The 72,089-nt window shown below is 35.2% G+C and overlaps 2 protein-coding genes and 2 long non-coding RNA genes across 6 annotated transcripts; 3 read left to right on the top strand and 1 right to left on the bottom strand.

The window, feature by feature from the left end:
- On the top strand, positions 32,746 to 44,289 carry LOC105155754 (kinesin-like protein KIN-UB). 2 transcript variants are annotated; one of them, XM_011071695.2, is made up of 19 exons: positions 32,746 to 33,064; positions 33,773 to 33,873; positions 34,011 to 34,133; positions 34,927 to 35,112; positions 35,254 to 35,475; positions 35,590 to 35,746; positions 36,517 to 36,666; positions 37,603 to 37,691; positions 37,975 to 38,178; positions 39,284 to 39,430; positions 40,826 to 40,960; positions 41,059 to 41,190; positions 41,393 to 41,531; positions 41,630 to 41,722; positions 42,318 to 42,443; positions 42,545 to 42,670; positions 42,844 to 42,987; positions 43,601 to 43,732; positions 43,821 to 44,289. In XM_011071695.2, exons 1-19 carry the CDS (start codon positions 32,875 to 32,877, stop codon positions 43,982 to 43,984), a joined length of 2,760 nt encoding a protein of 919 aa, XP_011069997.1. In that variant the 5' UTR covers positions 32,746 to 32,874; the 3' UTR covers positions 43,985 to 44,289. The 2 variants fall into 2 exon arrangements, with proteins under 2 accessions (XP_011069997.1, XP_011070006.1); XM_011071704.2 differs by having other exon boundaries at positions 32,747 to 33,064; positions 43,604 to 43,732.
- Positions 58,464 to 61,311, top strand: LOC110012621. Its single transcript, XR_002287846.1, has 2 exons — positions 58,464 to 58,819; positions 60,432 to 61,311. It is a non-coding gene; the product is annotated as an uncharacterized LOC110012621 (long non-coding RNA).
- On the bottom strand, positions 60,189 to 64,153 carry LOC105155745. 2 transcript variants are annotated; one of them, XM_020696997.1, is made up of 4 exons: positions 63,979 to 64,153; positions 62,324 to 62,893; positions 62,015 to 62,245; positions 60,189 to 61,934 (listed from the first exon to the last, which is right to left on the bottom strand). In XM_020696997.1, the coding sequence occupies exon 4, from the start codon at positions 61,930 to 61,932 to the stop codon at positions 61,012 to 61,014; it is 921 nt and encodes a 306-aa protein (XP_020552656.1). In that variant the 5' UTR covers positions 61,933 to 61,934; positions 62,015 to 62,245; positions 62,324 to 62,893; positions 63,979 to 64,153; the 3' UTR covers positions 60,189 to 61,011. The 2 variants fall into 2 exon arrangements, with proteins under 2 accessions (XP_020552656.1, XP_020552657.1); XM_020696998.1 differs by having other exon boundaries at positions 62,015 to 62,194.
- Positions 66,707 to 68,033, top strand: LOC110012678. Its single transcript, XR_002287872.1, has 2 exons — positions 66,707 to 67,562; positions 67,642 to 68,033. It is a non-coding gene; the product is annotated as an uncharacterized LOC110012678 (long non-coding RNA).

The raw sequence follows: 72,089 nt of genomic DNA, 5'->3' as shown, positions 1-72,089 counted from the left end.
ATTGGAAATACCAATGATTTGGTAACTCTAGATTACATCTTATTATCAAGGAAATAAATACCAAACAAATCATGAAAGACCAATTAAATCATATAACATCATCAAGTAAATATAGCAAAGTTTTCCACGCTATAATTATAAATAAGGGTGTATCTTCAACAATTGAATACACAACTCAAGGTGCAAATAAAACACAAGTGAAAACAAGTCAAAAGACCACTCAATGTTACACAACTCAGAACAAGACACAAGTGAAGATAAATCAAGAACCCACTCAAGACACAACTCAACACAGGAGTGATGACACAAACAAGGAGCATTTAAAAGGTCTCAAAATATTCTCAAGCACAAATCAAGGAAGATCCATGGTGAAAGCAAGGCGTTCGTTGCGACGATCAAGAAATTTCAACATTTGATTCAAGAACAACAGAAAGACCCGCAAATTAGCATACTCAATGCATAAATCTGCCTTAATGGGAAGATCAAAGCATCAATCCATCAAGACATATACAAAGTTCAAGTCAAACATTCCAAGTTTTGGTGTCTAATTGGCAATAAGTCAAAAAACTCTCTATAAACAAGTAAATTTCATGTCAATTGAGTGATGACAAGTGTAAAATCATATATTAATTAGTAATTATATTTTTATTTCTATTTTAGAATTTACTAAATTAAATCCAACGATAAATAGTTAATTTAATTGATATGTTAATATATGTTTGGTCGTCAAATCAATGGCTTATAATTGTAAAATTTAAAGTGTTTTAACTAATCAAATCATATTTCATAGTCAAAGAACAAGCCAATCAGACGGCGCCATATGGAGCAATTGCATTTGATATTCATCTCTTGAAAAAATATAAATATTAAAGAGATAATGTTAAATTAATCAATCATGTTTTGCCAAATATTTGATGAATTATCTCTTTAAATTAAATTATAAAGAGATAATACAAAATGTGTTCAATTATATCTCATTTCTACCTCTTTGACACCTATAGAAATGGGTCATTGTAATTCATTCAAAAAATATAGAGATAGAGAACGAAGACCCAAGCAAAAGAAGGAGGCTAAACAATTCTCTCTATGCAGTTTTTTGAGTTCAAGAATATTTAAAGGCGTTCAAACGGAGATCAACTCTTTCGTCAAAGGTGTGCCACAAATCATAACATTTAATTTGGGATTAATGGCATGCATTCTCGAATTAACATTATAGAAATTCAATTCCAAGTCATGGGAGATTGACAAGAAGATTTTACTTTTGAATTTGTCGTTGCAAGATATATTTTTAAAGAGACGAATGAGGGGATAGAATAGAGATTGTACTCATTTTGATATTTTAATCTCAATATTTTATTTGTGATAATTTATTTGTATTTTGATTTTTCAGACACGATAAAATTAGCGCCCACACCCTCGAATTAACGTTATTGAAGATCCAAGTCAACATCGAAGGTGATTAAAATATTAAGTTCACCTCCAAGGTTGTCAAATTGAAGACCATGTTCTTGGAGTGAAAATCAAAGGTTTTAAATAAAGATTTTGCACCCATAAAATATTCAATCAAATTAAAAAAATCATTTGCGATATTTTCTTGTTCCAATAAATTTGAAACACGAAATATGCTTTACACTGGGTCAATTGGGCCACCGAGTCAATCGATGGTTCGAGCAATTTTTAAAAAATAGAACGATTTTGAAACTAGTCTAGTTTTATGGATGGACTAGCTAGACCATTTTATAGATTAAGTAAAGGTTCAATCGGTTCAATGAATCAATCAGTATGCACGTGTTGGTCATCCTTTTAATTGCAATTTTAAACTTGTGTTTTCTACATATAATTATTTTGATATTGGATATCATGTCTTCTTATTATGCATGGGATGTATGATATATGTCTAACATGTTTACTTTGTATTAATATGCTAGTTGAATGATTACAAATGATCGCGAAGCCCTTCACAGTTTGTATATATTTTAATTTGTGTTGGGTGGACCCATGTGTCCTTTCGTTTTATATCTCTCCTTCTCTCATTTTAAGTTTTGAAATAATAAGGCTTGCTTTTCTCTCTAATTATGTACTCCCCCGACTTTTGATTAGGGTTTCTTTCCATTGTAATGACGATAGAATAGGATTTTTGGTGAGGTTTTATATTTTGTAATAAAGCAAGCCGATGGAGACGCAAGCCCATGAAGAAGGAGGCCTTCAGTGAAAGAAGGAATTACAAGGCATATTCGTGTGTTAATGGGTAATTTTCACTTGTAATGGCATAGGGTCACCTTAGACAGACCTCAGACTCACTGCGGCTCAGTAGGTCGCATAGGTTGGGCTCGTGTTAGGTTACATTACATGCGATACGTTTATTTAAATGCTTTAAATATTTGATATTTATGCATGCAAAATACTAATGTGATGAGGTCTCTATCAATGCTTAAATTTAACTCTCATTTGGTTGGACCAAGTTATAGCGTTAGGGCTCACAATAGACTTGGATCAAAATGGTCTTTAATAGTCCAAACTTTCCATCCACAATAATATGGTGAGGAAGTTGTTGCTACCCAAATATGGTCTCACGAGTATTGGCACATTTGGAATAGAAGCAAGCTGCATCATTATTGTGATCAAAGGAACATGCTCACTGGTTCCCTGTCTCACAAGTTGTGGGGCAAGTCGAGGTGTGATTTGGTTAATGGGCTGAGCCTAACACTAAATAAATATTAGGCCTGTGATGGAGTTGCATCTAAATGGTTTTTCGATCTGTCCAGGCCTTCCATCCATAACAATTTGATGAGGAAGCTACCAAATGTGGTCTCACGAGTCGTGGAACATTTAGAATAGAGGCAAGCTACACTATTGTTATGAACAAAGAAACATACTCATTGTTTTCCTATCTAACGAATCATGGGGGGGCGACAATTGAGGTGTGATTTGGTTAATAGATCGGGCTTAACACCGAGTAGCACGATTCGTTTGGAGTCATCGAGATCATGTGACGAGGTGAGGCAAAATATCTTGAGAATCTCATGTAATGATAATGGTATTGGATACCTCCCATGAGTCTTTTGCGATGTGAATCGTAAAAGCGTGGCATGGTAGATTGTGCTTATGGATCCCAAGCCTAATAGAAAATGGTTTCCTGAAATTCTACTTGAGAATGGTGGGCTTCTCTAGAAATAGTGGGAGCGGTTAATGACTAAAAGACCAAGTTTTAACTTGAACAATATTATTATATTCTGCCTTTTCTTTTCTCTTTACATTTTGAATGTATGTTTAAGATCCACTTACCATTATATTTTTTTTTAAACTTATTTTATGGAACACATCAATAATTTAGATTTTAAGTCTAAGGATTGTCCTCGATTTTCGAGACCTAACTCGTGTCATAGATAAGCTACTTCTGTCATACTTACAAAAGGGATCCTCGCCTAAAGAACGTTTGATGTTCGGAAAAAGGCATGAGGACAATCGCAAGGTCCACAGCATCATACTTGCTTCCATGACCAATTAGCAGTATAACAGGCTGGACGTTGTTGGCTTGATAATGCTCCACATAAAACAATTTTATGCGGCACTGAACTGGCATATTAGATATACCTTGATGGAAGCATTTTTTGGAGCCAAGCTGATTGAGGTTAGTTTATACATAAACATGGGGTTAAGATGTTATCCTTGTGGAGAAGCTCAAGGACCTATGTGTTGATGTTGAAAAGAAGATGTACATTGATGTGATCATCCAGTCCCTTCATCTCTCCTTCGAATTGTTTATCGTGAACTCTAAAAGGATTTGAGAAGACCATTAATGAGTTAATGAACATGTGGGACCAATACGAGGCAATGATTGAAGAATCTGCACCGTCAGTATGGGACTAGGAAGCTTCAACTTCAAGAACGAAAGGCAAGGGTGCTGGACGCTGGAATAGAAAGAATGATGGAACAGAGTCAGCCACTACGAGCGTTTTGAGTGCTCTTGTTGTCCCGAGGCGAGGATAAAGAAAGTAGGAGAATGGTTTGGCAGTCAAGAATTGCGAAGAATATTTGCATTAACTGCCAAAGAAAAGGGGCAGCGGAAGAAGGAGTGTTGTGTACTCCTCTTCACCGAATCTGTTGGATTTGTTGTTAAGCAACATGATTGCTAATTCTACTCCCTAAGTATTGGATACTTGCTTTAGAAGTTCATTTATGCAAATGGTTTGCAAAAACGAAAAGAAGTAGAAGGCTAAGACATATAGTCTTAAAGCTAGGCGATGGCTAGGTTATTGCTGCAAAAACTATAATGCTAAGTGGACTTAGCCCATTAGTATTCATTTTAGGGTAGTATACAATTACGTAATGCAACATGATCAAGTTTTTTGTTAATCAACTGTTGGACAAGTTGGACAACAAACTTGATCAATAAAAGATTCTTTTATTTGAAGATGAGTCTGCTGAGTTATAAATTGTCATACTCCATGTCGTAATTGAATTATGTACGCTCAAAATAAATGGCTTAATGGATAGTCAAAAACAAAACTTACAGAAAATGGCAAATATAAGCTAAGCCATATTCCTCTAATAAGGGTAAGTAAGTTTGTAGATTCAAAGAGTTTAGCAATAGACAATTTGAGTTTACGAACTTATAGGCAAATTTATTTAAATAATGCAGAAAAAAAAATTAAAGATTTGGTGTGGTTCTGAAATTCTTAAAAAATTGAGCGGCACCGCGGTGAAACACCACGGTGCCAACATTTGCCATTAAAAAAAAAAATTTTCAAGTGTCACCGCGGTCGTTTACCGCGGTGACACAGAAATTTTTAAAAAATATATATATAATATGCCACCGCGGTCGCTGACCGTGGTGGCATGAATAAAATATATAAAAAAAAACAAACAGGTGAAGAACCACTATCTGCAGCCTGCAAAATTGCAGGCTGTAGCAACCAGGTGCTGAGCCACCGCACTCACGCAGTGCGGTGGCTCAGCAATAATGCATCCCTCGCATGTCCTCAGATTGCAGCTCACACTATTTTAAGTGTGAGCTGCAATGTAAAATTTCACTCCACAAAGCCAAAGTAGCTGCCATTGTTCTTCATCTTCCTCCTCCTCTCGGCAAATACTTCCTTCTTCATCTTCCTCTTCTCAGCAAGTTTTTTTGTTATTCCTCTTGGGCAGTTTTTTCTTGTTCTTTCTCTCAGTTAATTTTGAAAAATATTTGAAATCAGTATGTCTAATTTTGGCCCTATCGATACCAGTGTTCTGTACGGGCAATTAAATCATCGGTCTGAGGATGTATCCGAAAATCCAGATACAACATTATCCGTACGACGTGGTGATATAGCCTTTTTTCGTGTCCTCCAACTAGCACCACGTCATATTCGTGTTTTGCAAGTACTCCAAAATATGGGGTTTCTTGGTGTTTTGCAGTGTGGGCATGTTGAAATTAACACCCACTTAATTACTGCATTAATAGAGAGATGGCGCCCCGAGACACACATTTCATTTTTTGGTGGGCGAAGCAACCGTGACACTGCAGGATATCGCCGTCATTTGGGCACTCCCGGTGGAAGGTAATCTTATTACCGGGGTAGATAGAAGGTATAATACCCAACAGTGGCAAAATTATTGTCATCAACAGTTGGGTTTTATTCCGAATGAAGATGCTTTCAGATGGTCGAGAATAAAACTGACAGTGTTATATGAGTATTTATTAGAAAATACATGTGATGATGATAGCCCGTTTGGTGATATAGCATTCGGAGGAACCAACGCCATGACTCAAGTGATTCTTCGTCTACGAGTGCAAATGCTAACGGCAGCACCTGCTGATTTGCATCTAAAGTTACTGCTACCAGCATTTTATGTTTGTACTTCGTGTACAAATGTGTTCCATCCACGCTTATAACGTCACGACAATAACGATATCCCTCAATACATGGTCTGAAAGCCCAGAAAACATAATTCAACATGTATCTGCCCGGGATGTCTGTTTCCAAATGCAACCACTCCACAACTGCCCCAGGATTCCATTTTTTCAATGCCGCCATATATTTGGGAAACTTCTGAACAGAACTCTCCCACGTGCCGTACACCTGTTCTCTAGCGGCTTTCAAAGCATGCCAGGCCTTAGGATATGGGACTTCAAAACCAAATTTATCTTTCACAAGCTGCTGGACATGTTTTATATCACAAGATGGGTCTTGGTGAACCATACCCAGCAGATGTGTTGCGATCATACCCTTTCCTAAGTTACGATGGTCAATAGAAATTTCATTCATCAGACATGTATGTGGTCCGACATACCTGGTAACTTTAAATAATCCCATATTTGATTTGAAAATGGCCCTTAGCATCCAATAGCACCCAGTCTGTGCATCATATTTGCAAGCGACTTTCCATAAGTTTTTCTTGCTCTCCACCACTCAGTATTCTCGTCTTGCATATCGGACCGAAAAATCTTGCACACTTCCTTTTAAATGGTCCTTACTTTTAAACAGCATTCCGTTGGCGAGCTCTCCAGTGTTAGAGTCATAAAAATTACCCCACCTACCAGTAGGGATATCAATCGAGTCAGTAGGGACTTCTGGATGTGTTGTGCTAAAAAATGGAATGACCGGATATAGGGCATTCTGTCAGGCACGGCAGGCATGTTCAAATCAAATTGCTCTTGTGCATTCTCACCAAGAACATCCATCATAACAGGTATACTTATGTCACCATCATCGTCATTATTCTGGTCAATCTGGTCTTCTACTTCGACCTCATCTGATTCTGAGTCAGCTTGCTTAATGTTCAACAAACTATCAGCTTCAAAGTCGGCATCTTCATCATTGCATTCAGATGAATCCACATAATTCGATGGACATGCATAATTCGATGAACCTGAATATGCAGCCGGACCTGAATATGATGATGGGCCTGCATACGACGATGGACTTGCATAATCTTCATTAATACCAAACCGCCCCATTTCTTGAGTTACTATTGGTAAGCTCAGCAAATCTTGGGTTACCATAGACATATATGTTCCCCAATCACCAACAACTGAGTCATCTGGTACAGCATCCCGCAGAACTTTCTCCACTTTGACAAAAATATCAATCGACACATATCCATTCACTAGATTTAAAAAAAAAATTCATATCATGATCCTTTTTAATTGCCAACAACATCTCATTCCTTTGGCCAAAATTAAATATTATGTATTTAAAGAATATATTCAATTTAACATTATTCCTATCCATACCAATTTCTTCATACAAAATTAACTCTAACTCAGCAAATGCAGTATTACGAGAAATCTACATGAATCCGAGTGGAGGACGATCATAACTTACAGAACCATTCGAATTAATTTGTTAACCTCCAAAATATATAACAATATCAACGGTATTTTGCTCCGTCATATCTTCAAAACAAAATAAAATACACATTAATAAATTTTTTTTCTAATATAACAAGATATTTAAAAGGAACAAATAACACAAAAATTTAATAAATAACTTACTAGACGCCTTTTCAATTGTAAATCTTTAAATAAAAAGTGAACAAATTTGAGAAGAATTGTGCGGTATGGTGGAGTATGAAATTTTCGATGACTGCTTTTTAGAGTGTAAGGGATAAGATAAGAAATGAATGTTGAATTTTTTGAAGCTGGCGTTCGATTTTTCAATGTGAATGACTGAGGGAATGGAGTGTGATATATATATAGCTGACAAAATCGCGATAAACAACTGCTGTGTCACAGACAATAACGCAAAAAAATTATTTATCACCGCGCTATCTTAACGCGGTGTCAGAGACTGGAAAAGCATAGCAGAAAAGTTGATAGTCACCGCGCTATCTTAGCGCGGTGTCAAGTACCGGAAGGACAATGTGAAGAATGAGCCACCGCGGTACCTTACCGCGGTGGCTCATTCTTTATTTTTTTTTTTAAATATTATATGCCACCGCGGTTCATTACCGCGGTGGCATATTAAAAAATAATTTTTTTTAATAATTCTGTGTCATCGCGGTGAGCCACCGCTGTGACACAGAAAATATATTTTTTTTTATTGCCACCGTGATTCATCACCGCGGTGGCATATTAAAATATATATATATTTTTTAAATCTTTGTCATCGCGGTAAGTTACCGCAGTGACAAAGGCAAAACCTTTTTTTTTTAAATTTTAATGTGCCACTCACTTTTTTAAAAATTTCAGAATCACACCAAATCTCTAATTTTTTTTTCTGCATTATTTAAATAAATTTTCCGAACTTATAAATCCTTTTTAAGAAGGAAAAAAGCCGTGAAAGCACTTTGTCAGAAAAAGTATGCTTGTCAAGCAATCTGTTGAATTGGATCCAAATAGACATCTATAGGTCACTAAATACTCTAAAGACCGGTGGAGGAATTACAAGTCTAAAGATTTGAAAAGTTCGGGAAATTAGACTTGAGGTGGAGAACCAAACTGGTTAAAGGAGTCACATCCTTTGATTGGATCAAGGTGGTGTATATTTAGTGGAAGTTCTTGAAATATTTTAATGAGAATAGAATTTTCATTCAATGAAATTCTTCATGAAAGAGACGATGTTGACCTATGATTGGACATGGTTCAGTGGATGTTTCACTAAATTACCTGACCCATTTGGAAATGGACTTTCGAGAATTGAAAAGTTGAAAATCATGGCATTTTCTTAAATTCGTGATCCAAACACCATATCTGATATGGATTGGCAAGCTTGTATCCTACAAAAATTCTTGAGTTATGAGGAATATTCCTACATACGTCAAGGTATTATGGGAGGCAAATTAGACTCGGAGTTCGATTTGTACAGGTGTATTACGGAATAATGCAAACATCATTTTTAATCAAATCTTCACTGATTATATTCCAATTCTCTAAAGGGGACGATCAAAAAGCTCCAGTTACCTGAAAGGTATGAGTTTTTGAATCTAACCAAATAAAGAGAAGCGAAGTAAGACATCGATCCGGATAAATGGCTTGGAGCCAAAATATCCGCTATGGAGTTCAAACTAGGTTTGAACAGTCTGTATCTGGAATACTTGTTTTGATAAGTTCATGAGATACATGACTTGGTCAAGAATAAGGTGGAAGGTCAGTGAGAGCTTATTTGTGTTCCTAGTGTTCTAGGTATGTTTATCATTTGGAATGATAGAAAGATGTTGTAGAACTCTAAAACACGAATTGTTCATATAATACTCCATATAGGAATTGCCTTCCTGTCTAGGAATAAGTTGTCCAAGATTTAGTCATGGTAGACTAATGAGGAGCTTGGATGTTTGACATCCCCTACATCTCTGTTGTAGGTAGCATAGGAATGTTTTTCAGTGCACTAAACCCAATGTTGTTTATGCTTTAAGCATAACAACGGATATGGGGTATGCACCCATAAGGCAGTAACAGCTGTTAAACTATCTTTAATATCTGAATAAGGATGAAAGAAGAGTTCTTGACGCACATTAATAGAAAGTTGATTCTGGAAGGCTGTAGCGATAATATCTTCCAGCATCATATGAATAATGTTTAGTCTCAAAACGAGTGTGCATTCAAGCTTTATAATGATGTGGTGATTTGGAAAGGTTCCAAGTGGAAAGTGGATAGGATTGAAAAAAACAATTACACCCAATTATCGGGTGTGCTACCTAGCATGGCAGCAACAATGGTCACTTTGGAGGATGATGACTAGGCTATAGCACAAGCTAAAAGGCCCTAAATCTCATCACAAATCCAAGCAAAATTCTTAGACACCACCATCTACTTAAAGCGATTGTAGGAAGATGTGACGTGTAGTTGGACCACAGAACATCGACAGAAATTATGGTAGACCCACAAGACCTAGTCAGTATGGAAGATTGCCCATGATCAGGTTAGCCTGAAAATATTGGTAATTGGCTTTAAGGTCAAGTAAGAAAATTTTGAAAAGGTGACCAGAAAGCCAATTGGATTGCCAGTTTTGGTAACTATTCAAGCAATTTTTATTTAAGTAATATTGTCTCGGTGAATATGGTAAGTATTCGTCTTTGATACATATGTCTGTTATGCTTACCAATTATGTTAAGCGTTGCTTTGACGTCACAATAGATGCCCATAGACCATTTAAATAACCCATGTACTTCGGCTGCGCATTGGAGGCGCCTATGAACCAACTTTTGAGGGTTGGTCTTAAATGTTCCAAGTTGAGAACCTCGAGGTTGGGCATAGAGGGTCCTATTGAGATTTGCACTGAGTATTGTATTCATTAGACGAGTCTCGTGTTTCATCGGGACAAACGTTGGACGTCTATGCAATTTCAGTGGGTTAGTTTACAAAGTGGTCAACTAACTAAACTGACTTGCGGGGATCGTATATGGAAGCCTTGGAGGCTTGGACGATATAGTTTGAGTCCCCGGCTCCAATAGTACAGGTTTAGTCCTCAAACTTGAGGAATCACGGCAGTCACGTGCATAAGATGATTGTATCTTGAATTTATGCAAGAGGTGATTGTGTCACAAACACGACCATCATAAGTCTTGTCTAATGCAATCGGAGTATGTAGCAAGGACAGTGAGTTTCAAGAAGAGGATTCATCCCCTGTCAATATGTGACAGAGGTATCTCCTATGCACTTAGAGATGCGTTCATGCCTTATGAACTTGTAGCCATAGTGGTTGATTGAATAGGAAAAAGTGGTTCCTATGTCAAGCAACTTACTATAACATGGTCTCTAGTATTAAGCATAGACGCCTAATCTAAGATGAGAATCGACACCAAATTTCATGCCTAGACTAAAGCCTGGAGACGGTAAATGGAAGGACCATACCTTTATGGACTCGGGAGTCTAACATAATGTTTGGTTTTGTGTTTAACTTATTTTTGAATATTTTGTAGAGATAGAGAGAGAAAAATAAAGATAAATAAAAATAAGTTAGAGATAGTGTGTATGTTTGGATTTATTTTTGGAGATAATATAAAATACGTATGGTATGTTTGATGTTGGGTAGTGGGGAGACAAAAAGTATTGTTCATTGTCAAATCATGTCTCTTTTATATATATTTATATATATGTATAAAAATATATATATAATTTATTTAGTTGTGAATGGATTAAAATAAATATTATTTTCTAATTATATATGTATGGAAATGTAAAAAAAAATAATTTATGTAGATACACTTTTATAAATAATTAAATGCACTCTAGTAATGAATTAACGGTATTTTTTGTTAGACGTTCTGTTCGAGGTGATAAATTTAAATATATTATTCAAATAATGTAATATATGAATTAACCGCATAGAATTTTTATATTATTTTGTATTTTTAAAATTCCAATGATGTAGAAAATATTACGTACAAAATATTAAGTGGTTAAAATAAAATGTATTTGTATTTAAAAATCAAATACAAACCTCACCAAAGAAAATATTATACATCTAACATGTATATCAACCCTCTAATGCATCCTTCATTTTTTTATAATTTGAAGATCCACATTATCCAGAATTAACTAAATATAATTTATAACTACGGATTGCAATGGTTTGAAAAATATATTTTGGATTAGTACGGCGTATTGTCCAATTAAACTATGACAATGAAACCCTTAAGTCATTGAATGATAAATGACGCACACAATCATGTTCCCGTTAACTTTATAATTAACATATGACAACAACTGACTGACTCACATATTACTTCTCGAAACCTTCCTCATCCTCGTTCCAATGTTTCTTAATATATTGCTTCAGCAAAACTGCTGCTAAGTTAATGCATGTTAATCTCACAAGCGAATCACTAAAAGGAATTGGACCAAAATCAAACACATAAAGTCCAATGAATGCAAAAAAAATAAATAAAATTTTGCTAAATACAGCATGAAGGATATCTGCCGTAATCCAAATGGAAGTTCACGGTTTGCAACAACTCCAGCTAGAGCAACACCATAACCTTTCATGAATTAAGAAGAAAAAGACAAAATCAATTCCATAGCTAAGGTGTAATTTAGGAGGAAAAAGAAAACAAAAACAAGAATCGGCTAGTCGGTTTCAATATAAGTAGTATAACTCAAGTCAGTTCTGAATGATAATGCAATCACATAGCTAAACACAATACTAAAAGATCAAAGCTGTACTTATCAAAAATTATGCAGATATCAATGAATCAACAATTGCATCGTAACATAGGTTGATCAGTAAGAAAAGTTTTCATCTTTATATTTTTTTTTTTTTGAAACCACCCAGAGGGCGGGAGCTTTTCGGAAGTCCCCGGTCCTTCTTTATTAAAAAAATGAGCAAATTTACAGCGGGGAGTGCTGACTCCCTATCATTTCTAACACAGCTGTAAAATCAGGAGTACTACTCCCTTACAAATATTCACCCAAAGAATAAACGAGGAGTACTACTCCCTTACATTAAATCGCAAAAGCATAAATAACGAGTACTACTCCCTTACAAAAGTAATACTAGCTAAGGTGATATACAGAGTTGGAGGCGATAATCCAGTGTGTCAAAAAGTTTCTGCCACTACACTCGAATCATCGATTCCAACTAGCATTTATAGATCAGGCTATACAAGAAATTCAAAGATTGTCGCCAAAAGTGATACATCATCAATAGTTGTAATAGATAAATAGGGGAGAAGCTGACTGAATATTAGTCACATGAATCCTCAGCTTTCAAGTCAAAATGATGGAGCAAAACAAGTCAAAGTATGAGCAACAACGCAATATCAACGTGTGTACCAAATTATGGCACAATCTAAGCATGCTCACAAGACAAAAAGGAATGAGATTGCACAGAACAACCACAAAATAGAAGTACGCAATTAAGCTATAGAGTAGGCAAACAATAATGCAATAACGAACACATAAAGCAGCTTACCTAGCATTCACGCGAAGCTAAGGCAAGGTAACAAGTAACCTACTCAAGGGGGGTCAACAACAATTTTGAGTCGAACGTGTGGGAGGCCACATGAGTCAAGGTTAATAATACCTTTCACTGTACCTGGGAGGTGTTCCTTGGTAAGGATGCTAAGTTGTTGAGATGTACATGCTTGATTGGCTAGAAAGTCCGCCGCTTGGTTTCCTTCTCTAAAGATGTGAGAGATTTTATATTTGATTTGCCTCAACAGTTTTCGAATGCTTTGAAGGGTGATCTGATGGTCCCATGCCCCTTGTCGTGGTGAGGAGATGAGCTTGATAATAACCATTGCATCCGTTTCAATCCAAATATTGTGAAATCCCTTTTCGATGCATATTTTCAGTCCTGTGTGTATAGCTCGAAGTTCAGCCTGGGTGTTAGAAGTAATGCCAAGAGGTTCTTGAAAGGCAAAGATCACTTGACCGAGATGATCTCTGAGGATTCCGCCCGCGCCGGACATACCTGGGTTACCTTTAGACGCTCCATCTGTATTCAGTTTGTACCACCCTTCTTGAGGCTTTCTCCAATGGACAATAAAAGCTTTTTGCCGCTTAGTCTTCGGCTGAAGAGGGATATTGATAGTGTGTACAGCGAAAAAATCTCCTTGCACGTGCTCCGATTTAAGCAACTCACTTTTATAGAGGTTGTGGAGGTACGCCAGTGTTTTGTGAATAATGGTGTTGGCCTTGAATTCGACTCCCCTGTGCTTAGCATCATTCCGAAGCTTCCATATGTTCCAAAGAATCAAGATTGGAATAATATCTCTGATGTGTGGTTTAGCGTCGATTCTATTTTTCTAGGATTGGATGAGAATAGTGATGTCATTTGTTTGGGGAATATTAATTTGGAATTTAGCTGCGAAATAACCCCAAGCTTCCAAAGACTTATTGTTATGTAGAAAGAGATGCGGTATGGTTTCTTCTGCTTCACAACAATAGCATTTGGAGGCCATTGTAATCCCCTTCTGCTTAAGCCTCTCATCGACAGGTACCCAATTATGAATCAATCTCCAAATAAATACTGAGATGTTAGGGATAATCAATTTGGACCAGAGAGTACGATAGAAGGGCTGAGGAGATTGGTGGCTTCTAATTTCATTCCAAGCTGATTTAGTGGTAAACATACCATTCTTGGACAGTTTCCAATGGAGAAAGTCAGTTTGGTTGTCAGCAATGGGGACATTCATGATCAAATCGATTATGTGCTGTGGAATAGCTTGTTGGAGTTTGTTAACGTCCCATGCAGAGTTGTTCCAGAACCAGTTAACAGGGACATGAAGATTGCAGTGAGTGCCCAAGATATTTGCTATAGTGCCTTCCGGTAGCCACCAGTCATGCCAAAAAGAGATAGTACCAGCCCCTAGGCTCCAGAAGATGTTTGTTTGTGCTTCTGTTCGAATTTTTCCGAGTCTTTTCCAGGTACTTGAATCAGTCGTGAAGATTTTGGAGAGCGTTGAAAAGTATCCTCCACAGTATTTACTTATGGAGAATTTAGACCATAGAGAATTGTTGAGTCTCAATCTCCACCACAGTTTGTAAGAGAATGCTGTGGTCATCTCCCGAAGGTTCCTAATTCCAAGTCCGCCTTCTTCGATAGGATAACAAATATTTGCCACTTTGTCCAGTGGATTTTCCTTTGTTCAGATGTGCTACCCCAGAAATATTTAGCGAAAAGTTGTTCAAGTTTCTGAATGGTTCCCACCGGAGGGTTTAGAACTTGGAGGAGGTAGATCGGCATAGAAGAAAGCACGGTCTTGATGAGTTAAAGTCTACCCCCATAGGAGAGGTGGCAGTGTTCCCATCCCGCAATTTTGTTTCTGACTTTATCGATCAGATTTTCATAAAGAATTTTCTTCTTGTTTCCTTTGTATAGAGGGGCACCTAGGTATGTAATGGGAAGTGCCTTCCTAGAGAATCCAGTGATATGTTTAATTCGATGTGCCATGAGGTTAGCTTTTTTTTCAGGAATGAAGGCACTCTTAGCATGATTGATTTTTTGCCCGGAGGATTCCTCGAAGTTACGCAAGAATTGCATAAGCTTGGTCAAACTTTCTTCCTCACAATTCGTGAATAGAATGACATCATCTGCATATGAAAGATGGGATATCTTAACCTCACAATTAGTGCGATAGAACATACCTAGGTTCTCATTAAAGAGAAGATCGAGGCCTCTTGAGAGAGCTTCTGCTGCTAGAATAAAGAGAGCTGGGGAGAGAGGGTCTCCTTGTCTTAAACCTTGGAATGATTTGAAGAATCCTGTCGTTTCTCCATTGACAAGCACAGTAAACCAACAGTTTTGGATGGCATGCTTGATAAGAGTGAGGAATCTATGAGGGAATCCCATCTTCTGCAGGACTGTGAGGAGAAAATTCCAGTTAACTCTGTCATACGCTTTAGACATGTCCAGTTTGATGACCAGGTTGCCTTTGTTATATCTAAGATCAAGCTGGTGAATCATCTCTTGAGCCATAAGAATGTTGTCTCCAATGAGTCTTCCTGGAACGAAGCCACTTTGAGAAGGGAAAATAAGATCCGGAAGAGTGTTGTGAAGCTTGTTGTAAATCAGCTTGGATAGAATTTTATTGGTGACATTGCACAAGGAGATGGGTCTAAAATCATTCCAGGTCTGAGGGGACTCGACTTTAGGGACAAGCACGATTGTTGTGGCTGTGAAGCTCCTGGGCATTTGGGTGCGATGAAAGAAGTCCTTGACTGCCTCAAAGATATCTATAGCAATGAAATCCCAGCAGGCTTGATAGAAAGCTGATGAAAAGCCGTCCAGGCCTGCTACGCTGTCCTTATCTATGCTGAATACAGTATCTCTAATCTCTTCGTCTGTTGGTAGGCTACCGATAATGCGAGTGCATTCTTCTGATACTTGGGGAAATTGAAATGAGAATTCTGGGGCATTGTTTCTGACCGGATTATAAGAGAGTAGGTTTTTGAAATATGTAGTGGCAGATTCTATGATTTGGTCCGGAATAGTGACTTCTTGGTTCTCTTCCATGATTCTGTGGATTTTAGACTTTAGCCTTTTTTTCTTCACTAATGAATGGAAGTATTTTGTGTTCCTTTCCCCTGCCTCGAGCCACTTGCAGTTACTCTTTTGCTTCCAATATTCAGATTCTAATGTGAGTGCATGAACAAGAGCAACATTACTTCTCTTGAGGTCAATGAGGTTGGCCTCGGAGGGATCCATATCGAATCTTTTTTCTACTTCAGTGGCATTTTGTTTTGCCTGTTCGACTGTTGTGAAGACGTTTCCAAAAGTATCCTTGTTCCATAGTTTGAGTAGCACCTTAATTCTGTAGATTTTCTGTTGTAGCTTGTACATCCCTTATCCTTCTGTTGGTAGGCACCATGATTGCTTGACTGTGTCTAAGAAGGTATGGTGTTTCAACCACATATTTTGAAATCTGAATGAAGAAGGCTTTTTGTCCTCTACGTTAGCAGCATTGATGAGGAGTGGGTGATGATCTGATAGCCTTCTAGGAAGATGTAAAACTCTAGTGGTATTGAAACTTTCAGTCCACTCCTTGGAATAGAGAACCCTATCCAGTCGCCTCCAAACTCTATTGTTTGTCCAGGTAAATGGTTCCCCTTCAAAGCCAGCGTCAATTAAGCCGGTGTCGGACATCATATCGTTAAAGTCGTCCATGGAACCAATTCTTCTCATATCTCCGCCTTGGTTTTCATTCGGATGTAAGATAGCATTAAAATCTCCTCCTACGAGCCATGGTACGTTCTGATGAGAAATTCGTGTCAATTCATCCCATAGAATTCTCCTCGGGGCTCTGTAACACTTGGCATAGATGAAAGTACAAAAGATGTCCTCTGGAAGAGCTCTTGAATTGACCTTAACATGCAAAAATTGTGTGTGATCCTGAATAATCTGGATGTCAACACCAAACTTAGCAAAACACCAGATCTTATTGTTAGAGTTAGAAAACACAGAATGGAAGGCAAATTTGCGAGTAAAGTAAACGTCATCTAACTGTACAAAGGGTTCAAGTAGAATTAACATATCAGGTTTGTTTTCAAGAAGAAAGTCTGAGAGAATTTTTTGTTTTTCCAGTTTACCTATACCTCTGACATTCCAAATGATGAGTTTAATCATTAAAATTGTACAGAGGAGGAAGAGGCGGACCTTGTTTTGCGTTTTGTGAGTGGCTTAGGAGAGATGTTACCTTTGATTTTTTTACCTTTACCTCCAGTTTTTGGTGATTTTGCTAATATGGTGTTGTCTTCTACGGACTTGTTCCTTTTGTGCTTGTTCAAAGCTTTGGAGTCTGTAAAGATGACTTTTTGTTGTACTTCTTGCCCTTCTTGATTGTGGCCATCCATATCACTCCTGATCTCGAAGGTGTGGGTGATATTGATTGTTTCATTACCTCGTTCCGACATATTAGCGTTAGCAGGAAGTGTGACGTTCTGCATGCTTTCAAGTTTCTGCAAAGTGTCCTCCGTTTCCAGGTCTTCCAAGCTTTGGAATCGATTAAATATGGGCGTGTGCTCATCTTCTCCTTCACTATCTAAGGGAGCTGTCTGTACCTCGTAGAATGGCTGTTTTTGAGAATGCTCCATCCTATTCCTTTGTCTGCTAGTTTCTCCATGAAGAATCTTTTTGGTAGATTCGGACGCCTGTGGTGATAATTCCTTGGATTGGGGTTTTGGGACCTCAGTAATGTGATCGTGTTGAGGTTGTCTACTGATTTCTTGCTGTTCACTTGAATTGTTGATAGCTTCCACATCATCAATGTTTATGGGAAGCCTTTTGTTTTGGCTTGTTTTGTCAGCATCCCAATCTTTATCAAGTAGTTCAGCAATCAGAGGATCTTCATAAGTGAGGTCATTGGGGCTGGCCACCACAGTCTTACCCTCTGGGTTGTTCTCAGATGTGATAAGTGATTCAGGTACATGTACATGCGAAGTAGGAAATTCAACAGCATTAGCATTAATAGCTATATCATCAGAAGATAATTTCCTAGTTTTTTCGGTGTGTAGCTGATCACTATTTTGATTAATGTTCAAAGCTGCAGCAGAGTCATTAGCAATTAACACATTCTTTCCCTTTCTTTTGTTATTAATAATTTCTCTAAGATCCCTAATCTCCTCCATTTGATTCGATAATTTATCCGGGAGCATTGGTTCCAAATTAGCTTGACTTTTCTCATTATTGAGTTTAACGATGCAAGTAGCAATGTCATGTCCAAGATGATTACATGAGGAGCAATAAGGTGGGCAGTTTTCATAGAGGATTTGTTGTCTATAGGTTTTACCCTCAATATTCAGATAAACGACATGCACTTTAGGAGCTGTAAGATCTAGTTCGACACAAACACAAGCTAAGTCTGGCCTAGAGAGGTCCGCAGTTGGTTCATCCATTCTTAAAGGTTTACCAATTTTAGACGCAAGGGTGAACAAAGCATTTTTTTCAAACAGATGGACAGGAAGTTCCGGTAATCTAATCCAAACCGGTGCAATAGCTGATTCAATTTTGGGATCAAAGTTAGGAGTCCATTTAAACACTCTCATATGAAAGCTATCAAATGTCCATTCACCTCTAAGCCAAATTCTAGCAAAGTCTTCTTCATTAGCAAGTCGAATCAAGACATGCTTAAGGTTAAGTCTACCCACACTCACATTACCTTTCAATCCAAGTCTAATAATTCTATTACGCAAAAAATTAAGATTTGGGAGGCCGTGGGAAAACTTACCGACCAACGTGAATTTCAACCTGGAAGCTAGTTGAGCCGTTTCCATAGAAGAATAGATAATACCTGGTTCGCCCTTGTAGTTAGAGTCGGATCCAATTGTGTGGATTTCATCATCTTGGAACATTTTCTTTGCAGCTCGCGCTGGGTCGTGCTGAAAATGCGACGCCGAAGGATTTTGTACAATCTTGGCGTAGGTGATCCTAGGGGGTTGCTCTTGGACAGCAATTTGAGAAGAACTGGGGATGGAGAGTGTTGGAGGAGCAGTTTGGGATTCTATCATTTTCAGCAATGAGCAACCAAGCTTCCAACAAGAGAGAGTTTCTGCCGAGATAGTTCAAAGCGGATTCATTTGGTGTGGATAGTGATGGGTATGAAACTGAAGGTAGGGAGAAGAGGTGGTGTCGGTTCAGAAAGTAGCAGAAAAGGTTGGAGACGAGGAATGGCTGTGCGGAGGTCTAATCGCCGGCGAAAGGAGGGTGGTAATGAGCGCAAGAGTGAGGAGATTCGAATGCTGGCAAAAACAGTCGTCACCGGTGCCGGCCGGCGGAGATCGGAGGTTGTGGGTAGAGCTAAGAGGGAAGGGAGGTGCTGGTGTCCATGGCGCGTGCGAGCGCGTGGACTGCCGGCAAGGAACGCTGGTGGAGGAGGGGAGGTTGCCGGCCGTTAAGGAGCTGCCGCCGGCAAGGATTGCCGGCGACAATGGCTGAGAACGACGATGGTGAAGAGTGTGTGAAGACGCACACAGTGGAGGTGAAGCCTGCTGTCTCTGTTGTTCGCTTAACCCGTGACTTGGTTTCACAAATTAAAACTAAAATCTTGTTTGTGAGATGGGGGAGGAGTGGATGCAGATGCAGATGGCGGTGCTCGTGGGTGGGGGGCAGACGGCAGTGGGTCGGGGTTTGTTTTAGAGAGAGAGAACTCTGTTTACTGCCTAACTTCCAATGTTTTTTCTAGTTTTCATCTTTATTTTAAAATGGCAATGTGGCACAAAATCGAAAAAATAAAATTAATTAATACAACCAACATCATAACCAAAAGAAAATCTTCAACCACATCACAAAAAAAATTCAGTACGAAATACATACTTTACCTATCAGACTTTAAATGTCCTACAAATTGCCCTACACGCATAAACTCAAGTTCAATTCCTCAAATTAAAGAGAAGAAACATTCAATCAATCAAGTGACAAAATTCCATCCAAAAAAAAATCACTTCTTAAAACAATTGCCTCAGTCACCTGGTTGAAGAGATGCTTGCTGGAGGGAAGTCTCCGCAAAGGTTCGAACTTGATGGTTGGGATCGAGTGAGGCGTTCAAGCAATTGACCAGCCATTGTTGATCTTGATCCATTTCCAGTATAATCATCCAGATAATACACCAAATTGTGTGTGTCCGTGTGCGGGAGGTGGGAGGAAAATGCGGGAGTTGATAAAAACTGAAATCCAATCGGATCAAAATACTCGCCATGTTGAGAGGAGTCGAACAGTATAGAATTAAACCCTTGGGTCATGGAATTATTTTAGATCTGAAGAAGAATTTGGGAAGAAGATGAACAGAGGTGAAGGCAGTAGGCGATTTCTGCGAGATGAGGAACGAGAAAATCTACAGTTGTAAATGAAGACAGTCAGTTTTGTCCCCCACTACTATTACAAAAATACCTAAAAATAAGATAAAAAAAGGTAAAACACTCAAGGCCAAACATTACATTGATTTTGGGCCATCTCTGAGATGGCCCAAAAATGAAGCCAAACATGGTGTAAATGTTCACATGGACATTACCTAGTTTCTAGTGACATGGCAACAGTCACCCATGGTAGTGGGTTTTACTTGATCAAGGGTTGATAAAAAACAACTAATTAAATTAAATTTCATTAACCGGTAGTGTTGGACACTAATTCAAGTCTAACTGAAAGGTGAACCTAAAGAGTCACACACAAATCACCAAGTAAGAACAAGGAATTAATTTGTAATTAATTTCATAAGGTGTAAGTAATTGAATTACTCACATGATGGGGTCCATTGGATGGATAGCCCAAGACAAAATTAATTAGATTAATTTAATGAAGCTTATTTTTATTAATTAATGAAACGAATATTTTAATTAATAAGAGACGTTTTGGGCTTGTCTATTTAATTGGATTAAATGCATATTGGGCTTAATTAGTTGGATTTTATTAAATTGGATTTAATTAAAATTCATTGGACCTTGAATTTATTTTATATAAATTCGGCCCACTAGCAAATTGATGGAAGGAGAGTTGACCAAGAAATTCTATTTTTGGAAAGTGCAATTTTGACCATAATTAGAACCCTCTTATATGGCATGATTGGATCATACCATATAGATGGAAGGTTACCTTATAGATGAGTAAAATGTATCTAAACAAATTCCTACTTATCTATACAAGGTATATATATATTTTGTGTATAATTATTTAGAAAATAATTTACACAATACACAACAACACATAGTGAGTGGTGCAGAGAACATATACTCCTCTCCTCTCCTTCTCTCTTTCGGCCGCCCCCTTTCTCTCTCACTTGATGAGAGTTTGACCTTAATCTCTTCTAGCAAAGGGATCAAGGTTTTCTTTGTTCTGATGTGGTATGGATCAGTTTTGAAGGATTCCTACTTTGGGATCTCACGTGAACAAGTGGCCGGTTGAAAATCAAATGAAAGAGGTAACCTCGTTTTAAAATTATGTATCACTTTCATATGAATATTTCTATTCTCGTTTTTCATACTACACCGAACACTCGTGAACACTAAGGGTACACCCTTTGGTTCCTACGACTGTGTGAATTTTTATGTTGTTATTTCTTGTCTCTCACTTTCACTAGCGAGTTCCCAAGTCGATCTGCTTGTTCTTTCAGGTGGCACTCTTGGTCCAAGGGCTTTTCAAAATAGCACCTAAGGAATTTAATTATCAAAAAGTGGCAATTTTAGCCCAAGTTGCCCTAATTTTGCAGGATTTCATCATGTTGGTCGCACGTCACCTGTTAAATTTTGGGATTTCACACCTGTCCGACCATAATTTATTGCATCGATTTTTTAAAATACAAATATTATGTGGCAAGACTAACGTGGTTGAAAAAACCACGTCAGCCTTGCCACCTCAGCAAAATAGTTCCACCTAACTTTGACGTGCAAAGTTATGCTGACCAAGATACACTCGTCCCAAATTTTTGTTTTCCCCCAAATTCTTTTATCGAAGAACCCTAATTAACCCTTCAAATCTTAACAAAAATTCTTACTTTTCACCTTCATTATGTGCATTTTTCACACACATCCCGTCGGTTGCCGTCGTCAGCCACTATTGCCGGCAAGTAGTCCCCCCTCCGGCCGGCGACTGCCTTTTTCCCTTTTCTTTCTGCCTTCGGTCACTCACACGCTCCAATGCACAATTGACCATTAGCTCTTTCTCTCTCTTAAACTCACCATCACCTTTGGCTCTCATCGGTTGGCCACCGTTAACCCCACCATTGTCTCCAGCTCCTCATTGCACATCTCCCCTTCCCTTCGCCACAGATGATCTCCCCTCTGGAAACCTGCTATAGCCCACCCGTTTCTTTTTTGCCTTTTTCGCCTATATTTCACATTGTTTCTTTCCCACCGACGGTGAACGCCATTCGTAGTCAAAATCTTCCCCCACACTCGCCCCACCTCCAGCCTCATTTCCCCCCACCCAATTCCCATTTCCAACATCTCCTCTCCAAATGGGCTCAATGTTTGATTTCAACACCTCCGCCAAACCCTAACTTCGATTCTTCTTCAATTTCTCTCTTCGGCGACCTTCTCCAGTAAAGGATTAATTAGGGTTCTTCAGCAAAAGAATTTGGAAAACATAAAAATAAGAGAGGAGTGTATCTTTGTCAACATATTTTTGCACGTCAAAGTTAGGTGGAGCTATTTTGCTGAGGTGGCAGGACTGATATAGTTTCTTTTAACCACGTCAGCCTTACCACATAATATTTCTATTTAAAAAAAAAATCCACACAACAAATTATGGCTGGACAGGTGTGAAATCCCCAAATTTAGCAAGTCACTTGAGGCCAACGTAATGAAATCTAACAAAATTAGGGCAAATTAGGCTAAAATTGTCATTTTTCTGTAATTACATTCCTGATATGCTATTTTAAAAATCTCCTAAACCAAAAGTGCCACGACCCTTCAAATATTGAACCAAAATTACATTATTTTTTTCTATATATGGAACATCCTTGCAATCACATTGAAATTTTGCCATTGTTCTTATATCTAAGGGGACGAGGTGAATCCATTCGGCTCGTGAGTTTGGTGAGCGGATTTGACTGACAGGACCTCTATGAAAAAAGTTTGAGCTCTCGCTCGTGTATATTCAAAAGCTCACGAGCTATTTCAAGACTCTTTTTCTTCTTTTTTCTTTGTTTATAATTTTATAATCATAATGATAATGATAATAAATAGTTATATAATTAACATAGTAAGTATGAGTTTAATTTTTTTTATTTAATATCTTTGGATACTTGAGTTTTAGTTGGAATTTGAATAGTCTCGGCCTGTAAATTAGTTTAACTTGAGTCCGATTTTAAATGAATTTGTGATCGAATCCAATTTTTTTGGGATAATTATTTTTATACTTCTTAAAATATGGTTAATTTATATAAATTATTATTATCTTTTAAAAAATTATATATTTTCATAAAAAATATTCATATTATTTACACAAATTATTTATATATTTTAAAAAATTACACATACACTCCAAAAAAGTCAACATGATTACAGAAATTACTTTCACTATATTTGGTTTTATTGTTAACTTGTTTTGATGTATTCTGTGAAGATAGAAGGAGAAAAACAAATATAAATAAGTATGTGTTAGAAATAACGTGTATGTTTGGATTTGTATTTGGAGATAATATAAAATAAGTATGATATGTTTGATGTTGTTTAGGGAGAGACAAAAACTATTGTTCATTGTCAAATCATGTCTCTTTTATATATTTATATATATATATATGAATATGTATATAGTTTTTTTAGTTGTAGGGCCTATAATTAGTGTAGACTTATTTTGATAAAAAACGAATGAGGCACTGTTTCAAAACATTTGAAAACATCATCAAAACTTTCAAAACAAATCAAGGCAAATATTTACCATATCGGAGATGGGCCAAAAATAAAACCAAATACTATGTTTGTTTTTTGGTTGGCAGGAACGGTTTCTGTAACTACATAAAATATAAAACAGATTTATGTAAATAAATTATAAATCAGAAGATGTAAATATTATTTTTTTTATCTTTTAAGTTTGAAGAGTTCAAAATTCGAGCTCGAGCTCGAACTTGAGTTTTGTACTGAGACTTAATATTTTTATAAATTCAACTTGATATGCCCAACAACAAAAATTAAAGTAACTTTGGTCATTGAGCATTTTATGATTAATAAGAGGTAACAATTAACAAAAATGACGCTCACTTGAAAAACAATATTTCAATATTAATAGTTATGATTAAAAATCGTGGTAAATAACTATTTTTAATAATGGCTAAATAAAATCGATACAAAAAATTAATTATTTCACCATAAAAAAATTATTTATCACAGGTAAAAGCCATGATAAAAATATTTAACCCATGGCAAATGTTTCGACCACCCTTAAAAAAAACCATAGCCAGCAACCATTGCGTGACCTAGTCAATGACTATTTGCTACGACTATTTATTATTAAGGTATAATTACACTCCTCTCTCCTGAAATTTGGTGTATTAAACATAGATCCCTATGATTTTAAAAATTACATCTAACACCCTTAAAATTTATTTTCATCTAACAAATAAGTCTCTTCGTTCGTCAAAATCCACTTAATTTGTTGACATTAACAACAAACTAAATAAAAATTGATATTTACCCTCGATTGATTTATTTCTGACTTATTGCAGGTCAAATATTTTTTTTCCAGCTAAATTAGCCTTATAACTGTTAAAATATACCTCCTCACGCAATATCCCGTGAAGACATATGAGGATAATTTGGTCATAAAAAGATTTATTTAACCTGCAATAAATCAATAATAAGTCAATCGGGGGTAAGTATAGATTTCATTTTGATTTTTTATTAATATCAACAAATTCGATAAATTTTGATTAGCACAGAAACTTATTTGTTTTATGAAAGCAAACATCAAGGGTGCTAAATATAATTTTTCAAATTAAATAAAATTTACATGTAACTACACTAAATTTTAGAAGAAAAAAGTATGATTATCTCTATTATTAATTATAAAAATTAATCATAATTAAGGATTACGATCATTATGATGACTTAACATGACATAATCTACCATAAATATTGTGTGATTTGACTCTAAAATTATCTCAAAATATAAAAGGATCCATCAAACAAATTATTGTAATATATAAAGTAACGTGATAACATTAAATACAGCTCAAAGAAACTAAAAAATTATATTAATGGAAAGTCACAATACTTGTCGTAGTTCTTAAATTATTTGAATTAGCCCCTTGGACGGACATAGATGAATTTGGGCTGTTACAATTTAAATTTCAAGCTCGACGAGCCCGAAGCAAAGGAGCCCAAGCTATTAAATAGGAGCCCATGAGTAGGCCCGGCCCGTACCAACTCTTTTAAGTTCTAATCTATTCATCATTCATCAAACCTCTTTTTTTTTTGGTTTTTTAAGGGATAAATATATTGAAATTTCTAACATTAGATTTAATTACACAAATGATAAAATTTTTACATAAACATCCTTTGGGTACATTGCATTAATAACACCCTCTCAAGGGATTAGATTATCAATTGTTGACGTTAAAAAAGACATCAATTGCCTTATAATTGACAGACGAAGAGTGGATTTGATGAATCCAAAAGGTGGTTAGAACGTTCATGATTTGAGTCGTATTGAACTAGATTCATTCGTGGCACAAAATATATCAAGTGAAGTCCATTCGTAACTCAAGCAATACAAAAATAATCCACAAGGTTGACATTTCGACGCCGACATCAATTTTTTTATGTATACACGTTACAACACTAACATCCTATGAACTCGACAATCATCTTTTGTCCAACTCTGCATCTTATAATATCCATAAACATCTTATAAGTATCTAAAATTACAATGTTCATCAAATAAATTTAGCACCCGATTGCCAAAAAATAGCGAGGAGGGAAAAACAAAAAAGAAAGAAAGAGAAAGACTTTCCTCGTACTTGTTCTCAAGTTGTTGTTAAAGTAAGTGTGATGGAAGCACTAAAGTGTGAGAAATTGCTTACAAATCCCATCAAAAGGACCACATTCTAGTTGAAACTTGAGGTAATGAAATGAAGTGTCTCATTCAATACAAACTCATGAAAGAAACAAAGGCCCCCCCCCCCCCCCCCCCCCCCCCCCCCCTCCCCCACACCCCTTCACTTCTTGACCAAATTATGTAGGAGAAGTGCAGCTATATGTGCCTGAAATGGATGTGAAATCTCTATCAATCAGCACCCATAACTTCTCTTTCATGCAGGCAGGCAGGCTTTCCTTCCTTTAAGGCTTTCTACTCAAATAAAGAGAAAAGGTGGAGAAATTATTCACTTTATGAAAATGTAGTTGGGGATATTGATTATAGTGAAGCACCAACGCCCACAGCCCCCACCATCTCTTATATATCATAGGAGGAGATGGGAAAAGAATAATCACATGAAAATTTGAAATTATTTGGTGGTTGATTTTTAAGTTATGTTACATTAAAAATCATTAGTTGATTATAATGATTTTACGATGGAGCGGAAGCAATAGAATTTGTGAGAGAATATTGAAGCGACTTGCCTGATTTTGAAAAAAAAAAAAAGAACAGTTTATTGTTTAATAAATTCTCTCGATAGAACTTAAAGGTATTTGGAAGAAATAGTTCTCATTTAGCAGAACATGTTAAATTTTAGACTATCTCGAAAAGCTATAAAATTCGATCCGAAAACACCTTAAAATCATAACAATAATTTGGTAAGATATGAGACCCAAACGACAACTAACAAAAAAGTATAAAGAAATTGACTGAAGTCTGCTGAAAAATAAAACAAATGAATAAATAGACATTCAGACAGTGGTCGAAAAGATTACTTTGACCTCTCACCACGATAGTCTTAAGGGATTAGATTATCCTAGAAAACACAGTCCCTGCACAGGGAAATCGCTTTATGACTCATCTCTAATCAAAAGTTATGACTTTTTGAAACTCCAGCCCCAGACCACTCGAAACACTACCCTTTCGACTTTTGTACATCAACCTCTCCAGAAATGCATTCGCCTACTGTACTCTGCATCATTTCCTTAAAAATGCTTGACATGCTGCAGTTTTAAAATATTTTTAAAAATATTTGATATAGCTTATAAAGTACCATAGAATATTCGATAAAAATATTATTTTTTATAATTTCCCAACAAAGTGCTTGATCCCATATATCTTTATATTATTTAATCATGTCAATTAAAAATCAACATATATAAATTTTTAATGGTAGACAAACCTTTTGTAGCTGGATTATTTTTCAAGAACTGAAGTGATGGTTGCTTGCATGTTCATCATGTATTTTAGGTGCAACGCAAATATTGGTGTGTTCATTTATGAAGTTAGGTAATATTTCGTTTCTTTGCTAGTACATTTTTGCACTAGGTAGACACTTGAGTTTGCAAACAGAAGCAAGAGGGATGCAGAAAATACACCATCTACCCCTACGATTTCGAGGGGCCATATATACCAAATTTTTTTTGAATGAAATCATAAATAGTGAAGAAAATATTAGGGTGCATTTATGATTTATGACTCGACCGTTGTACACTTCGTTAATTAAATATTCAACCTTCTTTACTATAATATACTAATCGTTGTGGCATGACATAAACGTGGATATATTAATTAAGTAACCTTTTACGCTTTAAAATATGTTATAAATATAAATAAAAATATAGGGTAAATTATATTGGCAATCCCTGATGTTAGGTCAAAATACACAAGCACACCTTACTTTTTGTAAAAATTACAGCTACACTCTCTAAGGTTATAGTTGTAATCACAACTACACCCCCTATTCAAATGCAAAACTTATACAAACACCTCATGAAAAATATTACACTAAAACCCCTCAAGAAGAGTAGCTGTATTTTTGGAAAATATATGGGGTTTGTGTAATTTGGCATAACCTCAGGGGTGTTAATATAATTTGTCCTAAAATATATTAATAGTAGTTAAGTTTATATAAATTTTGGCTGTTGAATAAGTTAATAATGTTATCAGTTAAACGGCATTTTAAATTACAAAAAGTTGGTGGAGCCATATTAAAATCACCACTTTATAGCTATAGCACCTCGTTTCGTTATAATAATATAGATAGATCGATCAGTTTAAAAAATAAACAATTCAATTAAAATGGGATTACAATTGAAATTAGTGAAAATAATGCAAACATTTTCACATTAGATTTGCAAAAAGTAAGTATACACATACCAAATCATTTTCATTGCCTCCAATCCGAATCCAAATTCAATGTATGGGAATGGGAACAATTTGAGTACAATGAAATCCATCACCTCTCTCTCTCTATATATGGAAGGCATGAAAACAACTGATGCACAAAGTGGACCTTCAATTAGATTGCACCTTACCTTTGGTGCCCCCCCCCCCACCCCCCCTCGTTTTCATGATTGAGCTTCATAATTACATTTGTGCCCATTCAAAATAATATATATAAATTTTGAGTTAAATGTAATTTATTGCCTGTGTTATGAAAAATGAACAAAATATTCCTATAAAAATAATAGCAAAATACTCTCTGTGTGATTGGAAATGAAGCAAAAAGAAATCCTTATTTGAACTGTTGATAAGGGATAGTTTACTCATTGTTTTTACATAGAATTTTTTGCTGATTTCCCAGCCGTATGACGGGGAGGTAAATTACATTTGGCCCTTCCTCATGCCCGTTTCCTCTTTTATATATAATCATAAAGAAACAAAAATTAAGAGTGATCAGAATCAACTTAACTCTATGTAAAATTTAATATAGTTTTAAAAAAATGTGGACGATCGTCGAATAAATAATGATCACCAAAAATACTAGCAGTTATCATATCCGTACTCTCTTTTTTTAATGCAATAACTTTTTGCTAAATGTTGGACGCAAGTTGCCTTGGAGAAAGAAAGAGAAAATAATTATGTTTCTCGATTGCAGAAAAAAATATTAACTATCACTAAATGTTTGTTTCGTTGAAACATAGCGCAATTTGATTATTGCGGCCTCGCTGGCTGATCTACTAAACATATTATGCTCATATTCCACCAAATCAGTTAGTATTATGGACGGGCCACATTCAATTCTTAATACGTTCACATAAAGTAACAAACTCTACATTTTCAATAAGGTTCAAAACCCCATAAGATTTAAACGAAGAATTAGAAATTTAATCGTTGAATCACCGTACAGGTAGTATTATACTTTACATTTAAATTTATAATTAAAAAAATATAATGAATAACAAAAGGGGAAGAAATGAGAAGCAATTATTAGTATGAGCAATTAATAAAATATGCATGATGGGAATATAGTTTCATTCTTGAAAAAAAAGGAAGTAGTGGCCCTCAAGTTTGCTTTTGATTTAGAGGGTCCCTTTCTCCAATTTCAATCTCTACAACTCAAATCAAATGGTTTTAAGAAAAAGTAAACACCGCCTTTGGCGCGTTTCAAGTTTTAATACTACTCCTATTTCCACTTTAGTCTCTTTCTCCCCACCTTATGTTATATATATTTTACTATAGAGTAAATTATATTTTATTATTGAATCACGTCTGATTTTGCATTTTATTATGTAATTTTTTTTATATCAATTTATCATCGCAACTTTACAAAATTTGTAAGTTACCATATATAAGCATTTTTCGGTCGATTTTTTTGTTAGAAAAACATCACATGCAGTGGAGATTACAGTCTACATGATTTATCTTTCCATCTAAGTACACTTGTACACTGCATGTGATGTTTTTTTCTAACAAAACAATCAATTGAAATGCTTTCACATATAATAACTTGCAAATTTCACAAAGTAAAAATGTAAAAATGAATATAATTCGAATGGCACAATGTAATTTACCCTTTATTATATTGGTATCCACTTAATATTTCCAATTCATTTTACTTATATGCACCAAACTTTGAAAATAAACCTTCAAAACTTGGTTTAAGTTCTTCTAATCGAATTTAAAAATTGTGCGGTGCTTAATTTTTATATTTTAATTGAATCGAACGTTACTGAATTTATTGTTCAAGGTATTTTAGAGTTAATATAGGGGATTATTATTCACAATGAGCAAGGTACATTTTGAATGTTTAAGTCAGAAAGATCGTAAAAGTAAGTGTATAAATGTCGTAGAATGTTACGGTAGCAAAAATTATGCCCGAAGCATAAGAGGGGGTATTACAATTCCGCATAAATGATCGAATAGTCACGATGGGTCTACATATCTTGGGATCTCGGATGCTCCGAGGCCTGGCCGTAAAAACACTACTTAATGAATAAAATGAATCCAGAGTTTGTTTGAAAATTGTAAATATGCTAGAGGCAAGTCTGGATATATACGACCTTCACAAATTAATTACCTCAACATCAAATATTTTTTTTATTATTTAGTAAAGCTTGAGCTCGACTTTTATTTATTATTAATCGGATAAATACTCAAATTATTATACTTAATGAATCGACTATTAATTGAGTAAATCGTACTAATGTATTTTAAGATAAGTAACATTAACACCTTTCAAATTAAAGTCAAATACACAAACATCCCATGAATTTCGCAAAACTTACGTGCAAACTTTTGCCATTGAATACGGGATGTACTTGTAATTAAAACTACAACATCAAGAGGCGTGATTATAATTTACAAAAAGCACGGAAAATTTGTGTATTCAAACCTAATCTCAAAGAATGTAAATATAATTACAACTTGTCTTGCTTTAATTTTTATTTTTAGAAAATTCAAGATTTTGGTAAATGAGGTTCACAAGAAGAAGGCTACTGTAATATTACTTTGAAATTACATGTGAGTTTCAATTACTAGCTTGTAACATATCATGTGCTTAGAAAAGGACATGCACCCATCAATTTGGTACAATCCAACTGTAAATTTCAAACACATGATAGAAATTATGGAATATTTTCTAAACATTATGGAGAACAACTTAAATAAGCCAGTTAAACTTAATTATTCCATAGGAGTATAATATATATATATATATATATATACACGCCACAACATTAATAAAATTGCAAAATATTTATGATATGCCATCGTTTATGATATTTATTGATAATAATATAAATAAAAAAATCGCAGTTTTAGTCTCATTCGATACGGTGTGTTGCACGTTTGGTCCCACACTTTATGGACTTAATTTATTCAGTCCTATAGGATAAATATTGTAGTACTTTTGGCCCTATAGGATGAAAATTATGGCATATTTGGTCTCATATGATATAAAGTTTTTTATGTCCTGTGGGACCAAATGTGCCATAATTTTTATCTTATGGGACCAAATGTGCTACGATTTTCATCTTATAAGACAAAAAATACTACAATATTTATCCTATGCGACTAAATGTGCTAAATCCGTAAACTATGAAACTAAAAGTACAATACAACATATCATATGGGACTAAAAATACAATTTTTTCTAATATATACGTTATATTGTTCCAACTTGATGCAAATCTATTTACTATGTTTAAAAAAAGACACGTTATTGAAAATTTGATGACTATAATTATTCCGAGAAAATCAATTTTTGTATGTTAATGCGAAGTTACATAAGGAAATTAATAAGTGAAGCGACACATAATAATAATAAATACTGTATTTTTTTTTAGTATAATATGAAGTTAAGAACAATTCATAAATATTTACTTTTAGTATATTATTACAGAGCCGTTGAAAATCTTGCAACGATGTTAATGAGTAATTTTTGTATTTGTAGTTGTTGATACGTTATAAATATTTGATATTGATAATTGATATATTAATTGTTGATAATTTAAATTTATTATAAATATTTGATATCAGTAATTCGTATATTAATTATTAATAATTAAAATGTATAATATGATTATAATTGATTTATTTAGAAAAAAAATATTTACATAATTATCACTCAATCTTTTTTCTCTCTCTATATAATTTCATTCTCATAATTATATTTTATGCACATGTTGCACATTAATTAATATAATAAAAGATATCAAATAATTATATGACAAAATAGCATTATTATTTCCCATTCCCAAAGAGTCATGGAGGACAATAATGTCAGCCCATTTATCCAATCACTACCAAAGGTATAAATTTAATTTTATATACAAAAGGGAAGAAAAGAAAAGTTGATGATCCATCATCTTTTTAAATAATTACTTCTACATCCATACATTCACAAATTATCAATGCTAAATATAATTACATAATTAATTATAAAAAAAATTAAATAATTAATTTATTACAAAAAGTGATTGTACTCTTAGAGGTCATGATTTTATAATTAATTATGTAAATACAAATTATTGCTAAGTTTCAAAACTAAATTTATTTCGAAAACCGGATTAAAAATAATTAATGAACTAAAAAGTATTGATTATAATCTTTATTGTGATTTTGGCGCGATTTAATCTAAAAAAAATTATTAAAGAATGGTCAAATGAGATAAGAAGGGGATAATTATATGTATATTTTTCGTTTTATGATTTATTTGTACAAATCAGCTCTATTATTTGAAAAATTATACATATAACCATAAATCAAAATTATTTACTCTAAACACCCCTTCTTTTTAAAAATTTACACTTACACCATCCAAAAACGTCTGTATCACTATACAAGCTATACAACAATTATTGGTGATTTTTATAATTATATAAAAACTAGGGGTAATTTATATAAATAAAATATAAATCAATAAATATAAATATAATTAACCTAATAAAAAAATTATATTTACATTCAAAATTTTCCATAATTACTATTCAAAATTTTTGCATGTTCTAATATTATAATTAAGTCCAAATTTAATTAAATATAATTACGGAAGCGACCTTTGGTGGATAATAGTTTGAGTCCCACTCTCTCTCTTCCCTTTTACAGTGCTTAGTTTCAGTTTTTCTTTTTTTTCAACTGTCAAGAAACTCCAAAAGCCATTTCGAATTTCTCTGATCGCTTTTCTTCAGGTAAAGATAAACAATGTGAAGAGAGAAGAAAGAAAATGTCGAGCAACAGCTACAGAAATGGCAGCAGTATAGGCAGAGGAGGTGGAGGAGGAGCTATGAAGTTGGAGAATCACAGTTCTAAGTATTCTCCGTCTTCTTCTTCTAAGTCAAAGGTGCAGCCGACGGCGTCTTCTTCTACTAGTCTAAGGCGCAGCAGCACCGGTTCGAGCCGTGATGATTCTACAGGTAGTGTTTAGCGTAATTCAGATGGAGGGGTTTTGGGTTAGAAATGTGGTAGGTTTTGGATGTTTCCTGTTGAATACGGAGATTTTCAGTTTATTTTGGGCTCATTGTCGTTTTGAACGTTGTTCGCGTTTTCCGGGTCTGCTTCTCTTTGTTGCGTAGAATATGAAGAGTTGATCTTGACTTTCTTATGTAGTGAAAATTTTGCTTTTCTGTTATCATCTATCATGTGTTTTTGCTGTAGTTCGTATTAAGTTTTTTCCTTTTTTCTCTTTGTTGAAATGGAACTCAATTGTCTAAACTTTATGTTTTTGGTGGCGTATCACGGTTCAATTACTTGTTTATTTACGTTGCTCTCTCACCCTTGGTGATTATTTTCTGTGAGGGTTCGGCTAGAAGTTCTTTGATGGGAGATTTATCCTCTTGGAAATTGTAGGCTTTGCAGCAAGGAGAGGACATAATTTTTGTTATTTATGCATGAGCGAATGTGATTTATGCAGTTATGATATTTTCTTTTCTTTTGGGTTCTTTTCCTCTTATTTTTCTTGTGCGGCTTTATGTACTGACCCTATGGTGGTTCTGCCTGAGAAAAAATGTGAAGATTTTCTTTTGTTGAATAATATACCTACAATTGCCCCACACATTCCTCTCCCTGCTGCATTATGTAGTCTTTTCACTATAGTGATGATCACTTGTGAATATGTGATGTAGTTTCCAGGAGAGTGCGAGTTGCTGTCCGATTGCGACCTCGAAATGCAGAAGAGATGGTGGCGGATGCTGATTTTGCTGATTGCGTGGAATCGCAACCAGAGGTAGAACCATACAACACTATCACTGTATTACGATGCTTCATCTCACTATCAGAAACCCATCTTTCAGATTTTTGTATAATTCAAATTAGAACCTTTTGCTTGCATCTGACACTGTAATTTTCTTGGCTTTATTTTAGCTCAAACGGTTGAAACTTCGGAAAAACAATTGGGATTCTGATACTTATGAGTTTGATGAAGTTCTAACAGAGTTTGCATCTCAGAAGCGTGTGTATGAAGTTGTAGCAAAGCCCGTAGTTGAGGTAAATACAAACTTGAGTTATATACTGATTCTCATTACTGAGGTAAATACAAACTTGAGTTATATACTGATTCTCATTACTTTCCTGATTATTCCAAAATTACAGGTCATATTCCGTCGTATGTGAAAATATTCTGTTGCTATATATTTTTTTCTTCATAACAACATGATTTGAGTTTGCAACATTTACTATAATTGACTTCTATATAAGCTTCTGATGGTATCTCGGACGTTATTCCTGGAGGCTCTGGTGCCAAAGGCTCCCAATAAGTTGATTCTTACTTGAAAATTTGTGGATGATTGGCTTCCTAATAAAACTTAAAAGCAATGTTATTAATTTACAAGTATGCTTCTCCTGACTTGGGAACTGATATTTTGTGCTGATGTTATATTTTTATTGTATGCTTAGCTGATCTTCTTGGATACTATTAGTGTCAAATGCTCTGAGTGTCTGATTTAACATATAGGTCCAAGTTGTTATGTTATGCTCTACTCATGTTTTGATTTGTTTCTACCTCTGCATTTTCTGCAAAGAATGTCATCAGACTCCTGTGTAAGATATCTTCAACATATAGTTATATATACCAAAAATCTTTCTCTACTGAGTTCTGGTGCTGCACGATATTTTGCAATTTGATTTTTTCGATGAACGCTTCATATATTATAGACTTCTGGATTTTCTATAGGTTGATGTAAAGTGGTGCTGTGTGGTCTTCACCCTGGTTGGACCTAAAAATTTGCTAAATCCTTTCCTGATTTTAACGTAGAAGGTGCATTCATGTTATTTTCTGCAGAGTGTTCTGGAGGGTTACAATGGAACGGTGATGGCATATGGGCAGACTGGTACAGGGAAAACCTATACCCTGGGACGATTAGGAGAAGAAGATGCTGCTGATCGTGGAATAATGTTGCGTGCAATGGAGGATATACTAGCAGAAGTATCACCTGAGAATGATTTAGTCTCTGTTTCATATTTGCAGGTTCTATTAACCATGAGTACTCGCCACCTTTAAAATTTCAATAATTGCTTTCTGAAAAGATGTTTGTTGATTCAGTCAATAAGTTTTATGGTTATACGTCAGGAGTTGCTTAACTTTTATTTTGTTTATATATTCATCCAGCTTTATATGGAGACGGTACAGGACCTCCTTAATCCAACTAATGACAGTATATCTATTGTGGAAGATCCAAAAAGTGGAGATGTTTCTCTACCGGGGGCGACTCTGGTTGAAATTAGGGATCATAAAAGTTTTAAGGAATTACTACAATTAGGAGAAGCTCATCGATTTGCTGCAAACACAAAATTGAATACAGAATCCTCTCGTAGTCATGCCATTTTAATGGTGAATAAAATGCAGTTCTATTATTTTGATATTGTTTTGCATTAGATGTAGGTAGCTCATGCTATTGATTGCTCATCTTATGGCTATTGTGTGTTGGGATCTGTCTCTTTGCAGGTACACATAAAGAGGTCCGTCAAAGGAAGAAATTCTTCGCTTTCAAGTGAAAATGGTAGCATGGCTCTAATGGGTAAAACATTGAAGCCTCCGGTTGTACGAAAAAGCAAGCTAGTGATTGTGGACCTTGCTGGTTCTGAACGAATTGACAAGTCAGGTATTGCTTTGATACTATAGGAGAATATGTGTTCTATTGCACAATCTTGGTACTTGTTGAAGTAGTCTTGCTGGTTCTCAATCATCTGCTGCATATCTCTCTCATTGCTTAATGGATGTAGACATGTTATCTAGCAAATGGCCGTTTCCCTCTCTGCTTCCTGCATTCCTTTATGTCTTGCTCTTTCTTGTATTTGGCTCCCATCAAGTGTATGTTTAATTTTTTGGGCTAGATATTTATATCTTACAAATTACTAATACTGTTATTATAATAATTAAAATCATATAATTTAGTTAATCATAGAATGTACCATGATAAACAAATGAATACTATCCACATGGAAAAAATGACTAAAACTATTTTTGGATTAAATGATATATTTGTCTTTATAAAATATTTAAAATAGACATAGATATCTATTTGACATTTATGGAAAAACTCAAGTGTCAATTTGAGCAGTTGTGAAAACTCATGTATCTATTTGATAATTATGAAGAAACTTCGGTATCAATTAGATCTTTTTGCAAAAGTTCATGTATCAATGTGATAATAATGGTAAAAGTCAAGGACCAAAATAATCTTTACTCTTATAAATACTTGGGGAGATTATGGCAAATTTATCTGTTGTCTGCTTGTCTCTAAGGACCACCACAATGTGCATTCATTTATTATAGTTTCTTCCTCCCAGCAGCATCCTAAGTCTTAAAGAAAATTGCAATGGTACCTTTCTTTGTTCCTACTTTTGACAATCAATTGTTTCCATCTGGCAGGGAGTGAGGGTCATACGTTGGAGGAAGCAAAATCTATCAATCTCTCTTTAAGTGCATTAGGAAAGTGTATTAATGCATTGGCAGAGAACAGTGCCCATGTTCCTGTCCGTGATTCAAAGCTCACAAGATTGCTTCGGGATTCTTTTGGAGGTCATAATTTGCATAAATAAGGCTGATATCATGGAATCATATTGCAAAGCAAAAGTGTGTAAAATTAACATTTTGTGATGTCTTGGAAAACCTGGGTAGTCAGCAGAAAGTATAGATAAATTTCTTGAGAGTCTTGAGACGAATATATTCAAGTCTTAAGGGTCTCTTTATGCTGATTTCTGTGAGTTTGATCATTCAGCTGGCAAAATACTTTCATCTTTGTTTCTTTCTTTTTTGGCTAAGTTTTCTCTTGTTTTTGGTAACAGTTGTTTTTGGAGATTTGAATAATACTTTTCATCATAATGGAATATCCGCTGATACTTTAATTTCCTACTTTCTGTTACTTTTCCTTATGGTTTCTGCTGAGGACTATGATTAAGTCGCTCGTCTCTTCTTGAGATGATTAATAGTTTTGATTCATGAACTTAACAAATTGAGTTCAATAAACTAAAAACTTGGAACATGTCAGTGGCAGATGTACAACTTAAAACCTTGCATGCATTATGTAATTTGCAGCATATGCATGAAGTTTAGCACCTTAGAATATTTTTCCCTCTAGTAATCATTTTATTTGCCGCTAATTTGCACTGACCTTTATATTCTATGCCAGAGTGCAAAGAATTGGTGTAGCTTGCATGAGAAATGTGAAATGATTTCTTTTATCTTATTATATTTATTTTAAATTCCAAGTCCATATGGATATATAACATACATTTACCTATGAAATGTTATTTGTAAATCAATCCCCAGCAGTTGCTTGAAACTTTATATCTACAGTTATGTGATTTCCGGAGGTTTTAGTTGATTCCAATTTCCTGTAAAGATTTTCTTATATGTAATTGATGGGAAACCACTTGATGTTGGTAGTTATGTGTTGTGGCTATCTGTTCTCACTATTTCTGTAACTGAGATCCAAAAATAATGTTCAATTCTCAGGCACAGCAAGAACCTCATTGGTTATTACTATTGGGCCATCACCGCGCCACCGAGGAGAGACATCCAGCACCATCATGTTTGGACAACGGGTGAGTTCAATTTTTTTGGCTGCTTCATAAATATGAGTTACAGATATCTTCACTTATCCAATTATTTAACCTTCAAATTTACTAGATAAGATCGGGGATACTTCAGGTTGATCCAACTGTTTCTAATAATGGGTTAAAAAACAAAGTATGGAACTGTGTGCAGATATTATGATTTATGACTAAAATACGAGGGAAACACTAATACTGGGTTCAGAATAATTCTAGTATCAATATAGTTGTTATTATGGTTGTTTCTTTTGTTATTTGGTAATGGTTTTTGCAGGCTATGAAGGTGGAGAATATGGTAAAAATTAAAGAGGAATTTGATTACAAGAGTTTATCACGGAGGCTTGAAATACAATTGGACAAACTAATTGCAGAACATGAACGGCAACAAAAAGCATTCCAGGATGAAATTGAAAGGATGGCTTTGGAAGCACAAAAGCGTATTTCTGAAGTTGAACTGAGCTATGCTGATGCGCTGGAGGTATGTGAATCCGCTGAATGCGTATGATCCTGGGTGTGAATATACATCAACTCTATTCTTTCTATCTCAATTTTATCTGTTAAAATGTCATCTAAGACACTGTAATCTGTTTACTTGGGGAATATGCTGAATATAAATAGTCATGCAGCAATGGTTCATCTCTTTATGCAACAATTTCATTAGCTCCCAAGCAGCTTACAGTAGTGGGTTCCACAAAGGGGGATTTCTTTATGCAACTACGCCTATTTAGTCCTGCAGAATCGTTAGACATCCTCATTTCGGAGCTAACCTAAAAGATATTCCTTTATAAATGGCTTTATCATGAGTTGGTAGCTTCATGTCAAATAGCAAGCTTTTGTGGATGATTGTGTTTGTGTGTGGAGATTCAATTTTCTTCATTTATGGGTTGATAAATGTAGTTTAATTTTAAATGGGAATAATTCCTTTCTTGGAAAAAGGAACATATTTTCTGGAGAAAATGAACATATTTGACAGAAAAGAATCTAAATGACCTTCAAACCAAATAGTTTTTTCTCTAGTTCTTTTGTAAGGTATATTCCTCCCTTCCTTTTATAAAACTTTGCACTTTTTTCAACAAAAATAAGCAAATAAATTATATTAAACTGAAGAAACTAAATGTATTGTCTAACTATGCTTAGTGGGATAGGCACCATGTGCACAGGGGGAGGTAAAAGAATAAGTTTAGAGATTTCAGAAAGCATGAGATAGTTCAATTTGATTACTTATTTGACATATTTGTCAAATTGAACTGCTGGGACTCTCTTGTCTGACACATGAAGGTGGGCAAGTTGGCTTTCCCATATGGAACATCACAAATCTCATGCTTGCATGAATCCTTTATGTGCACATATATGAAACTTGTAGGCAGGTTTGAGGTTGCATACCTCGCAGTCTTGCCTTTTCCATTATACACAGCACTAGATGGGATTTTTAGATTTGTTGGTGTGATGATATATTTATTTCATTGGGAGAAAGTCATTTAATTATGCTTATCCTTTTATGAGGCTAATATTATATAAGTTCATATGTTCGAGTTTGAACCTCGACTTGCCTACTTATCATTTATTTATTGTAATTTTTTCAGAAGGAGAAACTGAGGTGTCAAAAGGACTATTTGGAATCAGTAAAAAGGCTCGAGGAACAATGGAAGGAAAAACAAGAAAAGCATGGACATGGAAAAGTCAAACTTGGGCCATCTGATGATGGCATTGAACAGAAATCAAACCGCGTGGTATTTTGCATATTAGTTTGTTTACATAGCATGATAGGTGCTTTCATACAGTGCTGTTGATTGAAACTTTTTCACGAGGTAGAGGATTCAAATATTAGGCTGCTAGATTTTTCGAATAACTGGTGGTGCTAAAGCTGTTCTTGCGATACACAGTTTTGTCTTTTATTCGTGTTGAGCTTTTATTGGAGTCCCTTGCGGCAGTTAACTTATAAAGGGAATAGGAAATAGGAGACTACTTTTCCAAATGAAACAAACCAGTTTAAGTTTCTTTTCCAGCCATCAAAGTTTGAAGTTCATCTAGTAATATTAATTAATGTTTTCGGCTTGTTTAGTTGTGTGCTTTCTGGCTGTTCCATACTCTTTCTTATTCCGAATGCAAGTTATTATAAGCATCACTATGAGCTGCTTTCCTCACTTTCATCTTGTAGAATTATTTAAAGGTTTGGTGTATAATGAAAATGATAATTGCCATAGCAAGATGTGTAAAGTTTGCTATTACCTTTCCGTTACACCCTCAAGAATTTTGGTGCATATTTCAGACCATCTTCTTCAGGTTGAGTTCGTGCTATCTTCCAGTACAGGAAAACAAATACATTGAATAATCCTGTTGTGTATTGCATTCCTTTAGACTCTTAGAGCCATCACTCTATTTGGATTACAAACTTGGATGGCAGACACTTCGATCTGCAATAGGTTCCAAACTAGTGAATTTCAAAACTATTATGCGTCGAATTGATGAATTAGACTCTCAACATGTAAAGAATACCTTGAGAATTGGAATGATGACATGAGGAAGATACGGGTAATATATTCAACCTAAAACAGACATTAATTCTTGTTCACTTCTCACCAAGGCAGATGTATTTACGCGGAGTGGAGAGACAAGGGAATAAACTGGCAAATATGAATTTGTGTTGGGAAAGTCTGGAAGTTGGCTGTGATACTCAAAATTAATGTCTTCTCTATTTTTGGGGTTAATGTCGTCCTTTCAATTGCATGTCGACACTAATCTTCTATATCATTAGTGGAGAAGATATTGTTAGAAACTTCCCAGTCATCAAACAAATTAGCAATTTTGCCATATCTATCTGCCTTTTCTTTGCCTTCTCCCCCCCCCCCCCCCCCCCCCCCCCCTCCCCCGTTCTTCTTTTTTTTTTATCTCGAATTCAAAGAGTACATATCCAGGTGTTGTTACATCGTTGAGCCAAACCCGTTCTTTTGAACTACGAAAGCGCACAAGCAGAGGCCTCTCTCTCTCTCGTTCCCCCCCCCCCCCCCCCCCCCGCCTTTTGGCTAACTACTTATTTAATTGTCCGACCGAGTAATTAAAAATTCATGAATTTTCTCAGTAATTAGCCTTCTAAATATTTCTTACCGAGTTCTATGCCCCTGCAGCCTCCTGTGCTGTTTGCTCCTGGTGAAGTTGCAGAGATTAAACAAAAGCTTCACAATGAAATTCTTTTACGCAAAGCTGCAGAAGCTGAAATTGATAATCTTAAAAGTCAATTGATTCACTGGAAACAGACAGAGGTTTAGTTTTATTGGTTAATATCTTCATTAATCATACCAATTATACTTTCTTGCTAAATCTGTAACTTGGCTTCTAAAGCAATTAGTTTGGTGACTAGGCTGCTAGAAATGCTGAACTGTTGAAGGTTCGTAAGATGCTGGAAGATGAAGTATGCCAAAAAGCAAAACTTGAAGAAGAAATAGAAATGCTACAAAGTCAGCTGCTACAGATAAGTTTTGAAGCAGATGAGGTAAGCAGTTTGCAGAAAGCACTAATGTGAAATCAGTAAATAAAACAGAAGCTGGATCGGGTGTTCCATCATCCAACAAGTTGTATATAGAAAATATATTGTTTGAATGTTTGGACTTCTAAAAATAAGTATGTGAATTGTGATCATCCTAAATTTTGCTCACATGGATTTCTCTAATTTCTGATTCTTTATGACTTTGTAGTCAAGAAGAAATCTTGATAGAGGTATGGGTGGAAACACACCTAGCTCGATGGAATCTCTCATGCCTGAGGTCAAGCATCAACAGCTGAGAGACTCAGGTGATGGAGAGAAAGCCTCGGTTGTGAAACTCTTTGAACAAGGTGGTGGACTATTCCTGTCTTTGTACTTTTCTTAGTATTTGTTAATCTGTCTCTTTCCTTGTTTTTCTTTGCTGATATCTTCTATCACTTTGCAACAGTGGGTCTGCACAAAATTTTGTCATTACTTGAATCAGAAGATGCTGATGTACGTATTCATGCTGTAAAAGTAGTTGCTAATTTGGCTGCAGAAGGTATGATCTAAAACATTTTTGATTCATATTTCGAATCACGCATTCATTTTGTTTTTGTTTTAAATGATTCTTTGTAATGATATTGGCTTCTGTATATACCCAGCAACAAATTCATGTTGGTAAGTATCAATTTTCCTGGATTTGAGCCATAGATGCTTGTTCCCAGCATGGTCATTGCTCGCTGTACATGAAAGTATTGTGAAGAAATTTGAGAGTTCTTTAGTAGGTCTGTGAATGGAAGGGATTTAAATCTGGTGGTAAAAATGCATGAGATATGACCATGTCACTTGTGTGAATGACTACTTTAACCAGTCACTATAAAATGAATATGAACTTGGAGGGAGAAGACATTTGTGGAGATTGTCAAACTATCAAAGATCAAGCTGGGTTTAATATGTTCCAATTAAATGGTCCTCAGACAACTTCTGTGTCTTATAGTGCAGTTGCTTTGTAGATTGATCAATAACTAGTAAAGGTGCTTGGCCCTCTTGTTAGTGGTGGCTAAATCAGTCGTCCGCCTTATCTCTATGTACTGCTGATTGTCTTTCTTCACATTGTTTGTGAAATTTACTTGTCATTTTTCCTTAATCTGCAGAGTCAAATCAAGAGAAGATTGTTGAGGCTGGTGGACTCACATCCTTGCTTACACTCCTAAGAAGTTCCAATGACGAGACCGTTCATCGAGTGGCAGCCGGGGCTATTGCAAATCTTGCAATGAATGGTAATTTCCCTTCAGTTAGAGCGGGATTCACAATGTACTGATGAAGATATTTTTGTCTCTGCTTCACCTGCTTATAAGTTCTAATTCATGGTGATTGGCAGAAACCAACCAGGAGCTGATTATGTCTCAAGGGGGAATAAGCTTGTTGTCACTGACAGCAGCCAAGGCTCAGGATCCTCAGACACTCCGCATGGTTGCTGGAGCCATTGCTAATCTCTGTGGGAACGGTCAGTAGACATGCTCGATATCTTTATGGCCTTGTTAGTTTCCTAAGGATGTCTCCCCAAAAAAATACAGGCCATACACAACACTTCCCACTGACGTGTGTCCTAGAAATGAAGTGGAGTCGCAGTCAGGCTCCTGTTTTTGCTGTTGCTAACATCTGTTTTGAATTTGACAGATAAATTACAAGCAAAGCTTAGAGCTGAAGGTGGTGTTAGGGCGCTATTAGGAATGGTTGGATGCAGACATCCAGATGTTCTTGCTCAAGTTGCCCGAGGGATTGCAAACTTTGCAAAATGCGAGTCTAGAGCATCTTCTCAAGGTGACATTCTCAGGCTCCTGGAGCCCCTACCAAAACATGCATAAATTCTAGCCTGACCTGTTTGAACCAAAACTAATCATATGTCAAGTAAAAAAACGGTGTATAGTTCAAAAAGTGTGATTTCATCCTGGTTTAGACAAGAATTCTTGTGGAAACATAATCACACGGGTGACTATAAACACATACGCATGGAGTTTTTAGCTCTCTCTTGCTGATTTTAGTAAAAGTTGGATGAAGTCAGTCTCACATTATCTTCTTTGTGTTTGGAATGTCTGAATCAGTCACTAGCTCAAGTTAGCGAAGTCCAAATTTCACTATTAACAATTTTTTTGTCTCCTAATTTGCAAATCTGTGAGTAAGTGGCTGCACAGCGGCTGAGTGAATATTGTTTCTCAATCTTGCATTTGCTGACACTAGTGCTCCTTCGCTTTAGAAAGTGCCTTTCTTACCCTTTCTAGCTCGAGAATTCACTGGGAAAAACTTAAAGATTTCAGCAAGATGCGTGTTGGATGTAATAATATTTCTCTGATACTCTTATAAATGTAGTGTCTTAACCATCTAACATGTGACATAAACATAATAATTATATCTATAAACTTGTTAATTTTCACAGCAGGGACTAAGAGTGGGAGGTCAGTCCTAATCGAAGATGGTGCCCTTCCCTGGATCGTGCAGAATGCTAATAACGAAGCCTCACCAATCAGACGTCACATTGAGCTGGCACTTTGCCATTTAGCACAACATGGTAAACTTTTACGCCTCTACGTTTTCCTATATGAGGACAACTAGACTAGATTTATATATAACTAAATGCTAGAATTACTTCATTCCAGAGATCAACGCTAAGGAAATGATTAACGGAGGTGCCTTGTGGGAGCTAGTTCGTATATCACGAGATTGTTCACGGGAGGATATAAGGGCTCTTGCACTGCGAATACTCAAGTCCAGCCCTAGTTTCCAAGCTGAGTTGAAGAGGCTAAGAGTTGATTATGGTTAAAGTTATGCAGGAGTGTAGTATTTTGGATCGGTCGATAAAAGAAGGAAAAAAGGAAAATGGTTCAGGGGGGAGCTTGGGTTTATTATTTTATATGCTAGGTTGTTTGGTACCTAAGTAACCATTATTTTGTCTTCAGTATCTGGTCTTGTAACCTGTACATAGAAAGATGTGTAGTTCTCTTTGTGAACAGGTTTTAAAAGTGTAAATTGATAATTTTCGTGCTATGAAACTGAAGAAAATGATATATTTTTGTAAATATGGGGACATATTGGTTGCAGCTTTTATTTAAGTTTGCATTTGGATGCCATAATATTTTGAAGGAATTGTATTATTCTGTTAAGGTAAAAACTGATCAATTTTTCTAGTAAAAAAGGTGTATTCAGTCATGAAAAAAGCTGCCATTGTGTTGTTGTATTCAAATCACACGGACAAACTGTTTCTTGGAAAAGATATTCTTAATTGTGGATCTGGTTTTGTTCCCAAATTGAGTCCCTGGGAGAGCTTTGGTGAATAGGTCCGCGACTTAGTGCTGATTGGAGACGTTGGGGAAAATGAAGCCAAATTTGAATTGATCATGAACTCTGTGGCAATCTATGTCAAGATGTTTGGTGTGTTCATGAAAAATGGGATTCTCAGTATGTGGATGACAGTTTTGTTATCACAGTGGAAGGGAATGGGGGAGACGACAGAAACACCAAATTCACCTAGAATGTAACTTACTGAGAGCAACTCACAAATAGTCGAGACCATACTTTGATATTCAGCTTTAGCAGAAGAGCGAGATACGGTTGCTTGCTTCTTGGTTTTCCAGGAACAAGGGAGTCACCAAGGAAGATGTAGTAACTAGTGACAAAGCACCTTGTGTCAAGGCAGGATGCCCAGTCAGAGTCTGAATGGGCAGTAAGTTGAAGTGGAGTACCAACATGAAAGAATAGGCCAAGAGTTGATATCCCTCTGAGGTAACAAGCCAGGTGAAAGGTAGCCTCGTAGTGTGGTTGACGCGGATGTTGAATGAACTGACTTAATTATTGGACTACAAAGGAGATATCAGGACGAGTGAAGCCCAAGTAAAGGAATCTACCAACAAATCTTCTGTAGTGATCAGGGGAAGCAAGAATGGGTCCAGAAGAGGCATCAAACTTGATCTCGACAGGTAGAGGAGTGGTTGCAAGCTTGGCATCATCCAATTGATAATCACGAACTATATCCAGCAAGTATTTTCATTAAAATTAGTGCTAAGAGAAGACCTTGCTAGTTCCAAGCCCAAATATGGCATGCCCCAAGTTTTTTATGGTGAAGAGATCATCCAAGTAGTGTTTGATTATAGTTAAGGCATCTAAAGAGTTACCTATGAGAAGGACATCATTAACATATACAATTAGTGCCAAAAAACAAGAAGCATAACGCAGGGTAAATAAATAGTGATCATGTGGTGACTGCTTGAAACCATAGGCTTCCAGTTTAGATGTAAGTTCAATATTTCATTGCTTAGAGACTCGTTTCAAGCCATATTAGGATTTCTTGAGGCGACAAACTAAGCCTCCATGAGCCTTACTATACCCTTCAGGTGGAACCATGTAGACTTCATCACCAAGATTGTCATGAAAGAAGGCATTGTTAACATCTAACTGTAAAAGAGGCAAGCGATGAGCAGTAGCAGTACCAATGAATAAACAGAGAGTAACAGTCTTTGCCACAGGTGAAAAACTATCAATAAAATCAACCCCTTCAATTTGATTATAACCTTTGGCAACGAGCCTAGCTTTGTACCATTCAATGGAGCCGTCATGTTTGAGTTTAACTTTGTAAACCCATCTAGAGCTAACGGCTCACTTGCCTGCAGTTAACATTGTAAGGTCCAGGTGGAGTTTTTTTCCAGCGTTTCAAGCTCCAGTGAGGGTACTGGTTAGCCTCCATAAAAGACCTACGCTCCTGAACAACATCTACTTGCGCTAAAAACAACATGTGTGCAGGACTAAAAGAGCCAAGTTCACAAAGATGATCTGAAGAAGAAGATGTATGATTACATACAAAATCCTGTAGCCATTGTGGCTGAACAACCCTTCTTTGTGACCTTCAAAGAGTAGGAACAGAAGCAGAGGGAGGTCTTAAAGTTGAGGAGCTAAGAACAATAGAGTCCGAACAGATCTGGACCTAAGGAACAATAGAAGTATTAGATGTTGTGTCAAGTGTAGGGGTAAGGTAAGTAGGGAGTAGGAGTAGATGGAGTAGTTGAAAAAGGAAATTGGTTTTCATGAAATTGCACGTCTCTAGAGGTAAAATGGTCTTGTCCTCCAGATGATAAAGTCTGTAACCTTTGTGTATTTGGCTATAGCCAATGAAGACACACTTTGAGACCCTGGGATCAAACTTGTCTTTATGAGGTAAGACAGTTGTAGCATAACATAGACACCCAAAAACTCTGAGGTGATTAAGGGATGACAGTTTCTGGTAAAGGATTTCGTAAGGAGTTTTCTACTGCAAGATGGAATAAGGTAAGCGATTGATAATGTAGGCTGTAGTTAAAATGCATTGTACCAGAATTTGTGAGGAAGAGAAGCTTGGTGTAGGAGTGATCTAGCTATGTTAAGCAGGTGTTTATCCTTCCCTCTCAGCAACACCGTTTCGTTGAGGTGTGTGAGGGCAAGATTGTCGATGAATAATACTCAAGGACTGAAAAAGAGCATGGCGACTAGCATTAACAAACATAATTCCACACACAAGCATTAACAAGTTCGTGTGTCTCCACTTGAACCAGTCCATTTAGTTTGCAACGTAACACCTTCAGTAGCCTCCCTTGTCTATTTACCATTCTTTGCTTCTCAACTCTAAGGACCATGGGAAATGCTATGTTCACATAGGGAAAAGGATCCATCACTAGGATCTAATTTCGAATACTGTCATAACTATTATCCAAGCCCATAAAAAATTGTACAAACTTTGTTAAATTGTTTTCTTCAGCTGTTACTCTAGTGGCATCACAGGTACATAAGCCGCATGTGCAAATTTTTTTGGGTGGCGTAAGACACTCAATTCATCCCATAACGCAGTCAAATTATTGAAGTGTTCAACAATGCTAAGTGTTACTTGTGTAATTGAAGCAATAGCACACTGCAATTGATATACAAGAGGACCGTTATTCTCTCTGTACCTCTCCTCAAGGTCCAGCGAAAGCTTCCTAGAGGACTTAGTATATAGAAAAGCCTTCGAGATCTTTTTAGTTATGGCATTCAAAATCCAAGACGTCACCATTGAGTCTACCTTAATCCAAGTTTCATAGGTGTTAGAAGTTTTGTCTGGCACAGTAAATGTGCCGTCAATAAAACCCAGCTTCAGCTTTGTGTGAATAACGATCACTATTGGCCTCCGCCAAGCCAAAAAATTAGTTCCATCAAATGGAGCGCTAATTAGGACCATCCGTGGATGATCCCCTCCATGAAGTTGTAAAAACTCTGGCATTTATGGATCTCGTCATCCACCATAGCTGCCAAGCAGCTACTTGTAACAGTGTTCGTATGCAATTCAAGTAAAATGGTTATCAATGTGTTTGAATTTAGAAGGTTTCTTCAGATCATGTTTACTCCATTGCACAAGGCTTGATATTTGGTTTTGTCCCACATTTATTTGTTTTGGAGCCCGCCTATTTTAAATCAGGCATACCTGTGATTATCCTGGATAAGTCTGATTAAGGCCTTGTTTATTTTGATGAATAGGATTAAGTTTTGATATATTAATAATGGATAAAATTTGGAATGAGATTAATATCAGGCTATATACCTTATTTACTTGTATTGATAAAATTCGAGATTAAATTAATTTATGTTACTTTATTATATATATTTGAAGCAAAAGAAGTCACAACTTTCAATTTTGAAATTACTGCCGCCCCCCCCCCCCCAATTCAGTGCCAATCGATAATGCCTAAGTTGGCCTAACAATGAGATTGAGATAATACAAGAAAATCAGGTTCATTTGGAGACGGAGAGAGAGAGGGGGTAAATTTGTGAATGAGGAGGAACTCAGTTTTAGAAAACATCTTTAATAAGATTGTTGTTTTGTCCCTCCAATTTGTATTGAATCTTGATTTTTTGGCAAGTATAATTTTATTGGGTTTAATGTAATTTACACCTCCATTATAAATAAGCAAATTATTCCCTTGTGAAAAAATAATTCATCACCCGTATTTTTTAAAATGAAGTAATTTACCCTCCTCGTCTTAACAATTTGCTTCTTAGACTGGGAGGTAAATTACTTTATTTTAAAAAATACAGGGGGTAGATTGCTGCATTTTTAAAAAAAACAAGGGGATGAATTGATATTTTATTTTCGCAGGGGGATAATTTGCTTATTTGTAATATCACGGGGATTGTTTGCATGTTTCTCTAATTTTATTTCAGTTTATCTCCGGTGATTATGCTGTAATAGACATTTGGTAAGATACCTGATTCGATTAATTCTTCATCCGGGATCAAGCTCAAATTCTGATTACCAAGCTTGGAAAAGTCAATAATGGTTAGAATAGAGAATTGCCATGGGCTCTAACAGAATAAGACATCGAACAAACATGGATGTGAAATGATATCTGAAAAAGTGAGAGAAAGAAATCAATTAATTTTGTAAACAACGCCTAATAAGTTGCAATCCCATCTGCCTTAGGCCTAAGCTAGTGGATTAAATGGTAATTGACCAATGCTCCCCATCTTCAAAAAACCCCTCCTAAATATCATTTTCTTTAACTACAAAAATGCTAAAATTATATGTTGGAAAAACCAAACAACATTTTCTTGGTCTCATTTTGATCTACAGAGCTTCCCTCTTTCTGAAATAGACAACATAATAAGTATGATGTTGCCGATGAGAGTTTCCGCAAGGTCAAGGTTCAAGCATAGCAAAACTAAAGGCAAAATTGAAGTATTGAGGAAGATCAGCTGCTTCAGGCTCTAATCATTATTTTTTTGGTGTTATTCACAGATTGATGTCTGAATAGTTTAGTTTCTCTATATCAAAATTGACATTGGTTGTTTGTCGTGTTTCACATCAGAAATTCTTATTAGTTATTCAGGATTGCCAATCGCAATAGCACACATTCTTTGGGTTGTAAAGAACTCATTCCCATTCAAAGAATTCAGGTACCATTTTGATACTAATCTATAGTCGAGTGGGGTTGGGTTAAGAGCGAGTTATTTTTTTTACCACCTTTCATACAGTTGTAGCATTACATCAGTTGTTCTTTGTGTATTGAATTTAATGTGAATAAAATTTTATCTTTTAAATGTAGCTTATTTTGTGAACATATATGTTCATCGATACATATATATGATGTTGTTTCTATGTCAGATTGTTTGGGAGTGTGTTTAATTTCTTTGACTTGCTTTTTGTTGGTAGACCATGATGGAGTCCACCAGACATGATGAGTTTTTGGTTGCTTTTCATGCAATTGTGGTAGACATTGTTAAGATTTTGTTCGCGTTCTACTATGTTTACTAGCAACGATACAGTGAAAAGCAAAACGAGAGAGTAAGGTGCACGACACCACTTGATGCAAAGTAGGATTAATGATCAACTCAAGTACTTTAGATCATTGTTCGAAGTTAGTGATTCTGTTGGGTTTTCACCCAGTGATGAGCCCAAACAATTACAATCTAACACAAATTATTACAATAATTATGGATTTTACAACCCTTAATAAAATACAAACCGATTTACAATAAATATTACAAAATAAAGCGGAATAATGTCAGAACAGAAATACAAATGGTAAAAGGCTCAGTGAGCCGAGATTAGAGGAGGAAGCACACGGCCTTAACATCAGCAATCCACCACCGATTGCACGAAGAAACCATGGCTACCAAGGCTTAAAATCACATAGTCCTACCACTTAGGTATTTCTAAGTTCACAAGGTACTTAGGAAGAAGATCGGTTCTTCTCTCTTTTTCTTATTCTATTCGGCCAAAAAACTACGGGAGATTTTTTAGAGGTTAGGATTAGTAATTGTATTTGGGTCAGGTAATGGGCCTAACCATAGGCCAAGTGGGGTGGCTGATGTGAGCCATCCAAGTGAGATAGCAGATGGGCCTTGGGCTGGGCCTACCATAAAAGAGTCATGGGGCATTATTTTCTACATGCTCCACCTTGGAGTAAGACCTATAAAAGGATCAAGGCCCATTTATTGGATCTGGCATTCAATCATAGCCAGGGTTCCTTGGGTGTACCTGCAAGAGGAAAAAAAGGCAAGTGTATATAGGTTAGAAATAAAGTGTATTATCCTAAGTTTAAAATTTTAAGGCACGTTTTAAAATTTTGTATAGGAAGACACTTAGTTCCCATATCTGCAGGAATTTTTTTCATATTTAATTTTTTCAAGATTAATTATTTCTTTTTCAATTAAATATCTAACAAAATGATATCTTACATCTATATGTTTTGTTCTTTTATGATATACTGGATTTTTGCAAAGTTGGATAGAGATTGACTATCTGAGAAAACAATAATTTTTTGTTTCAAAAAATCGATTTCCTTTATGACACCTTAAAGTCAGATGGCTTCTTTAAAAGTTTCAGTGGTGGCTATGTATTCTGCTTCAGTGGTTGATAATATGTTGTAATTGAGATTTTCAACTGATGCATGCACCACACAAAGTAAAGATATAGGAGGTAGTAGACTTTCTACTATCTATATCATTTGCATAATTTGAGTCAATGTAACCAACAAGGTTAGCACCTTTAGAACATTTAGAAAAAGTTATTCTAAGATTTGCATAACCATTTAAAGAGTTAAGCAACTATTTGAGAGCCTCCCAATGAGAAGGACCAGCATTAGACATGTATCTACGAAGAATGAGTGGCTAAGGGGAAAGATGAAGGTTTTGAATTTGTCACTGAAAACCCTTTCAAAACAAATTGAATATCGAAATTTTGATTTAAGAAAATTATGGAGTCTTTTTTATTTTTTAGTACTCATTCCTAAAATTTTCTTAGCATCTCCTAATTCTTTCATTTCAAAATTTTTACTAAGGCTTTCTTGTATGTTCTTAACATGTTTTAAACTAGGGCTAGCAATAAGCATATCATCAACATACAAGACAAGAAAGGAGGGAACGTCATGCTCATATTTGAAATAAAGACAATGATCATAATTACTTCTTTTGAAGTTTAAGGAATGCATAAACAAATCAAAATTGTTTTTTCCACTGCCTAGGAGATTGCTTCAAGCCATACAAAGATTTTTTCAGTAAGCATACATGGTCAAGTTTGGACTTATCAGTAAAACCAGTGGATTGATTCATGTAAATATTTTCTTTTAAATCACCATGTAAGAATGTTTTGATATCCATTTGTCTTAACTCCCAATTAAAATGAACAGGAAGAGCAAGTATAATACGAATAGTGGTGTATTTCAGAACAAGAGAAAATATTTCAGTATAATCAATTCCTTCTTTTTGTGTGAAGCCTTTGGCTACTAATCTAGCGTTAAACTTTTTAGAGGTGTTTTCTTGTTTGATTTTGAAAATCCATTTACATTCAACAACAGAATTAATTTTAGGCTTAGGCACTAGAATTCATGTTTTATTATTCTTTAATGATTTCATTTCTTCATCCATGACACTAAGCCATTGTTCAGATTTTAAAGCTTCTTCAAGAGAGCTAGGTCCCTTCCCCCTGTTGGCTATCCTTTATAAAACCCTCCATATTATTAAAGGTGAACTCTAAGTCTAATTCTTTATTTTTCTTTTGAGGATTATTTAGACCTGACATTTCAGTTTCATTAAAGGTTACATCTCTACTAATTAAGACCTCAAAACTAGGTTGGCTTTTAAGCCATAGCCTATACACTTTTACCCCTTCAGGACAACCAATAAATACACATTTTTGGAATTTAGGTTTAAGTTTATCAATATTTTGATGAACAAATTTAGAACATCAAAAAACACGTAAGGAAGAAATATCAATTTCTTTTCTAGTCCACACAGATTCAGGTACTTTGCCAAGTAAAGGAACCTATGGTGATCTATTAATTAAATAACAGTAGTCAACACAGCTTCACCCAAAAAAGATTTAGTCAAACCAGAACTTACTAGCATACACCTAACTTTTTCTAACAAAGTTCTAGTCATGCGTTCTGCAACACTATTTTTTTGTGGCGTATAGGGATTTGTTTTGTGTCTTTTTATACCACACTCATCAGACAAATAAAAAAGAAATTGATTACAGAATTCCAAATCGCTATTAGTACGCAATGAGTTCAATTTCTTTCTAGTTTTATTTTCAACCAAAATTTTCCACTTCTTAAACTTTTCAAAAACTTTAGATTTGTGTTTCATTAAAACAAACACTTTTCTTGAACAAATATCAACGATAGACAAGAAGTATCTATTACCTCCATGAGTTGCAGTATTAGAAGGACCCCAAACATCTACATGTACATAGTCCAAAATGCAGGAAGAAGAAGAGGGGTTTGGCGAGGGTGATACAGGAAAACGAACTTTATGCTATTTTCCAATCACAGACTCATCACAAAATTTTAACTTATCAATTTTGTCAGTAAGAACACCTTCTTTTTTAAGTAATTCTAAGCCTTTCAAACTAATATGGCCTAACCTTCTATGCTACAAAGAAGTTTTATCATTTTCAATCACAGAAGTAGCAAGAGCATCATACTCAACAGAACAAATATACAAATTTCCTTTTCTTTCATCTTTGAAAACAGTTAAGGTTCCCTTCATTATTTTCATAATGTCTTTTCCCCATATGCTCTCAAGGCCGTCTTCCTCAAGGGCAGCACAAATTGTGACTCAAGTTAGGAACATATCTGATATTTTTCAAGGTTAACTTATAACCTTCTTTGAAAGTTAAACAAATGTCACCAAAACCCTTTATTTTCACAATGTTTTTCATTTTTCATTGATACAAAACTAGAATTTTCAGTTTTAAAATTTGTGAAAATTTTCTTAAAAGAACTCATGTGGAAAGTGAACCCAAATTCAATCAACCATTCATGCATATTAAGGGAATGAACAACATTCACATCACACACCATAAAAGCATCACCAGAATTTTCCTCAGTTACATTATTATGATTTTTATCTCTATTACCTCTTTTTGATTTTCTACAATCTTTTATATAGTGACCTTTTATTCCACAATTGTAACACCTTCTTTCCTTAGTTTTATCATCTTTATTTCTGTCATTTCTAAACCTAGATTTACTCCTACTTCTATCTCTGCTATGCTTCCAATATTTGTAGTCCGTGATTCTAGACTTTGTTCTACATCACACAATTTACTTCACGCTGATTTTGACTGTGTTTATTAGTTCTTAAGTAAATTTTTTTATTCTTTAGGCCATTAACAACAGTATCTAAATTAACACTGTACCTACCATATTTTATTGCTGCCTTAACATCACTATAAGCTCCAGGTGTAGCATTTAACAAAAGAATTGGAGAGTAATCATCTATATTTTTATCACTGGTGAGTTTTATATCTTGAATTAGTTTTTTAAAATCATCTAGGTTTTCATCAATACTTTTAGATAAATCAAGTTTGTATCTAAAAAATTTTCAAATAAAAACAACTTAATAGCCTTAAAACCTTTTTGTTGTATTAGAATACCTTTTATTTTTTGCTGCTAGCTATTAAAATCAGATTTTCATCAAAAGGTTGCAAGTTATAGCCATTCATTATAACAGAGACAGAGATATATAACAGAAATATTATATTGATAGAAAGATAAACAATCACAAAAAATCAACAGTTTAGAGAATTGCAATTTCACAGTGAAAAAAAACCCCAAAAGGTTCCCAGGCCAAATCTCGACCAGATACCTGACGACCTAAAGGGTCCGGCCAAGTGAAGAATTAGCGGGGAGTTAAGCCACGGTTTAACAGAAAATAAATTTAACAGTAAGATAAAATCGACAAAAAAATATAAGGGCAATAACAGTACTTCAACAGATATACTTAGCAGTTTTAGAAAATGCACAAAGCTATATAGAAAAGATAGCACAAAGCAATTAAAGGAGTTATCGAAAGATGTTACCGTAGATCATCTGAGGCGGAGCTTAAGGCTCTGATACCACTATTCGATTTTCGCCCTATAGTGATGAGCCCAAAACATTACAACATAACACAAACTATCACAATAATTGTGGGTTTTACAACCCTTACTAAAATATAAACCTATTTACAATAAATATTACAAAATAAAGTGGAATAGTGGAAGAACAAAAATACAAACGGTAAAAGGCTCAGGGAACTGAGACCATGGGGAGGAAGCACACGGCCTCAACATCGGCAACCCACCACTGGTTGCACCAAGAAACCAAGGCTCAAAATCATATAGTCCCACCACTCAGGTATTTCTCAATTCATAAAGAACTTAGAAAGAAGATCTAGTGTTCTCTCTTTTTCTTATTCTATTCAGCCAAAAAACCATGGGAGGTTTTATAGAGGTTAGGATTAGTAATTTATAGGATGGGTACCTGGTTTGGATCATGGGTCGAACCATGGGCTAAGTGGGGTGGGCCGGTGTGAGCTATGCAAGTGAGATAGCAGGGCCTTGGGCTGCGCCTACCATAAAAGTGTCATGGGCCATTATTTTCTACAGATTCAACTTGCATCTATGATATGCGTATGAATACAAACACTTTTGATAGATGATACTACTTGTTAGAACATTTTGGTGCTCTTTGTAATAAGACACATGTTAGTGTGAGAGATCAGGTTCACTAGGTTTCTAACAGTTTTTGGCACATCAAAAGAAGAATCATGTCTTGAAATTTGATTTTGAATGATGAGGGCACACTGTTAGCCTTTATTTCAACAATATGTTGATAGCTCTTTCAAAATTGCATCCGATTTTGCCCATTATTCCGATTCTAGTCTCAGAAGGTGTTTTGATTTTAGGTGGAAATAGTTTAAGGTAATTTTATCATATTGGCTGTTTTGTTAATAAATACATCATAAAATTAAGGGTGAATTACAATGACCTCCCATGAAGTTTAGCATAAGTACGAATACCTTCTCATTTGTACAAAAATTGCAAATACCCCTTAAAATTTGTAACCATCTAATAAGTAACCCATTTTCATTCATTTTTACAGGAAAACTAAAATGTCCTTTGGCAAACTGAATTATTTATTTATTTATTTATATTTGTTTTTGAATTTTTGGACTAATATCCAATAGGGACCTTAGTGTAAGTATTGTAATTATAGGATAAAGTTAATTGTTATCTTGATATTAACTATTGGGTGAAATTGTAATATTTTCTTATTATGATGAAATGAATGGTGATTGTAATTGTACAAAATTCTATTGAGTTTAATTGAACATTGCAATAGATAAATTCATCAGCAATATTTCAAAGTGGAACATCACAATAGAATTAATTCACAGCTCACTTGACAAAAGGAATACATCTCTTCATTAAAAATATCCCAAACATGAAATATTTCAAAATGTCAATCTAGATACAAGCATCCCAAACCAAGTGCAACATCGTTAGTTTCAAAAGCATCATTATCACTTTCTCTAAACTGTTCAAAATACACGATTTGTTTAAAAAGTTAGACAGGAATCACTATTCTGTGCATGCTTTATAGTTGGGTTCTTTATCATCATTCTTGTCCTTAGTCCTTATTTCATTTTTGTGGGGGACTCCAATCCCTCCACAAAAGATTGGTGGTATGTATGTTTGCGCCAAGATATGAGGGTGGTTGTGGCAACAAGGATAAACATGCATCATACATTGAAAGTCCTGGGCAAAGGTTCGGATGATGAAACTTGTGCTGGTGGCGGGGACAATGTGGAATAAGTCTTTTTTTTTTGTTTTGTTAGCAATTGCTGAAGGCATTGGAACTTTCCTTTTTTCTACCAATTGTATCTTGTATCTGGCCTTTCAATTTTCTCCACTTTCTTGCTAGTAGTGAAGATTTGAGTTTATTCCATTGTTCTGAACCTAAAAATACTAAGCACATACAGACAATATTACAGTTGAAGAAATATGTTGATGCATTGTAAAACACAAAAAGCATTAATAATACTTGAATCTTGGGGCATGTGCTTTTGTTATGGCCTAATTCATTACAAGCTTTACGCCTCATATGCTTGATCTTTTGACAGCATAGGTGCCTCATTAGGTTCCTACATTCTCCTTTTGTTAGGATTGCTTGGCATTTTCTTAATAATTGGAGGCAGAAGAGTAGTATGGGTAGCATCCACTCCCAAAGGCCAAAAGGTCTGATCTGGTATTGGGTGGCATCCACTTCAGGTATTTTTTCAAAGTAAACCTACTGTCACAATGACTTTCTACACTCTCCCTTATGTGATTTATCCCTAAAGCTTCATCCCTACATGAATCCTAAATATATATTAAACCTGTCAATTACATGTTTTCCCTCAAGTTTAAAATGTAGTTGATATTTTTGTTCTTGAACTTTAAGCTCATGCTCCCCATAACTAAAATGTGACATCTCCTAGATTCCCCCTTAATATTGTTCAATTTCTTCACTACATTAGGTATGATGAGGGAAATTACATAATTACATAAATACCCCCCTATTTTTAGCAATTTTACCTGCACCCTATGACTGCGCCCTATGACTGCACAAGTGGGCCCCAGTACACAGGTGCAACAGCGGCGGTAGCAGGCTTGACAGAGGGTGACGTGGCCCGCTCTCGTTGGAGCCACGTGTCGCACATATAGAGGGTACCGTACAAGTATAAATACCCTCATTTATGATTATTCAAATACGTTTTCAACATTTATTTTTACCACCATCTACATGCTCTAATTCGATCTCGTTTTCGATCCCACCTTTTCTAACTTAAGCATCGGAAGGCCATCGCCGAGGGCTTCTCGGCTAGTCTTACGTTTACTGTGTTCTTAGGATCCATTTCAGGTAACTTAAAAGAAGAATTCAATTCACGACCCAACAATCCGACTTAGCGACCCTGATCCGAAAATCCTAATTTTGAGCGACCTACATCAAAGTACAAGAATACTGGACCATTTGTTGTCTTTCTTCTTTCTCTTTTGCAATCTTCTGATCAATTTAGCCCTCAATCCATCCACCAATGTTAGAATTGGTTCTAATTTCCCTACCCTATGGTTAAACGATTGAGATAGATAGCTGGAGACATAATCATTTTTTAGTCTAGGGACAAATGCATGCCTAGCATCTCAACTGAGATTTTGAGCAGCCATTCATATTATAAACCGAAAAATTGAAACCTGCAACACTTTAGAGCAATTCCTATAAATTGACTTCTGAAATTAGCATTGATATGCCTTGCATACCTCCTGTTAATAATAATAAACTATTCTACTTTTATTTATCGATTTAATTTTTATACAAAAACAAGCTTAATCAATAATTTAGTAAGTTTTAATATTTTTAAAAATAATTATTTAATATGACACATATAAATTTTATATTATATTTTAATATCTATTTGTAATCTCTTACGCTATTTGAAATTGACAAGTCCTAGTAATTAACTTATAATTTTTATATCTATTTATAAGTTTTATATTTATATCAAAGTACATAGTATGCAGTCTATTTTATTACTTATAAATTTTGATGTCAAATTTTGGTGATTTTCATTAATTAATCTAAAGATGATCATCATCATAATAATGATGATGGTTGAACAATTTAATTATTTTTATTGTAATTTTATTATATATACAATGAGATCAATTACTATTTTATACTTTGGTTTATCTTAATTTTTTTTAGTAAGTTTTAATATTTTTCTAAAATATTATTTAATATAACACATATAAATTTTATGTTATATTTTAATATCTATTTGTAATCTCTTATACTTTTTGAAATTGACAAGTCCCTAACAATTAACTCAAAGTTTTTTAATATCTATTTGTGAGTTTTATATTTATATCAAGATATATATAGTGCAATCTATTTTTTGTAAATTTATATCAAAATTTTTGGTGATTTCCATAAATTATTCTAAAGATCATAATAATAATAATAATAATAATAATAATAATAATAATAATAATAATAATAATAATAATAATAATAATAATAATAATAATAATAATAATAGTATAATAATAATAATAATGATGATGACGACGACGACGGTGGTGATGGTTGAATAATTTTAATTATTTTTATTGTTAATTATATATAATGAAATCAATCACTATTTTGTACTTTAATTTAAAAATTCGTCTCTTAAGTTTGTTTTGTATATAATAATAACAACAGATTTTAAAAAATCATTTATGTTTAGGCAAGTATTTAATGTATATATTTTTTTCTAAACTTTTACGAATTATATTACTACTAAATTAATTAGTAATTTATATTTATATCAATAAATTTAAATACTATATTATATATTTAATATTTTTTATAACTAATAATAATATTTAATATTATTTATTTATAACAATAAAATTTTATTACTAAATTATACAACCCACTAATTTTATTAAAATAATAAACATCCTCTCTTTCTCACTAACGCTATAATTCTCTCTCTCTCTCTCGCTCACAACTCTAAACTCTCTCTCTTTCTCTTTCTAAAGAGGCGCAGTTGGGTTGCCGCGAGGCAGAGCTCCATCGTCGCCAGTTGAAGGATTTCTTCTCAATTAGAATCTGATGGGGCTTCCCTTCTTATTTCTTCCCGCTCTTCTTATTTCTTCCCACTCTTTTTTTTTCTTTCTCGCCAATTCTTAGATCTACATCCTAAAAGGCAAAATCATGGCCCCAGACCAACGATTGCAAGCCCAATCCATCTACCATCGGCGACGAGGAAGGCGATTGCTGTTTGTCGGCCAAGCAAGAAGCTGAAACAGGTTTACCATTACATCTCATAGTCTTGGTCTCACCGTCGGCTTGTGTGTGTGGGCAGCGCCTATGAGGGGAAAATGGTTCTTTAATTATTGTGTAATTGTTTTGGTCTTTTTGGGTTTTCCGGGTTGGTTTGGTGCTTCAACAAATGAAAATGGCTATAAACTGATTTGGTATGAAAATGATTTGGTGCTGTCAACTGATTTGCTATGAACTCATTTGGTATGAAAATGGGTTTTCCGCTCAGTCGCTCTCTATCTACAATCTTTGATCTTTCCTCTTTCACTATGTGACCGGCTCGAGCTCAGGCGAGCTCGTTAGATCGAGCTTGAACCATAAGAGCTCATTCAAACTCATTATATGTCAGTCGAGCTCGAGCCATGAAAAATAGAGCTCGAGTCAACAAACATTGGTCGAGCTGGCTCATTTACATCCATACACCCATATCAAACCGTAGGAATGGACTGCATCCTTCCGAAAACCCATATTTCAAAGCAGAAAATCCTAAGAAAATCTTTTAAAAACAGGTCGAGAATGGATGACCTCTGACTCATTTATATCATACTGAAGGGTTACCACAGTCCCGTCAGTTTTTACTAATAAACGATTAGCATAATAAAGAGATATTCCCAGATGACTTAATGTAGCTACTCTCTATTGATTCCAAGGCCTTTTTGTTAGCCCTATAGCTACTCTCTAAACTCCTCCCCACTTTCATCCCCAAAATGCTCAAAACATTATTATCATTACTAATGTCCATATTCGACATCACTATCATCCACACTACATGTAATTCTAAACATAATCTCATCAATAACACCATATAGTTTTCTAATATTTGCTATAAAGTCTATGTAACTATGCTTATATGGATTGATATGTTTTAAATTTTTGCTTTTGGCCCTAAAATATATCCAGATCATACATTTGAACCCAAACTGTAAACAAAACAATGGAGGTTCTACGTATGAACCAAATCTGTAAACAAAGCAATGAACAAACTACGTATGAATCGAATCTGTAAAATAACAATGAACTACAAAGAGTTAATTAATATATAAAAAAAAATTATATTATTATAATTTTTTTTAATTATATAATAAAAGTATGACGAGTCGCGATTTCAAATCTCGACTCGTCAATAAAATATACCGAAAAAATCAAAAGTGGCAAAGTCGGGATTTTAAATCTCGACTCCAAGTGCCCCACTTTAAAGGAGGGCTGGCAGCTGTATATATATACATATTCCCGACTTGTATTTTTCCTTTTTTTTTTCTTTTATGTAAATTTATATAATTTATTTTATATATAATTAATTTTAATAACATACTAAAATCCAAAAATTAATAAAATTAACATTGCATTAACTTAAAAAATTATAATTAAGGATACAAATGTAATAGTTATTTATTTTGTACAATTGTATTAAATGTATAAATGTAAAAGTGTACATTTTTGTACAATTGTAAAAAATACAAAAAGTATACAATTAATTCTGGTTACCCGGTACTGACACATCTGATTGTGTTGAAAAATTTCTTTGTTGTGCTTGTTGTCGTGCACGCATTTGCGCCCAATCCATCTCATTGTGAATACGTGTTGTTTGATTTGGACCAGGGCGCGAAGAGATGCGAATAGTAGGATCGTGGACCAACTCAAATCCCGGTACATCCCAATAACTTTCGGAATGCACAGGTTCAAATGACTTAGAATATGTATTCTTATAAGCCATTATATCGTAATAATCCTTCACCATTAATGCAGCATTAATCATGTATGCAGCGCATACCTTTTGAGCGTGACTGCAATGAATACCAAATTGAGTCCATTTGTCGCAAGAATATTCTCGGTTCGCAATTTTGACAACATGGGTGTTGACTCCATGTCTACTGTGACGTCTTGTAACAACCGAGGCGGACTGTTGGAACTGATGGTATTTGGTGACGGTATGTTCAACAGAATTTTGATGCCAACGTGTGAACATTTTATGTGCAAAATCCATCCACAGTTGGTTGTTGGCCAACATTACAATACCTCTCGCTAACTTCTCACGGAAATGATGGACACTTCGCTGAAACGTCATCTCAGCAATTGCTGTCAACGGTAGGCGGCGAACCCCTTTCAATACTCCGTTTATGCATTCCGACATATTTGTCGTCAAAATTCCACATCGCCATCCACCATCATGTGATGCTGTTCATTTTTCCTTGTCGATCCTATCTAACCACTGAAATGCCTCTAGTGACTGGCTCTTTATCTCATCCATAATGCGATTGAATTTTCTGATCTGATATTCAGAGCCAGCTTTCCAACAAAGATCCTTCAACACAACATTTTTGTGTTTACTGTTGAAATTGGAACACACATGCCGCAAGCAATATCGGTGCATGTCGTTAGGTGACACGAAATCCGGATATTCACGTACAACTCTTGTGATTCCAGCATGGCGGTCAGAAATAAGGCAGATACCCCGTCGCCCCCGTATAGTATGTCTGCTCAATTGTCTAAAAAACCACTTCCAAGATAAATGTGATTCTTCATCGACAATTGCAAAAGCAAGCGGAAGTACTTGTTGATTTTCATCCTTGGCAGCAGCAATCAACATCTTGTGCTTGTACTTTCTGTATAGATGGGTCCCATCTACACTGATAAGGTTGCGACAGTGTTGGAACCCTTCAATACACGGCTTGAACGCCCAGAATATGTACCCTATAACATATCCACCGGTTGATGTGTCGCGGGCTTTGTTTTGCCATTCAACAATCGTTCTTGAATTATATTTTTGGAGAGCTCCCAAGTATTTGAGTAGGTTTTGAACGGAGTTCTCCCATGTGCCATAAACCATCTCACGTGCCATTTTCAAACTGTACAATGCCTTTTGATATGGTATATCGTATCCGGTATGGTCTTTCACAGTCTGGATGACATGCTTTATTTCGTACGATGGGTTGCATTTCACCTGTCCTAACAATAAAGACGCAACATATACTCTATCTAAATTACCGTGTTCGAGGGGCATTTGATTCAATATACATGTATAATCCCTTTCGTATTTTGTTATTGTCCACCTTCCCATTTTTTGTTTGAAAATGCCTCGTAGCTCCCATCTACACCACATAGCTGAAAAAAAATAAATACGAATCAGTCGAATAATTTTGTATGCTTATACATATACGACAAAAACATATATATATATATACCTTCAGTGTTATGCTTATACAATACTTTCCACTTGGCCTTTGAACTCTTAGCTACCCAATACTTGCATCGGACATATCATATTGAGTGATCTTTCACCGCCTTGATTAAAGCTTCTTTATTTTTGAATAGCATTCACACATCAAGTCTGCCTTCGTTTTTGTCATAAAATTTTGCATATCCTAAGTTCAGTACACCAATGGAATCCATTGGTACCTCCGGGATTGTTTGCTCTAAAAATGGTGTAGAGCGGTAAAATGTTTGTTGAGTAGTTCGATGTGGTGTAATCGATTGAGAGGATGTTGACGTACCTTGTACAAAATTTTCGGCCACAACATTTATGTCAACATCTTGTATTCCATCCTCCGGTGGAATTGGATAATCCATTTCATTCGGTTCGGAAGCTGCATCTGATTCATTAGCCAAACTGCCTGCAATAGGGTCTTCTGGCGACAGTGTCTTGTGTAGAAGTTGGTATAAAATGGGAGATGGATGGAGTATGTGAGTGGGTGGGTCTGTGTAATTGAGTTCAATATTATCGAGCCCTTGCGTAACAGACAACAGGTTGGGAGTATAACACTCTATCTCATAATTTGATGTGCATGCACCAAAATCGGTGTTAGAAGTACCTGCACCGAAATTAGTGTTATACGTACCCGGGAAATTTTTGTAGTTGGAAGATGACGGAAACCCTTGGCTTGATAACATCGCTATGTATTCCCCCCACTGTTGACTCATCTGTGAGTTGTCATCCACCTATTGTTGAGTCATATTTTGGGAATCGAAAGCTCCCCAATCTCGGCCAATTTGTGGAGCATCGTCGTGGTGGATTTGTATAGTTTCGACGAAAATTTCCATGAGTGGGAATTCAATTGTAGGATCTGTGAAAAATGACAAGGTATCGTCATCCTTTATTGGTATGAGTGTTTTCTTTATTCGCCCGAGGTATTGGCACGAATGTTTTGCAGATACATTTAACGAAAATTGGGAGCTATCAACACCAATTTTTTTATAGATTTTTTATGGAAATTGATCGTAAGTGGATGAACAAGGGATTCTCATCGCTGCAATGGGCGACTGATCATATGTAACAGAACATCCATCACTCGATAATTCACCATCAAAATACACAAAAATCTCAATGCGAGAAGATGAAGCAGACATTTTTTATATGAGAATGGCGTGAAATTTCAAAATGTGTTTGATATGAGAATAGCGTGAAATTTCAAAATGTGTTTGATATGAGAGTGGCGTAAAATTCTGCTGAAACCTACCATATTTATACATGTCCAAAATACGAACATTAGTAATGAAACCTACCATATTTATTTTTACACGGGTACTCAGCGCAAACTGCGCTGCAACGTTTAGGCTAGTACGCGACCTACCAGCCTTATTAAAGGCTGGTGGCCTACCAGCTTTTAATAAGACTAGTGGCGTACATATATATAATATACATATACATATATATACAAACATATATATTACAAATATATAATATATATACATATATATTTACATATATATCATAGATATATAAATATATTTATAATGTATATCACATACAAATATATTATATATATTATATAAATATATATATAAATATATATTAAGAAACAATAGGACTATTTTTACAAGATAATAAGTCACCGACAACCTTCCATAAAATTATATTTAAATATAATATGCCAAACTGCCCCTAACAATGCCTTCATCATGGCTGATAATGGTGTCTTACCAGGAACCATATATTTAAAATATAATCTTATTTCAAGGCCAGTTATTATTATTCAACCTACATGTTCTTATTATTTAATCCTAGACACTCATGATGCCAAATTAATGTTAGTGTAATTAACAGTTAGGAATCAACACATAAATAAGTTAGCCTATAAGGCAAAACATGAACAAAATTAAAACTGTAAATAAATACAGTAAAATTAAAATAAAGCAAGTAAAAACTTACAGTAGTCCGTAGGCAATTGCAAATTTCTTATTGATATATTAAATTTACAAGGAGGGGGAGTGCTCAGCACATGAGCAAAGGAAAGTAAAAGAAAGAGAGATTTTGTCCAATTCTCCTTTCTTCGTTTTTTCCTACTGAATACATAAACATTTGCATTTATAGAATGCAGAGACGCCTAACCCTACAATCTACAGTAGAAATCCGAAATTTTCGGGATGAAAATTCAAAAAGTTCTACAGTGAATAGTACTACAATAATGGAACTAAAAGTCAAAAGATGAATAGTGAAAATTCGGGATTCCCGGGCTCTTGTCTGGATATGATGTCATGGATGATGTCATCCTATGATTTTATGATGTCATGGATGATGTCAATCTTCTATCATTATTTCTTTCCTGTACTAGCTTGATTTGAGGAAGATCCTTCCATATCTTTTTTGTGAATTCTTTCTACCAAGGTTTCTTTGATAAATTCAAAAATATTTTCAAAATCTGCCTCATTGGGATCCTGAGCATCTTGCATAAATTTGGATGTCATTGTTGAATCTGATTTGGTCGATTTATTATCTTCCCCAAATTGAGACATGAGATCTTTTTTTCATCTCTTCTACATATGCAGATATCACCTGTTCTTTTGTTAGCGTTTCTGACCTCATTTTGAATTTTCTTGTGATATGATCAAAAGGAGATGGGGTACCAACATATTCTTGTTGATTTTCATAAAAGCTTATTTGCCTTTCAATGAGATCTATTGTGTCTTTTCCAAATATTTCCTTTGTGCTGGGATCGATTTTCATCATTTTATCCCAAAATTTAATATGGGATCCTGTATAAGCAGGGAATTTCTGTATCTGTATAACTGATTTCTGGAGTCCATTTTCAAATCTAGGGTATTGAAAATTCAATAAAGAAGAAACATGAGGCTATTCCCTCAATAAATAATTTTGTTTCTTGCTTCTTTAAAAGTTGCGGTGAAATTTCTACCCATTTATCAAAAAGGAATTTTATCTTTTCTGGCAAGATATTTGGAGTAGGACCGAAGCAATAAAATCAGTGTATAAACCAGTGTGGAATTTCCATGTTATGAACATGAGAACAAATTTTTATAAACCATGAATGTTTGTGCTTATCATTTTCATAATTGAGTACCTTTATAAAGGCATCATAATAATCCCAGTAATTATATTTTACTGCTGATTTATTAATCATAATTTCTCTGTCTCTCATTGGAGAAATTCCCCAATCTTCCAAAGGTATAACCTTCTTTATAATCATTTTGCTAAAATTATAAATTTCTTTATTAGTACCAGTAAAGTGTGATATTTCATACGACCCATTTTGAACAAGTATTTGTTCATAAAAATACCTGGACTTATAAGTCCTTGCAGGTAAGGATGAATTATCCAAGTACCTTTGTATCAAAATCCATGGATCATTTTTTCATTTCAGATCTTTTTCTTCCAAAAGAAATATAATTTTCTTATGCTGTTTTTTTGAAAATCCAATATTATTGGATTTAGATTCTTCGTCACCAATTATTTTGGCATATGAGGGACTATTATCTCCTTCATTCTCAGTCTGTTGACCTTTTTGAATTCTAAAAATACCTGATATTCAGGATCTTGTGATAAATCTATTGCTATAAGCTTTTGTTTACTGTGCTGAGACTAATCTCAGGTGTTTTACTTCTGCCACCTCTTCCTCTATAAGAGGAAGATCCTCTACCTCGGAAATTCATTCCTTCCATTAGTTAAAATATTCGAAGAATAAGAATAGATATTGCAAGATTTGCAAAAAAATTGGCCATACTGCAAATATTGCTGGACTAAAAAGAAAATTAATAATCTTGAAATTTCAGATGATATAAAAAATATAATAATACAAACTCTCCAAGAATTGGATTCTAAAAAAACAGAAACAGAATCAATAAGTACTATTGAATCAGAAGGAGAGGAATTAAATGTATTAGATAATGAAAATGTTTCTGAATCAGAGACAGAATGTGAACCTTGTAATCTAGGACTAGCCTGTCCTAAAGAAATAAATAAAATCGATAATAAGAATAATATTGAACAATCTAAAATTTTATAAAAACTATCTCAATTTTCAGATATGAAAATTAATGTTCTTTACTTCAAATCATACTTTTGAATTATTAAAAGCAATTAAAGATCCGAAATTAAGGATGCAAATTATTGATGAAATTAATACTGAATCTAGTACTTCCACTTCTCATAATCTAGAGGAAGAATTAAATGAATTTTTTTTTAATCCAAACAAATCATATAATATGACTGAAGTAATGAATCAACTTAGAAATAAATATCAACATAAAGAAGATAATATATCTTTTCAAAATCTTTATAAAGAAATAAATAATTTAAAAGAAGAAATTAAAATATTAAGAAATCAAAATATCATTAAAGAATCTAGAATTTCTAACCTAGAAAATATTTTTCGATTAGAAAAAATGTCTCATAATAATAATCAATTAGAAATATATAAATATATTTATAATATATATCATATATATACAAATATATAATATATACATTATATAAATATATAATATATATTATATAAATATATAATATATATGTATATATATATAAAGGGTTGGGAAGCGTGCCAGCCCCTTAATGAAAGGCTGGCCGCGGCCAGTGATGGGTCAATCAAAAATTGACCCATCAATAATTTTTTTAATTTTAAAAATAATTAAACCGCCAACAACCATTATAAATTTGAGCGTTGAATACTCACTGCATTCAAAAACTCTCAACTTTCAATTTTTCATTACATTCAAAACCATTTGTGTGAGGTAATTTTCGTAGTGTTATTTTTCGTACAAATGGATAGACGTTCAGTTTACGGTCCTCGTGATGGTACTGTATTATCTCAACAAGCCCAACAACCTAGATGCCGTACTAATTTCACGGCATGCGGATGGTAGCTTTTGGAGTCATTTTCACCAAAATAATATATTTGAGCGTGTACAAGAAATCCTACACCAAGTAGGATTTTATGGAGTCTACAGGTGTGGACGCCTTCAATTAAATCAACACCCCATCACTGCATTAGTGGAGAAGTGGCGATCGAAGACCCACACTTTTTATTTTCGTGTAGGGAAAGCCACAATTACCCTACAAGATATTCAAATAATATGGGCACTCCCAATAGACGGTGAGCCGGTGACTGAAATTGATCTCGACCGCCCAACACAACAATGACAAGAATATTGCCTTACTTACATAGGCTTTAGTCCAGATGCAAATGTGTTGAAGGGCTCGAGACTACAGACGTCCGCAATTACATCTCATTTGGCGGCGGTCGAAATCACTTATAACACTCCCCATGCTGTCGTCGTCCAGTACGCACGTGCCGTTGCATTACTTCTATTTGGGGGATTGATGTACTCAGATTCCTCAAGTAACTATGTCTCATTACTATATCTCTCAAAATTAGAAGATATAGAAACCGTGAGGAACTATAGTTGGGGAGTGCTGTGCTGACATTTTTATATCGCGAATTATGCAATGCGAGCACAAAAGGCAAAGCGGCAATTGGTAAGGCGCTGCAATTGCTACAGGTAAAATTGACAAAAACTCTTACACATTTTTTTTGCTATTAATATTCATTAATAACAAATATTTGTATTGTTCGTGCAGATTTGGGTATGGTCACGGATTACGCCACTTTGTCCTGGACTTGGTGCCCAATGACTATTTATGGGCTAAGTCCAAATGGACAACAATTGCTGGCTCCCAGCAGCACCATATGGTGCTACTTGGAATTGTCAGCACACTTTCACCACTACAGTACGGGGAACTGTCCGAGTCATACGAGAAATATTGGATGACATGTAGGCGGATCATGTAACTTATTTTTAATATTATTCATATATTTATACCGTGAATTAAATTCGTATTAATTTACATCTTTGAATTTATTACAGTTCATATGACAGCCGTATGACATGGACTCGGATGTCATTATGGCTTACGCCGATGAATTGAACCCCCAGTTGTGGAGGTCATCCGTTCCATTGATATTCTACACAATAGTTGAAATGCATCATCCCGAACGGGTTGTTCGTTAATTCGGGATGAGGCAAAATGTACCAGAATCGATGGATACCCAGGATATGAGCCTCCATCAGATTTTCCGTAAAAATCACGCGGGTCGCAGATTGGTATCTGCAACACATACAATATATCACAAGATGGTAAAGACGATATGATACAGTTGTACATAGGCCACTCATTTCCAATAGAAGGGAAATAGAATGAGGTTATTGGGAATGGTACTACAACATAACAAGAAATGTCGTGTCGTCATCTACTGATAGATGTGTGGAAAGCGGGTATCAACCTGGAGAAGCACCTATGTTGAAAGTTGTGGTACGTTGTTATATAATATTACATATTTTATTTTAACAACACAAGGCTCATTATTTTTCTACACTTTTCAAGCAAATGAGGTAAATGCCCTTGAAACTTTATGTCGATTTAGACCACCAAATATTGAAGAATATAGTCAATTGGTGGATAGATTTGAACATGGGTTACATATTATCAAGGAAGCTATAATCCAATAGCCACAACAAATTGCTTCTCCATCCGATTATGCTCCCACAACATCCCACAGGCAAAGAACAAGTTCTAGCCGAATGTCAACTGGTTCAGTTGAACGTCATGATATTGAGGTGGAACCGTCTCAAGATTATTACGTGCCTCAACCGTCTCAAGATTATTACGTGCCTCACCCGCCTCAAGATTATTACATGCCTCAAACGTCTCAAGATGAATGGTTTCAATCGACTCCGTATATGCCAAACATAACACAAGATTATTCTCTTGACCTTGATCTTGGTATTAATCAAATATATGCACAAGGATATAATATTTCACCAATTTCATTTCAATCGTTTGGTGCATATCGTGACAACGTGGAGTCAAATTCTGCAACAACATCAAGTCGGTTTGGTGGTAATGAAAATGAGGCGCAAAATGAGCCAGTGCAAAATGTGGACGAGGAAATAAGAAGACCTCGGCGTCAACGCCACAAACGGCATTGTGGAACGGGTGGACATTTTTTTATATTTGTAATTGTATAATTTAATGTAATTTTTAATAATTGTACAAAATAAATAATTATTATATTTGTACCATTAATTATAAGTTTTTAAGTTAATGCAATGTTAATTTTATTATTTTTTGGATTTTAGTATGTTGTTAAAATTAATTATATATAAATTAAATTATATAAATTTATTTAAACGAAAAAAAAGAAAAATACCAAGTCGGGATTTAAAATTCCGACTCCTAGTCTTTTGTGTTTTTTTTTGTATATTTTATTGAAATCGCAACTTGTCATAATTTTATTATATATTTCAAAAAATTATAATAATATAATTTTTTTTAATAGTAAAAAATTAAATAACCCGAGCTACAATTAACCCAAAACAACAAACATTCAGAAGATTCACATTTTTATCATCATTACAAGATTTTCAATTCATAAATCTTGTTTTCATCATAAATGTTTATATATTATTAAACTTCATAATAATTAAATTAATTATATGTAATATATTTGTTGTATAATTATATATACTTGAAATTATACATGCATAAATCATTCATATTGGTAGATGAATTAAGAGAAGTTTATGAAGGAGGACAAAGAGAAAAAGATTGCCCACCTAAGACTACATAAAAATCATTTTATAGTACAGATCAAGTTAATTATTTGGAATAATTTTTGAAAATTTGTAACGGCCTTTGTAATGGCACCCCCTACTGCTAATTTTTTGGGCGTTACAAAATCTTTGTAACGGCTTGCTTGAAAGTCGTTATAATTTGTAATGGCTCTATTAACGGCCATGAGAGACCGTTACTAAAGTTGTCTAATAGCAAAAAATGTATTTGGACCTGCTTTTGGAACCTCTAAATTGATTTTGATTTAATTGTTACTGGAACGGCCTTTGTAACACATATAGATTTGACTGTGCTTGAATTTTGGCATGGATTTTAGAATACTCTTTGAAACGACCATGCATTATGTTGTAATGGTTGTTATATCAAGTTTTATATTTCTTTTTGCAACAGTTTTTGTAACGACATTTGTAACTCTATATGCGTATATTGGTTTAAGTTTTGTATTTGCCTTTGCTAATGGTTTTTATACTGCTTTAGTAATAACTTTTTGGACGGCCTTTTTCAAATTTGATAACTATCTTTTGCACGGTCTTTGTAACGGCTTCATAATTATATGACAGTAATTCGAATTCCAAAAGTTGTTACAAATGCAATGACAAAGAAATATTTTTTTATAATATTTAATTGTGTTTAATCAATTTTAATATTTATTTTTTTAAAAATAAATGACTAAATTTTTTGTTATATCTAGAAAGTTTTAATTTCATAAATGTGCAATATTATATAAGAAAACATATAACATAACAAGAAAATAAAAATATTATTTTTACATTTCTATTTTTATAAATTAAAAAAAAATCCTAATCGGGTACCGGGGGATCAGTTGGAGGATCAAGCCGGGTGGGATCCATCCGCCGTATCCACTCCTTGAGCCTCGCTTGTCTTTTTCGGGCTCATGCTTATGGTATGGTCCCGTGCCTCGTGCCTTTCCCCAACATATATATTCCTGCAGGCATCCATTTCGAACCAGCCGTTCCATTTCAGTTTTCAGGTGTCGACATTCCTCAGTGTATGCCCATAATCATTATAGAAACGACAAAATTTATTCGACTAGGTCTGTGGGGACCATCCTTGACAAATTTGGGATAGGACAGCAGATCCTTGCCCTCAACAACCATGAGGGCCTGGGTTATAGGAACGGTCAGTGGAGTGTATACAACGTTTATCCTTTGCCAGAATGGCTTTTTATCCTTGAAATCTGATCGAGGTTTGTTAGAGGGACCTCCCTCCTTTATCTCTTTTCTTTTTTGTCCACGTCCTCCTCTCTTAGATGCCTGGGCATCCTCCATATTAATAGATTTGGCCGCTTGAGCCAAAAGAGCATCAAATTTGGTTTCAGGCTTCTTGGCCAGGGATTTGAAGAAATCTTTATCTAAGAGCCCTTGTGCAAAGGTACTTGCTTTGACTTCTTGAGTAGCAGAGGGGATTTCCAGAGAGGCTATGTTTAACCTTTGAAGATATTCCTTTAAATATTCTCTTTCTTTTTAACGTAGGGAAAATGCCCAATTCAGCCTTCCTGTGTTTCTTGCTACTGGCGAATTGTTGCAAGAAGAGAGAGCGAAATTCCTGAAAAACTCCCTATCATACCCGGGGGTAGTTGATTGAACCATTGCTGAATTATCCTGGAAAAGGTGGTGACGAAAACTCGACATCTAATCCCATCGGTGTATCTATGCAAGAGTGCAACATTTTCAACACGAGACAGGTGTTCTTGGGGGTCCGTAGTGCTGTCGTATTCCATTGTAGCCGAAGTCCTACAATTGAGGGGTAATTCGTCTTCTATCACCCCTTCGGCAAAACGGATACCTTGTTGCTCCTCAGAGGGTGCTCCCATCACCTGATGTTGAACATCTTGAACTCCTTTTTGTAAACATTCCAACCGGACACGCCATTGAGAAGGGACGTCCCCTAGCTGGGGTCACATTAGCATATCCAAGCCTTTAGTGACATTTGATGTAGGGGCAAGAGGGGCCGGGTCATTTTCTTCAGGTACACTTGTATCAGAGGGAGTTATTGCTCCAATCGGGGCCAATATTTCCGATTGTTCAGGGATGGTAGCAACGATCATTTGCTAGATGGCCGCCAGGAGGGTTGAGGACAGTTCTCCTGAGGAAGTGTATGAGGAAATACTGCATCGTGGGGGATCAACCACAGGGTCTGCAGGCCTAGGGGGTGCTGGGACCGGGGTTCCACTGGTAGGCGCCAAGGAGGTCCCTGACATGACCTGCAGAGCCTGGGTGTTGCCAGGCACCTCCACCTAATTTTGCTTGCTCAATACATTAGTGGGGGTTTTCCATTGTCACTCACGTCTTTAGCTCTATTTTTCCCCACACACGGCGTCGATTAATGCGTGCGAGGAACACATGGGTCCGACGACCTTAGGCCAGAATATGGTT

This window comes from Sesamum indicum, linkage group LG1 (assembly GCF_000512975.1).
Source record: "Sesamum indicum cultivar Zhongzhi No. 13 linkage group LG1, S_indicum_v1.0, whole genome shotgun sequence".
Classification (NCBI taxonomy): domain Eukaryota; kingdom Viridiplantae; phylum Streptophyta; class Magnoliopsida; order Lamiales; family Pedaliaceae; genus Sesamum; species Sesamum indicum.
The sequence above is the reverse complement of the archived record's forward strand: the minus strand, read 5'-3'. Positions and strand labels throughout refer to the sequence as shown.

Coding starts and splice junctions, on each gene's coding strand:
- LOC105155754 (XM_011071695.2), top strand. CDS start 32,875: ATGTCGAGCAACAGCTACAGAAATGGCAGCAGTATAGGCAGAGGAGGT. Junction 34,134..34,926: donor TAGCAAAGCCCGTAGTTGAG/GTAAATACAAAC, acceptor TATTTTCTGCAG/AGTGTTCTGGAGGGTTACAA. Junction 42,444..42,544: donor TGCAAATCTTGCAATGAATG/GTAATTTCCCTT, acceptor GGTGATTGGCAG/AAACCAACCAGGAGCTGATT.
- LOC105155745 (XM_020696997.1), bottom strand. CDS start 61,932: ATGTGGTGTAGATGGGAGCTACGAGGCATTTTCAAACAAAAAATGGGA.